The following is a 72,089-nucleotide window of genomic DNA, read 5'->3' on the forward strand; positions in this document are numbered from 1 at the left end:
TTGAAATTATAGATGGGTACTCAGGATTTTCACCTCTCGGGCCAAGGGCTTTTTGCCTTGTAACCTTGTTTGGCTTGACACCTTGTATCCCACATTAAAGAGAACTCTTCCCACGCGCCGAAGAGAGGAGTGTACCATCAGACTCCTCCCACTTTCTCACTTATAAGCTTGTGCCGAAGAGAGGAGTATACCATCACTTATTAAGTGAGAAAGTGGAAGGAGTTCTCTTCGATGTGGGATACATGGTGTCAAGCCAAATAAGGTTACAAGGCAAAAAGCCCTTGTCTTTGGTTGTATTCTTGAAAATGCGCCAAAAATAAAAAATGCCTAAAGTAAATCTTACAACCCTATTGTTATAAAAAAAATAAAAATCACACAACCCTATTTTAAAAGAATAATAATAAATAAATAAAAATCTCAACAACTTCCAAGTAAATTTCATACATATCCGTGTTCTATTATAATTGTAAAGCAATAAATTTAAAGAAAAAAAAAATTGAAACCTTAAAAGCTAGTGAAATTCTTTCCTCTTCTACTCACAAATGTGGTTGACATTAAATATATCCGCACTTGGCGGCTAGGAACAAAGCACAGAAAAAAATTAGGTAGCTTCAGTTTGTCATATAAAGGCAGAGGTACAGGTGACTTTCAGGACCCATTCTATTATCCATACCAAGAAAAAAAAAACGCATCTTTCTCACATTCATTCACTCTCAAACTCAAAGACCCACAGAGCTTCAAGAAGGGGGGGCCTTTGTGCATTGGAGTTTCTGCAACTCTGCTCAGAATGGCTTGCAGACTTGCAGACTCTATGTTCCTTTTCATGGTATGCTATTGCTATCCCTTTTCTCTTTCTCAGACACCCTTTTGGTTTCTGCCTTTTTTTATAAAAAAAAATACTTCTTTTGGGTTTTCATTCTTTCTGGTTTGGAATTCAGGGCCCCCATCAAAAGCCAAGTGGAAGTCACAAAATTTTAGCACATTGTTCTCCAGGTATGTAACTCTTTCTCTCTCACTCTGTGTAGGATAAGTCTTTTCTTGGAGTTGTTGCTTCTTCAAATTTAATGTAAAGTTTGGTTATTTATTTTGGTTCAGATTGATTTTAATTAACTTCTTCATGTTATTTGGCCCAGATGGGGATTTAGGGTCTATTTAATTGTGCACCTCTTATGTTGGAGTACTTATAAACTCACTTGCATTTTTAAGTTTAGCATATAGCACATTAGATTTTAGAAATGGAGGCTGAAACTTTCTTGATAAAATGCTTCAAACACTTACTTTGCTTGCATCATACTAGTTATCTTTAGGAAACGAGTGTGAAAAACTGAAGGATTTTGTGCAAAAATAAGCAAGGAATTAAGGAGAGAGTGATATAGGAGCGAATTAACTGGAGCCTTCCCTTTAAGCCTTTCAGTTCCTGTTGCACAGCCCCCTTTTTTATCTTTTTTTTTTTTAATGGGTTAATAATTCACGCACCCCGTCAGGCTTGAATCGAAGACCTGACCTCACCGTCAATCCCATCCTTTTGGAGGGTGAAGTCAGAAGTGCCACTAGACCCAAAGCCTTTGGTGAAACCAACTTTTTTATCATCTTTAATCAAATGTCATTCTGCACTCAATTTTCTCTCTGTTTGGGAATATTCCATCTAGACCTTTAAAATAAACATCAGGTGGTTGTTGTGTTTATGATGGCAGCCACCAATCTAGTTTTAGGAAGATAATCAACTAGCTCCAACTTTCCCTTAACCTCAAACAGTACTGCGGTGTATCCATTATGAACAAACCTTAAGCTGTTGTGTATATTCTGTAGTTTTACATAGCTCCTACTTACAACTTTTTGCTGTAAAGTTTTGTAAATTGTTACAAGATATGGACTCAAAGTAGCAACTTTCTCTGCTATACTGCCACCATAGGAATTCACCAGTTCCAAACTTAAACTCTGGGGAGAGTGACAACTGCTACACTACTGGTAACTTTGGCTTTACCAAGTGCACTTGTAATGATTTAGCAAAAATAGAAAAAGCTCACTTGTTATGTAATCAAATATTTATCTTATTTGGTAGATACTTTGCCAATGGCCTACGGCCCAAGTGGCAACTGGACCCTTTGTAGTGGTCTAGTTCCAGGGTTCAATGAGTCCCACGCATTTTGAGCTTTAAAAAATAAAATTGGGTAGATACTTTAATGTTCATATAATCATGACCATGTTAACAGTATTTGGCTCACTAAGCTAGCATCAACCATATTGCAGGTTGACTGGCACCTTGTAGTCATCTATAAACTATTAAAACATTTGAAGTAGGTAAACTCAAGCTGTGTAAGCGCATTTGATAAACTTTATTAAGAGTTCAAGACTCTCATCCTGCCTTCCATTAAAGCACTTCAGCTTCGATGAAGCTTGGAGTTGATTCTTTCATTTTTTGTACTTCATACATGATGGGAATTTATCTTTCCCGTTTTCCAATCTAGTTTTGTCATTCAAATTTAGTATTAGTTCCTATACTAACAATCTTTCTCGAAGTTTGGGATAGCTTCATGACCCAAATGAACAACTTTTTGTTGACTGCCTTGGTCTCCTATAAATTTCCAGAGGATGCGTTTAAAATAAATTTGTCATAATACTTGCATAACCACCCTCTTCCCTCCCCCACACACACAGAAAGACAGATAAAACACATTATATGGAAATATATCATTTGCATTTCCAGTTTAGTTTAGTCATTCTAATCTAGTATTCATTCCTATACTAACAAATCTTTCTCAGAGTCTGGTACTCAGCTCCCCCCCCCCCCCCCCTCTCTCCCCCAAAAAAGGACAAAGATAAAACCAAAAAGTGAAAGCTTTCTCTTAGCATCTATATAGTTATTGTGGCTTCCTTAGGACAGTGAAAACTTGTACTTTGATTTTAACAAGATGTTAATAATGTATATACAAAACTTGGCCACCTCATCATCATTTTTTTGAATCACACTAATTCTGAATTGGAAAACATATAACTTCCTGTTTGTGAAAAAAAAAAATTGGATGCTTTCTAGGGAAGAACCTAAAGAATTTGGATCATGATCCCCTGTATACTTTTAACTATATTGAGTAGAACCTCATCTGCATACTGCATGCAAATAAAAACAAGAGCCTTGTTATGCCTAGGCCATGAAATGCATGTTTGATGATTGTAAACCTCCTATACAATGGAAAAATATCTTGTCAGCCAAGGGGATGAAACAATTGTTCCTGTTTTGGCTATCACCCAATCCTATAACCATAAATTTATATAGGGAATAAAACTTTGAATTCCTTATGAGGACTGGGTGTTTCTTAAGGACATTAGATTGTTGGACTGATGTGCTTTCAAATGTTATCTCTAATTATATTAATATGCAAGCAATAAACAAAAATCACTAATTGTAAGTAGTCTATTCTACTGGTATTATCAAGTTTTCTGTATGTATGGTTGTTATTCATTGTCAAAACTACGTGAGACTTATATTCATTTGAACTATCATTGCATGCGGCATTTCCTAAGTTACTATTGTAGACACCTTATATTGCTTATTCTGATAGACAGGCATATGTTATCTGAAGGCGGAAAGAGTCATCCAGAAGGGAATCAGGCATGAGCAATTTTTACTTCCAAAGAGAAAGAGTAGAGTTATACAAGCTGTTGCAATTCCAGTTGTACCATCTCCAGCAGACACTGCTGAGTATAGAAAACAATTAGCTGAAAGCTATGGTTTTAAGCAAATTGGAGAACCACTTCCTGACAATATTAAAATAAAGGATATCATTAATACACTTCCAAAAAAGGTAATGCTCATGCCAGATGCATCTTGCATCCCATCTCTTTTGTATTGTTTGCGCTCAACATGTCTTTTATGAACAAGATTTTGGACATTATTTGGGAGATTTATGGACCAAACACTGGTCTGTTGAGTGAGCAAGACTGTTCTTTGAACTCACTTGAGGCTGGATATGTAAACATAATTATTAAAAAATTGGTGATATTTCTGTATAATTTTCTCTTTTCCAAAAATTTTGAAGGTTTTTGAGATTGATGATGTGAAAGCATGGAAATCAGTGTTAATATCAGTCACTTCCTATGCATTGGGACTCCTCATGATTTCAAAAGCCCCATGGTATCTACTTCCTTTGGCTTGGGCATGGACTGGGACTGCAGCAACAGGGGTTAGTTCCATATACATCTTTACCATATGTATATTGCTTATGAAATTTCACTATGGGTCCTTCCCTCCTCCACACTTTTTGTTTTCCTGATATTATCACTTGTACATGCTATCTAACTCATATTTCTTTCTATCCTTGTTTTGTAAAGTTCTTTGTTATAGGACATGATTGTGCTCACAAAGCATTTTCAAGTAACAAATTAGTGGAAGACATTGTTGGAACCTTGGCCTTTTTGCCACTAATATACCCATATGAGCCATGGAGATTTAAGCACGATCAACACCATGCAAAAACAAACATGTGTGTACAATTTTGCCTCTAATTTTTCTTATTGAATTATCTCAAATATATAGGATATACCTTCAGACATACATACTCACCAATATATTATGGTACATGTGATATGTGGAATATATCTAATACATATACAACATCTCGACTGTTTTGTTTGTCCAGTATTCCATTTTTAGTTATCTGAATATCCTTGTCCAATTTAAGTCAATGTTCATTATTTTACTAACCACCCAATATCTCCCTGCCCTTCTTTTATTTCAGGTTAAATTTTTTTTTTTTAATTTTATATGGCAATTTTGAAAAGTTATAGATTTTTCTTTTATAGAAATTTTTTTTTTAAATCTTAATTTTAGAATTTTCTTTTAGTAACTTGATCCTAATCCATATGTTTGTATATGTATGTACATTTGTATATATGTATGTTAGAGGGGCAGCTCTATCCTTTTTATGGCTGTGTCACAACTTCTTGTCATGTGTGTTTATATATGCATATATAACTTCATTTATTTGTTGTTTGTTGGTTTGGTAGGTTTACAACCTCTGTGAAGTTGCCGTTCTTACTTCTTCCATTTTCTAAAATATCATCTCTATTCCCACCCATCTTTTATCTATAGGTTGAGTGAAGATACAGCTTGGCACCCTGTTTGGAAAGAGGAGTTTGATTCATCTCCTACTTTGCGCAAGGCAATTACAATTGGATATGGGCCACTTAGACCGTGGATGTCTATAGCTCACTGGTATGTTATGAAATACAAGAAATAATATGGGACAAAATTTTCATTTTTTAAATTTTCTTGGCCCTTAGTCCTTAGTGAAACAATTGCCACTAATGACTTGAGCAATAATCCGTATGTTTTGATTTGATACGTATCGGTCTCAACATTAACAAGCATCCTAATAGGTTGATGTGGCACTTCAATTTGAACAAGTTCAGACCAAGTGAATTGAAAAGGGTGAAGATAAGCTTGGCTTGTGTGTTTTCATTTATCGCAATTGGATGGCCATTGATTATCTACAAGACGGGGATCATGGGATGGGTCAAGTTCTGGTTGATGCCATGGTTGGGCTATCACTTTTGGGTAATGCCGGTTCCTGTTTTCTTGCAGTAGTATTTGGACCCAGTGTTAATCATGTTAAATTGATAACATCTTTCCATATCCTCTATCTATCTATATATGTATATATGTATGTATATATCCAGAAAATCCATTATACTGGCAGATGGTCCATAGATTTTGGTTCCTGAATGTTTAGTGGATGGTGATATACGCTGCAGAATGGGGGCTCCCTCTGTTACTGTAGGCACATTATGACAGATTTGAAAGCACCAAATTATGTGAATAAAATTATCATGGGCAATTTATTGCTTATTATTTAAATAGTTCTCTACTCAAATCAACTGTGCCTAAGGCCAACTACCTGAATTTTAATTTTTTAGTTCATTCATAAAATTTATTTTTTATTCACTCTGCTGGGAAGCATTCATGTTGCACCCCTTCTTTTACTTATCAAATAAATTAATAAACAATTCACGAATACTAAAAATAGTATGATGCAAGGCTTCTCACTCAATAAAAGTCTTATTACCTATAATAAAAAAAAAAAAAAAAGTATGATGCAAGGCTTCTCAGTGAATTGTTACCCAACAAAAGGCTTTCTGATTGAACTTAGGAGCATTGAAGTAGCCAATCAAGACCTTGTTCACCATGATTTAATCATGTTTTATTGCAGCATAACATGACATTATTCATGCATTGCTTTTGTCTGCTCGAATTCATTTTTTTTAAATGCTTCAGTTCTACTCTTGAAAAGATCTTGCTAAAATTTTGTGCCATTTTTACTTTTTGGCCCATGTATGATACTTTTACATATTAATTACAATTTTACTGGCCCTAAATAATTCTAGAATCCCCAAATTTACATAGTTTGCGTGATGCCTTGACAATCATTTGTGAATTCATTGACCTAATTATTCAGATTATATATTCTATTTGTGTTGAAGATTTTGTTTTTGTTTTTTGTTTGTTGTGTATTTGTAGATGAGTGTTTTCACCATGGTCCATCATACGGCTCCTCACATACCATTCAAATATTCAAATGAGTGGAATGCTGCTCAGGCCCAGCTTAATGGAACAATTCATTGTGATTATCCTCGATGGTAACATCTCTTTCTTTCTCCTTTGTGTGCGTGTCTATATCGTTTTTAATTGGCACAAAATCTGATGCAATTAGATGGTAAAATGCAGCTTATACTTAACAGCTTTCATATTGCTGTGGACACTTACTTTGTTATCTGTCCAAAGCTTGCTTAAGGATTTTGCCTTGGGTATCTAGGAAATCCCTGGGCCATGGGACATCTTAATTTATCCTTTCTTGATTTTTAAGTAGTTTTCACTTTTCATACTTGGTGTGCTGTTACTCTTAAGAGTGCATCCAGACCTGATTGTGCTCAGGCCAGGGGAGAAAGGAATATTTTTCTGTTTCAAAAATGTTTCCTGTGAAAAATATTTCTTCGATACTCACATTCACTGATTAAAGGGAGAATGACATGCATGCTAGTATGAAGCCATTAATAAGTCACTGAAGATTGTCTTTCAGATCATTGGTTGACTGTGATTTAGTTTGGGATCCACTTTTAGTGATTTCTAACGAAACAAATGTTGAAGTTGAGATACATTTCTGACTTGCTACTAAAAAATTGCCAAAAAGAAATATAGAGCTTTAATACCAATACGTTTGTTCTAGTGGTAGAATAACTAAAGTTAATTATGTACTATATTGTTGTAAGTAATCTGCTAACTTTCTCTCCTGGACAGGGTTGAAATCCTCTGTCATGATATCAGTGTCCACATTCCCCACCATATTTCTCCAAGGATACCAAGCTATAATCTGCGGGCAGCCCACAAGTCTCTTAAAGAAAATTGGGGAAAGGTAGGATTGATAAGTCCTTCATACACACGTGTGCATGCACGCACACACAGACACGATTCATGGTGACCATTATCTCGTGCCAATAAAGTTTCTGTTTTAATTCATTTTCTCTCCTATGTCATCGACAGTATCTGAATGAGGCTACTTGGAATTGGCGTTTGATGAAGACGATATTGACCGAATGCCATGTTTATGATCAGGAGCAAAATTATGTTCCTTTTGACAAACTTGCCCCTGAAGAATCTCAGCCAATCACATTTCTCAGGAAAGCAATGCCTGATTATGCTTAATTTATGGTTTGCCTTATGGGGTCCATTTCTCTTTGGTTCTTTCTTATCTGTTATCTTTTACTTTTTTGGAGCAAATTAGATGCGGTATTTCATGCATCATCTTTTTGGTATTTCTTAAGCTGTACAACACATTTTTAAGAACTCTGATTAATAAAGAAAGTTAATTGAAGGAAGGGAAGCTTCAAAGAAACTCATACTTCACTTTTTTTGCTAGATGGGACTGTATGTAGGGTGATGATGTCATTTTTTTTGGATTATCTAGCGAAAATCCTTCTTTTTTAAGGTGAGAGATTGGGGTTCATTAGGTAAAAGTGATAACAGTGAGATTCTCCTTGGATGATCAAAACCTCCTTTCTACTATCAACACAATATTGAATTCATATTGTCTTCTACTCAGATTGGGTAGATGTGTCAGAACTGACTGAGCTAGTGAAAATTTAAATCCAGGAGGATCAGGATGATATTGGTTGGATCTCATTATTTATTTATTTATTAATGACAGACGTGTCTTTCTTCAGAGTATCTCTCAGATAAATATATATGTTTTTGATATTTTTCTGACATTAAGCTCTTGTTATTGTTTACAATTTATAAACCTAAACAGCTAATGTAGACTGATTATTTAAAGATAAATAACACGTTTTTTTTTTATTAATGGATAGGACATTGGTAAATCATGTTTTGCCCTATTTTGTTGTGTTCTCTAAGTAGTCTTTAGCACAGGGGCATCAAGAGAGAGAGAGAGAGTCAACTGAATTAGTATTATATCCTTTTGGTGTCTTCACTTAAATTGGGATTTGATACACTTAAAAGAGTTTAAAATTTATCTTGGGCGTTGATCGATGAGATTAATACTGGAACAGAACCAGAGGAAATTATCTTTAATTAGTAGTTAGATATAAGAGTTGAGAAAAATAAAAAGGGAAGTATAAGCAAAGGATGGCGGATTTAAGTTCAGGCATGCAAAGGAAAAAAAACAAAGGGATAAAGGAGCTGGATTTGCTTTAGTCGGTATGATCATTCAGCAAATTTGGTGCACCAGAAAAGCTCTTTAAGTGCGTATCTTCTATGTTACAAATTTAGAATTTTTGAACACCCGAAACTAAAGCTACACGCCTACACCTACACCTAACAACTTTATTCCAAAGTGATTTAATTCATAAATCTGTCAACAGGTTTGGCAGTTACAACTGCTCACGTGCAAAGGCATCTCTCTCTTTCTTTGTGTGTGTGGGAGTGTGTGCTTGCTATCGAATCTGGAATCTGTACTGACTACTGAGAGCATTGGGATGCATCAAAACTACCAGAGAATTAACTTTGTGAATGCACAGGTCAAAAGAAGAAAAGAGAAAGAGGGTCTGTCAAAAAGAGAAAAATGAAAGAGCCATTCCTGATCAGTTAGAAAATGAAATGTACAAGTAGGGCATAACTAACATACAATTTGCATCTTCCCAAAAAATACCAAAATTTGTATCTAGCAGTAGTTGAACAATTTCATTTCTTTGGTAATAATGGGAAACCCCCACTTACACTCGTTATGTAGATATGAGGTTATATTAAGTATTGACTTTCATCTCTCTAACAATTAGCAAACTCTAATCAAGCTTAGCAAGCTTAGTACCTCTATGTGTCCTAATCTATAGGGTTCTGCTGCAACTCAATCTTCTATAATCCTAGAAAACAAAAAGGAGAACCATGTGTATCAAAAAGAAAGAAACACAACCACCAAAACTAGCAAACCCTTCACTGAATCATATAATCGGCGGAGGTGGGGTTTCCCATATATCAAACACATTTTCCTCACTATGCAGTGCAAAGAGGCGATCACCACCAATCGAAAAATCACATATTGAACCTCCATAGCTTCGTCGTAGCCGAGATGTTAATGCCCATTCAGGACCACAAAACACTGATATGCAATCATTCATTGATGAAAATAGTTGCCCTTCATGTAATGCCAACTTGGGGTAACAAGGTTCATCAGGCATATTATTACCCTTCATCAACCGGCTTCTTGAGCTCCACCTAATGCTCCCAGCGGTGCTTCTCAAATCCATGAATCCCAAATCCTCAAACTCATTCACCACACAGATAGAGCTATTCTCTTCCATTGCTATTGCATCTCTAACCCGTTTCTCATCCACAGTTATAGGTGCTCCACCATCAGACCAAGACCAAACCATCTTCTTGTCCCTAAAATCCAACAAACTAATGTAACAGTTGTCCTTCCTAGGAAACAAAGTTGCAACCAACAAACAGTTACTCCCATGTAACCACTGTAGTTTGTCAGCATCACCAAGTGACCAACCAGGTGGCTCATAGAAAAAATCAATCTGTTTTCCAGTTACTTGGTCCCAAACTCCAATCCCATACTCATTGCTCCTACCCTTGCAACTAGAAAATATCTTATAATCTGAACTGAAACTCAAAGCCCCAGCTGTAAAGCTCTTAACTTGATTCTCATGATTGACTTGAAACTTGTCCCTCAGCTCCCCCGTTGATGAACTAAACAAACCCATCCCACCATCTCCACGGCCTAATCTCTCACACACACTTATCACAATGTTCTGTGAGTCAATCCAACCAACATCATTCACTCTCTGGTAATCAAGAGTAATTGGTGCATGCTCTTCTAGCATCCAATCATACACATGAACCATGCTACCATGTGCAACACAGCAACCACCATCTGGCCCGGCTCGAATTGCCGTTCCATCTCCTGGTGCTTGACCTGTTATTGACTTTGAAAGCCGTAATCTATTGCCATCAAATTGACCCCATTTCGCAGAGCGTACATGGTGAAGAAGGCCATAGAACAGAGCCTCTCTGTAGAGAAGCTTTTCTGGGATATTGGCAGGAATGTAAAGCTCTCCAGTTCTGAGAAGATCAAGAATGACCGCAAAGCAATCCGGGTTCCGATCAATGAAGTATTCATCGGAATGATCAGATTGTAGAGTCCAATTCTCATCAAATATCGCTCCAAAAAATGAATTTCGGCCAGCGTTGGCAAGGGTTGTTGAAGATGTTTCAAAGATTCTACCTCCAACATTGAATCTCACTCTGTCTTTCTGGATTCCCATGATTGAATTTCGATCAAAATTGAGAAGACCAGCTAGGATTTTTGAAGTGGAAGGTCAGAGAGACAGCTAGGGGACTTGAATTGGATAAGACAATTTTGAGTCAGAAAACCAAAAAAAAAAAATAGTTCAGAGACAGCAGGGGATTTTGAGGAACAGAAATGACTATATTTCCTAGAATTATGGGATTTGCTTGGGTTATTTGAATTTTGTGAAAGAACTATAATTAGGAAAAGAGTAATCTTCAAGGATCAAACCAGAAGAGAGAACAAAAAACGAAAAATAAGCAAGAAGCTCAAAAAATGAGGAGGAAATTATGTATGTTTGGGAGAGACTTGTCAAACGGTTGGATTTTTTTTCTCATTTCTGGCTGAAGAAACAGAGGATATTCGTTAGTTGGTGAAGAATGAAGAATAGGATCAAAATTCTGAGAAAATGGGATCTGGGTATTGAAGAGAGATGGTTTTCAGAGATGGGTTTTTAAATTCGTGGGATTTGGTGAGAAACCAATTGAGGAATTGGAGCGGTTGGATTTCGAAAAATTGACTCTTTCTCTTTCTTATATTCTTTCTTTTTTATATATATTTTTAATTTTCTCTCTCTCTCTCTCTCTCTTACATTGCTTTCTCCATGTTATTGTCTCTCTTTTTCCACGTCTGTCATTTCGGCATTGCTTTGGTTCGGACATAGTTGAACTTTTCTTCAATTAAATACCATGTGGTGGGATCCACTTCTGCATTGTATCATCCTTAGATTCACACCGTTGAATAATTCTCCGTTTCACATCAAAGGGAATTTAGAGAGCATCGAATGGTGGAGACATGTGTTGAGGAACATCGTAGGAAGACAATAATATCTCCTACCATTAATTTCTTTGCTCAATAGTTAAGGAGTTTCCGATGAAGTCAGCCCTCTTTCCTTAGAGAAAGCGTGTCTTGTGGATTTTTTTTTTTTTTTTTTTTTTTTTTTCATTTGGGTTCATGTACTTTCAAGTTTCAAAATTTGTTTAACAAAAAAAAAAGTTTCAAAATTTTTTTTTTCCTTGGGCAGAAAAGAGGCACATTAATTATCATACATTGCATGAGATAGAAATAAAACAAAATCAGCATCACTAGAGTTTCCAATTTTTATAAAACAAAAGCATCACTAAAGTTTCCAATTTTTGACAAGCATTTGCTTAGCAATTGGTCTCTCGAATCTCGATGTGTGTGATCAATTCATACATTGGAGAAGGTTTTCAAAAGGTTCTCGCAATCAATAAGTATAGACTCTAGTAATGATTAATAGAAGAATTTTTTATAGGGTAAATTACGGTAAAGGTATCAAGTTTCATAATCAAATTGATAATTTCTAAATTCTTCGCAAACCAAAGGTCATCTCTAAGTGCCCACATTTATACCAAAACACTATCTAGATAATCAAAATTCCTTGTAAAACCCTTAATCTATTCACCCTCACCATCTCCCAAGAGCCCACCTCCTCCCAATTGACCCGGATTCCCCATAGTTGAAACCATCAATATTGAATTTGAACTTGCCCAACGGTGGTTTTTGTCTATCAATTGTAATAAAAACTTCTTATTAAAAAGGGAAAATGACCCAAAAATTAATTTTATTTATTTGGAGAAGTTATTCAAATCATATCACTAATAAGGGTTGACATCAGTCCCCATCTCATTAATAATATAATAATAGTAATTCAATTTATATATGAATAGACATTATTAAAATCCTGTTACATGATACTTGTTTGTTAAAGTAAATATATTAATTTGCTAAACCAAAGCTTTAGGTAGGGTGGCAATTCGTGTTCGCGTGTCGGGTTCGTGTCGTATCAAGTCACGAGTATTCGACTACATAGGTCAACACTAACCCAACATGTTTATTAAACGGGTCAAGATTCCTCAACCCCTAACACGACCCATTTATTAAACGGGTCAGTCGTGTCGACTTGTTTATCAGATTTTATCAAAATGAAAAATAAAAATTAATGAAAAAACAAACAAATAAATATTTTTAATATAAAATTCAGAACTAACGAGTAACTGCATCACAAATAATCATTCAAAATTAAAGCATATCCCAATATCACAAATAACCAATCACAATATGTCAAAGAAAATAAATCATAACAACTAATAAGTTTATATACCTAGAGTTTGAAGGGTATATTGGTAAAATATCATTTAATTAAACGGGTCAAACGGGTTCTATGTGTTCAACACTAACCCAACCCATTTATTAAACGGGTTAGCCGTGTCAACCCAAATATGACACGAACCCGTTAAGCATCAACCCATAACTTGCTAATTTCGTGTCGGGTCGTGTCGGGTTTGCGGGTCATGTCAAATTTTGCCACCTCTAGCTTTAGGAAAAAACATAACAAAGAATGAGATTGAGTGGAACTGACGGCCTGCCGCTAATAAGGGCTCCTCTTTATTAATAATAGTATCATACGAAAGATTAACCCAAGGTTCCACTCATTTAGCCATCTTGTACCTATCAAATCATCATCATCATTAGTAGACTACGACTTCACCTCTTACATTTAAAAAAATATATTAATATACATAGAGAAATGTTGCGTCCATAATAGTTTTACAACAAATTATAAGTGATAAGTTGTTACTAGTTTTAATTTAAATACACAGTTGAAATTACTTTCTTACTCACCAGAAACAATAAGTAACAATTTGTCATCTAAGATTTGTTGAAAAAATGTCATTTAAGATTTATTAATAATACAAAAGATTAACCCAAGGTTCCATTCATTTAGCCATCTTGTATTCATCAATCATCATCATCATCATTAGTAGACTATTGATTTCACCTCTTACATTTAGAAAAAAAAAAGCATCAATATGCGTAAAAAAGTGTTATGTTCACAACATTTTTACAAAACTTTTACAACAAATACTAGATTTTAATCTGAACGCACTGCTAAAATTACTTTTTTACTCACCAGAAACAATAAGTAACAACTTGTCATCTAAAACTTGTTGTAAAACGTTATGAACGTAGCATTTCCCATATACATCCATATATTATTAATTTTTTTTATTATTTATCCTTGAGTTTAAATATTACACAATATAACAAATGAGGTTTAATTGGGGGGACAAAATCACAAACCCCCCCTGGATGAACCTACATTCGGGACAAGAAAGTACCACTTCCAATCGATAGCAAATAGTTCATTGCCCCCTTAAATATCTATTAATAAAGTTTTGGTTCGTAAATTAGGATTTTTTTTTTCTTTCATTTGTCTTTGCATTCTTTAACTTTTTGTACGACAACACCGCAATTCGCGATTGCGGGCTATAAACGGCACAACATATAATATATAACATTTCCTAACTTTAAACTTTTATAGTCGTAGATTTTAATACATAGATACCTTATACATAGATAATGGACAGCTCGTGTGTTCGTGTTTACAACAAGTCAAGGACTTTGTTAAAGGCATCCTACAATTTGTTTCTTTCCTTTTTCTTTTCTTAATATTTCGTAACGTTTTGGATAGACATCAAAAAAAAGAACATACACTTTTTAGTATTTTTTGTTTTTTAAGATAATGCCAATTCGATGATAGTTATCCTCCGATTTCCTGATGATAGTTATCCTCCAATTCCCTATAATTTTTGTTTGTACATAGGACATATGGTATAAATGTTAGGTATCAAACATTCAACTAAAACTGAGAGAAAAAGAAAGAAAAAGAGAGAGAATTCAATTGAAGAGAATTATTTTCCATTATTCTTTTTTGATGAACTATTTGTGGGGAGTAAAAATATCTTAATAGGGATATGGGCCATTGGGCCTCGCTAAGGAAGGCCGACCTACTCTTGGGTTTAGGGCTTGTTGATACTCTAGGTCGGCCCATATGCCGAGGATCCGAGGACCGAGCCGAGGATTCTTTTCCCCTGATCGACATCAAAGAACCCGAGACTTCATGGTAAAGGTTAGGAACGACACGGCCAAGACCAATGGTTAAAGGGAGAGAACCCTTGAATGTCCTAGAAGCGCCGACAAGGAAGAATATCGTAGGTACGCTACCCTCCACATTAAAGCACCCCGCACCTACCAACCCCGGCCGCATTAATGAGGAATGACACTTAAACAAAGTGGAAGGGAAACTTCTAGGTACCGTTCAAAGGCACTAAGAAAAGAAATATCTAAAGGCTAAGGGAGGAATCGGGGGCAACACGTGGATAAAGTATTAAAAAGAGAGTATTTAAGGAGGTACCTAGATAAAAGAAAAAGAACTTTTGTAACCTAAAAAGAAAAAAGACAAAGGGTGAGATATAATATAAGAACAAATTTCGGCTTACGTCCGAGGAGGCCCAAGTTACATAATATTCCTTGTTGTTTTCAATTACTTGCAATCTTTAGTTTGTCATTTAATCCTCATATACTTCTAACTCGGGTTTCAAGCCCACACTCTACAAATTCTTATTGTTTAAGGCTCATCGGGCCCGAGCCCATAATTCTTGGGTCCAGGTGCAATTGTGCACTTACAATTGGCGCCGTCTGGGAAATCTAGTCTAGAAGTAGTAGGGATATTATGGCGTGCTTAGGCTCTCACCATGCGGAGTCGCAAGGATCACAACCGGAAGATCATTTCGAACGTCTTGAACATCGTAGGGATCGTGAGGGAAGCGTCCATAGAATATCCGGGCTAGCCATACTCATGGGAGGGGTGGCACTACCCACGATGAGGGCTCTAAATCCATGCAAGAAGGAAATCAATCGTTCAAGAGGAAGTTACGCCGTGCTAAACGTAAGGTTTCCCCGTCCTCATCTAGTTCTTCCTCGAGAAGGATGGGGGACATGGCTACGGTTCAAGGTCATATTCCCCCACCAAGTGCAACATCCTCCGGTGAGGAGAACGACCAGCCAATCCGGCACGTAAGAAGTTTCGTCCTAGGGGTTTAGGCAACGATACCATGAGTAGTGGCGTTGCACCAACTCTCTAAATCTCCGTTTTCACGTAGGATTGAGAGGGGAGGCTCCCCAGAGGTTCACCCGGCCCCACGTTTACCATCTATAATGGCTCTGGATCCATGAGCACGTGAGTCACTTCAACCAAAGGATGGCAAAGGCACTCACACAACGAGACTTTGATGTGTAAAGTCTTCCCTCCACTGGGACCTCGTGGCTATGAGATGGTTCAACGGTCTCAAGTCGGGGTCTCGTAGGCTCGTTTGGGGAACTAACTAGGGCATTTGCTTCTCGGTTCATTACTTGTAGCAGAGTCCCCGCCACCGGACTCATTGCTATCCATGGTCATGAAGGAAGCGGGAGACACCGAAAGCATACTCCGACAGTATATTGGGAGATGTTTAATGAAATAGACGGCGACTTTGATGAGGTGGCGCTAAATACCTTTAAGGTAGGCCTCCTACTAATCACGACCTAAGAAAGTCTTTGACGAAAAAGCCCGTCCGCATAGCCGTACGTCGTCTTATGGATCGTATTGATGAATATAAAAGGGTAGAGGAAGACCAAAGAACAGGAAAAGGAAAGGAGAAGGTTATCCCTACAGAGAGAAGGGATTTCAGGTCGGACAGATATCACAACAACAAGCCGAGGAGGGATTATTTCGGACAATCCGGCTCGGGCAAAGACCAAGTCAGAATCCGTGTTCCGAGAACCGCACATCGCTTATTAGAAAAAGTTCGTAAAGAGCCCTTCTTTAGATGGCCGTAAAGATGGCAAAGGGACCCTACGAGAAGAAATCAAAACCTTTTTTGTCAATACCATCGGGATGCGGGCCACACTACCGAGAACTCGCCGGACCCTCGTGGAACCATCTGTAGAGCTCGTCGAGAGGGAAAGCCGAAGCAAAGCATTTGTGTCAACCCAACCGGGCAGGTCTACTAAGTTGGTTCAAATAACCAAAGGAACTTCATCTCGGCCAACATTGGGAACAATTAATGTTATCTTCGCCGCACTCCGGTAGGACCGGCTCAGGTCCCACTAGGGTCATGGCGGTTTCCCATCCGCAAAGCCGAGGATGATGGGTGGTAGGCCGAAGAGATTAAAGAGCACTTTACCTGTCTTGGGTTTCTCCGAGGAGGATAAAATAGGAACTATCCAACCCCATGACGATGCTCTCGTGGTTACCCTCGAATAGGGAATTATGACGTGAAGAGGGTGATGATAGATCGTGCGCGGTGCGTATCATGTACCCCGATCTATTCAAGGGGCTAAGGTTGGAGTTGGAAGATTTAACTCCTTATGACTCACCTCTTATTAGCTTTGAAGGGAGAGCCGTTGTGCCAAAAGGACAGATCCGTTTACCCGTTCAATCCGGCACAGAACGGTTGAAGTAGATTTCATTGTGGTTGACGCGTACTCTCCATATACAACCATCCCGGCCAAGCCATGGCTACACGCCCGAGCCGTCTCCTCTACCTTGCACGTTAAGGTTAAACCCTCGGGGGAACATGTTGAGGAAATCCTCGCGCAATGCAAGTGGCCGGACAATGCATCTCCGCTGCAAGATTTCGTCGCCAAAGTCGAGTTATCAACCTTGCCCATCCAGGAGTCATAGCAATTAACAAGCCTCCGAGGCACCCGGAGCGATGACAAGACGAGGTCGTTTGCGAGGAGTTAGAGAAGTTTGTAATAGCAGATGATCCGCAGAGGTTCTTCCAAGTTGGCATACTTTTGCCATACCAAGAGAAGATGGAGTTGTTGGAATTTCAAGGACAATATAGATGTCTTTGCGTGGGACCCTTATGCGAGGCTCCGTGCGTAGATCCGAGCTTTATTTGTCATCGTTTAAACGTCAATCCGGCCATCGTTCCGAGGAGGCAGCCACCTCGGCGATCTTCCCGAGAACATTCGAGGCCGTGAAGGAAGAGGTTCTTAAACTCAAAAGGGCGGGGGCTATCAAAGAAGTTTTCTACCCCTGAATGGTTAGCTCATACCGTTGTCGTTAAGAAGAAAAACGGCAGGTGGAGAGTATGTGTGGACTTTACCGATCCGAACAAGGCCTCGTCCTAAAGATTCTTTCCCAATGCCACGGATTGATCAACCGGTAGATGCTATCGTCGGACATCCCTCGGATGAGTTTCCCGGACGCCTTCGTGGTTACCACCAAATTCCCTTGGCGTTAGAGGATCAGAAAGATCGCTTTCATTACTCCAACGGGGAACTATCATTATAAGGTCATGCCATTTGGGTTAAAAAATGCCGGGGCTACTTATCAAAGAATGATGACCCGAATGTTTGAACGACGAACCGGGGAAAACCATAGAAGTATACGTGGATGATATGGTGGTAAAGAGTAAGACGGTACCTTCGCACATGACGGATTTGGCCGACACCTTCCAAATGCCGAGGAAGTATAAGTTGCGCCTTTAACGCCTCCAAGTGTTCTTTTGGCGTGGGATCCGGAAAGTTCTTAGGATATATGATCACTCATAGGGGCATAGAGGTGAACCCAAAGGTTAGGGCTATTCAAAATTTTCCAGCCGCCTCGGAACTCCAAAGGAGATTCAGAAATTCGACCGAATGATTGTCGCGTTGAATAGATTTATTTCTCGGTCACCGACCAATGCCGTCCTTTCTTTCCGTTGTTGAACAAGTGGAAAGGGTTTCGTGGACCGAGGATTGTGAGTCGCCTTTCCAAATTTTAAGCAATATCTATCTCGGCCACCCATTTTATCTCGCCCCGAGGTGGACGAGGTTTTATTCGCTTATCCGGCCGTGGCTATTCATGCGGTGAGTCTAGTCCTTATAAGGAATGAAGATGGAGTGCGAGGCCGATCTACTATGTTAGTAAGTCCTTGAATGAAGCCGAGGTGCGCTATTTGCCCTTGGAAAAAGCACTTCCGGGCTGTAGTCCACGCCACGCGCAAACTTCCTCATTATTTCCAATCTCATACCGTGGTTGTTTTGACCCATTTGCCGCTCAAGGCTCGTGTTGCGTAGTGCCGATTATTCTGGCGGAGCTGGCAAAATGGGGAACCATTTTGGGAGCCTTTGATGTTAAGTAAAAGCCTCGCACTCGGTGAAAGGTCGGTCCTCGCTGATTTGGTGGCGTAGTTTTGAACCATTGTTAGAAGAAACTTCAAAGGGAGCGCACATGGGTGAAAAATCGGTGGTGTGATCACAGCCGTATCGCCCTCGGCTTGGAAAGTTTATGTGGATGGGGCTGCTAATCATAAAGGGTCTGGCGTTGGACTTGTTCTAATGTCCCCTGAAGGAATTGTCTTTGAAAAATCTTTGAGATTGGCTTTCCCGGCTACTAATAATGAGGCCGAGTATGAAGCAGTCTTGGTAGGCATGCGAATGGTACATAAGATGGGTGGCAAGGAAATCCATGTGTTCTCGGACTCTCAATTAGTGGTCGGCCAAGTCATGGGGACCATGGAGGCTGAGGACCCCAGAATGCAAGAATATTTGGCCTGTGTTAAACGTCGCCGAGCCGAATTCGACTCATTTGCCTTAGCTCATGTCTCTAGGAGTGGAAACACTCATGCAGATTCTTTAGCTACATTGGCCACATCCTCGGCTCAAGGTCTACCAAGGGTGATTCTCGTTGAGGATCTAGTAGAACCTTCTCTTATAGCTACTGACGCACCTCGCATCCATCTAATAAGGCCTGGTCCTAGTTGGATGGAGTCGATCATATCTTTTCTCAAAAATGACATCCTTCCCGAAGACAAAGTTGAAGCAGAAAAGGTACGTCGAAAGGCGCCGCGTTTCTGGTTGTCCGATGACCAGAAGCTATACAAACGATCCTTTTCGGGACCATATTTGTTGTGTGTACACCCCGAATCAACGTAATCATTGGAGGAATTGCATGAGGGAATTTGTGGAAGCCACACCTGGAGGAAGGTCCTTAGCCCATAGAGCCCCGACTCGTGTTATTGGTGGCCCAATATGCGTAGGAGGCTCAGTGACTATGCCAGAAAATGTGATCAAGTGTCGAGGTTCGCCCCAATATCCACCAACCTGAGAGGGGTTCTTAACCCTCTCCGCCCCTTGGCCTTTCGCGCAAATGGGGCTTGGACATTGTAGGGCCCTTTCCGAGAGCCGCCGGAAACAAAAGATGGTTGCTCGTGGGAACAGACTACTTTACTAAGGGGTCGAGGCCGAGCCTTTGGCCAATATCCGAGATGTTGATTCTAAGAAATTTATCCGGAAAAATATTGTTACTAGATTCGGTATACCACATACACTCGTCTCTGACAATGGCGTTCAATTTGACAAACAAGGCCTTTAGGCACATCGTGGTGAGATGGGTATTATAAATAGATACTCTACTCCAGCTTATCCTCGAGGAAATGGGCAGGCCGAGGCCGTTAACAAGGTCATAGTCAACGGGCTTAAGAGGTTAGACGATGCGAAAGGCAGGTGGGTAGAAGAGCTCCCTCATGTCCTGTGGACGTATCGACCACACCGCGTAGGTCCACCGGAGAAACTCCATTCTCTATGACTTATGGAGCCGAGGCGGTGATACCACCGGAATCCGGTTTTCCTACTCTAAAGACAAGTTCTTTTAGTCCAGAGAAAAACGAGGGACTTCTAGAGAAAGATCTTGATTTACTTGAGGAACGGCGCGAGGCGCTATGGTCCAATTGGCGTATTATCGCGTAAGCTAAAACGAGGGTATGATGCCCACGTGAAGCTAAGGCCACTTGCACCCGGTGATCTTGTATTAAGGAAAGTTGTAGGCACTTCTAAGAACCCAGCATGGGGTAAGCTAGGACCTAACCGGGAAGGCCCCTATCGCATTGTTTCAATAGCAGTGCATAGGGTCATATAGGCTAGTTGACCTAGATGAACGAGTTGTACCACGTCCATGGAATGTAAATAATCTTAGAAGGTATTATTATTAATCAAATAAGCTTTTGTCAATTAATATTTCAAAGTTATGGCTAGCTCTCACGTTTGAAGTTACAATTTTTGAGAATCAAACGTAAACTTGGTTAAGTGTAGTCCTCGGACCACAAACCTTGTGGAAATTGATGTCTTATCATTTGTTAAATGTAACCTTAGTTATGCCGGGTCTTCGGACCTCCTACTTTGGGAAAATTAACATTTGAAGTTACAATTTTTGAGAATCAAACGAAACTTGGTTAAGTGTAGTCCTCGGACCACAAACCTTGTGGAAATTGATGTCTTATCATTTGTTAAAATGTGAACCTTAGTTATGCCGGGTCTTCGGACCTCCTACTTTGGGAAAATTAACATTTGAAGTTACAATTTTTGAGAATCAAACAAACTTGGTTAAGTGTAGTCCTTGGACCACAAACCTTGTGGAAATTGATGTCTTATCATTTGTTAAACGAGAACCTTAGTTACGGTCTTCTGACCTCCTACTTTGGGAAAATTAACATTTGAAGTTACAATTTTTGAGAATCAAAATGTAAACTTGGTTAAGTGTAGTCCTCGGACCACAAACCTTGTGGAAATTGATGTCTTATCATTTGTTAAACAGAACCTTAGTTATGCCGGGTCTTCGACCTCCTACTTTGGGAAAATTAACATTTAAAGTTACAATTTTTGAGAATCAAACGAAACCTGGTTGTGTAGTCCCGGACCACAAACCTTGTGGAAATTGATGTCTTATCATTTGTTAAACAGAACCTTAGTTATGTCGGGTCTTCGGACCTCCTACTTTGGGAAAATTAACATTTTGAAGTTATTGTTTTAGAGAATCAAACAGAAACTTGGTTAAGTGTAGTCCCTCGGACCACAAACCTTGTGGAAATTGATGTCTTATCATTTGTTAAACGTAACCTTAGTTATGTCGGGTCTTCGGACCTCCTACTTTGGGAAAATTAACATTTGAAGTTATTGTTTTAAAGAATCAAACGAAACATGGTTAAGTGTAGTCCTCGGACCACAAACCTTGTGGAAATTGATGTCTTATCATTTACGCTTACAATTTTGAAGAATTAAACGAAAGATTGCTTAAGATTTATCTTCGGACTATGACTTTGATTAAACTTAACTTCGATTGTGTCCGGATGTTAATACCTTACCGTTTATTAACTCGGATCTTAAGTTTTATATCTCTAAGTATTGAGGAAATTTGTGTAAGGAATGGTCCTCGGATCTTACAACCTACTAAAAAACGGTGTTATGCATTATAAGGGCTTAATTGTTACATGAAGTCCTCTTTCCTTTTTTAATCGAGGTATTATTCAAATGAATTAACCATGTCACCTTGTATTAAATCTTTAATAATATACGCATGATTATGTGAAAGTTATGACTATGCAATCCTTGGAGTTAGATTTTGATGCTCGAGAAACTTCGATATGACTTAATGGGAAAACTTTTTGTAATAAGTACATAAAGAATAAAGAAAAAGCAAGACACAATCCAAGCGAAAAGCAAACGAAATTGTTCTTCATTAATCAAGGTGAATATACATTACAATATATAATTCAAAAACAAAAAAAAAAGAATGGAAAAAGAGAAGCCCTAAGCTAAGTCCTAAGTCATGGAGGAGGATCTTCCGAGAAGGTACTAGTGCCCTCGGTCTTTCTCAACCAACTCAAAAGGAGTCATAACTCGCTTCCTTTATCCGCTGTCTTTGTTGGAAGGACGTTGGGTTCCACTATCCGGTTCAAGTCCTTCTCTCGCATCCACTCCTCCTTCCTTTTCTTTATTGGAACCGAAGGTTCTCGTAGGATCGTGAATTTGCCGTGGGACCACCGAGGTAGGGCGGTGAAGAGTTGGCTCGGGGGTAGGAGTAGCAACAGGAGCCTCTTCAATCTCCTCGTATTTCTAGGGGAAGCCAAACGTTCTCGGACTTCCTCAAATCCGAAGATTGAGGAACTCCCCGCTACGTTTAAAGCTTCCATACTTTTTGATGCGCATTCGCGGCATAAAGCCGCGAACTCCTCCGTCACTGCTCCTCGGTAAAGTGGCTACCCCTTCATCAAAACTTGCACTGCTTGCGCCTTGAAGAGAGAGTTGGAAGGAACCGGCTTCTTCCTTCATCGCCGCCAATCGCTTCTTCGTATCCGAGCACTCTTTTTGAGCTTGGGAGAGCTCTTCATCTCTTGCATGAAGGAGCTTGCGCTGTCCGTCTATCTGGGTCTTCCTGGTCTTTACGTTTGACTCGGCCCCATTCTTCTCTCTCCTCGCCCGCTACCTCCGAGGCCGCCTTCTCGTTCTCGCCGAGAGGCCGTGCCCAAAGACTTCTCTCGCCCCATCCTTACTTCGAGCTCGCCCGGCTATTTTCCGAGAGTCTTCAATAAACTTTTCAGCTACAAAGACCTCCTGAATAGCCTGTAACAAAGTATGATGGAGTTAGGAGTACTAAAAACAAACTTACTTACGAATATTGTTAAAAGGAGAAACACTTACCAGCGCTAAGTCTCTTTTTAGGGAGAGGAATAGTTGTGGCTGGCCCATTTTCTCCAAGGTCTCCATGTCCTTGGGCAGCAGAAGAGGGCGTTCTAGGACCTCGACCAGGTGGTGGGCGTGGCCTTGTTGAACTGCCCTTATACTGGACTGGCAGGAGATAGGAGCGCCGTCCAGCCTTAGATCGGGGACCATGTGGTCGGTGCTCGGCGCACTACAACCTCATTTCTCGATTTCCCGAGTTCAACCGAACGGGCTCTACCCTTGCCCTTGTCCAGCTTCGCCGGGCCGGTGGGAGTTGTTGGCGTGGTTTCTTGGGGTCTTTAGTAATCGTCCCCTCATTATCCCCCTTCTCTTCTTCTTGGGGTCCTCGGCCGGCAATTTTGGCTCGCCCAGAGGAGGAGGAGGAGGTAAAGCCGGGGGAACTTGGGACGTTCCCGCTTTCTTCTTCTCTCGCAACCTTAGTGCATACTACCGAGAAGACCCTCCATTCGTCCCATGTCTTCTTCTTTAAATTCGTCCTCGGGAAGGGCAACTACAAGCCCCGGCAATTCCTGCCTCGGTGGTTTCTTCTTCCTCGTCGGAAAGTACCACGAACTCGGTTTCCGCGAGGTCTCTCGTGTCTTCGAGATGGAATTGGTCTATCTCGTCGTCAAGAGTGTGTGAAGAAGACACCTCCTCTTCGGAACGACAGTTGTTTGTGAGTGTATGGCGAGGAGGTCAGAGCGTCCGGAGGTCACGGTCGTCCAAAAAATGGGGCCGAGCTACGTTTATCCTCTTTCGTCTCGGTCGCCGCAATAATGGCGTCCTCATCTCCCGAAAGTCTTTGGAAAGGGGGGTGTATCCTAGAATAAGATGAGCAGCCCGGAGTTGTAGGTTCAAGCGCTAACGAATACCTCGGAGCGAAGTACTCGGTTTAGATCGGCAACGTTTGCTGACTCGACGAGGACGCACGTGCCGCTTATCCGCAAAAAAGACGTCAAAACAAACAAACCTCGTCGATTCACACAAATATTTAACGAATTTAAGTAAATACAAATACGCATTTCTCGTGTGTGTGTTAGGAGAAGTTGTGTTGTGGGGAGATTAATCCTATGGTGTCGCACCTCGGATCCCCCACCGAACCGGGCAAGGGAGGCCGTCGTGCCAGCTCCCGTACACGATCAGGTAGTCGTCCTTCATGCCTTTGTTTGATTTGGGCAGACAGAGATTAGCCTAACGGTGCTAGACCGAGATTTCATATAATAGCCTACCTTAGAGAGCTTGTGGGACTCATATAGGAACACGACATCGTGCCATGTGAGGTTTAAACTCATCCTCGCTCGTTTAGAGCATCTACACTACCTAAAACTCTAAAAACATTTGGAAGGCATTGGTCGGGCACAACCGGTGGTTGCGAAGATACTCCCTTATTACGGGTTTCATTGGTAGGGTCATCCCACCCTCTATGAAGGCTATCATAGGAATGATAACCTCTCCTCTTTCCTAGAACTGCCCACGGCCGTCAGCGGCGCATTCTAACCCTACGTCGCCGGGAATATGGTATTTGGCTCTAAAGCCTTCCATCCCGCCGGCGGTATCAACTAGACACTTGAATCTTCCCATTACAGAGAGACGATAGACTAAACTTTAAATGGGAGAATGATTGTATTGGTAGCCGAGGACTGTATCCGAGGAGAAAAGGTCAAGACTAGAGAGAGCAAGAACTTACAAAGTTGAAGGTACGGGTTTCACGGTTTTCCGGTGAAGAATGATTGTTGTTGTTTTGATGGGATTGATCCCTGATGACTTAAATGAAGGCGCAGGTTCCCGAAGCGTCACGACGTGCGAAAAGGCGGCCTCGAAAATTATGTCTGTCCCGCCTAAAATTTCGTGGAGTGAGGAGAACCGTTGGATGCCCATCTCACCGTTGTGCGTGGGAGACAAAGAGTAACTTACAGTAATAAATGCGCGCGTTTTCGAAAATGAAACCGCCAAGTGTCATCTTCTGGGGCGCGAAACGATTTCCACACTTGCCGTCACTTATAAAGTGTGTAGAACAGGTTCTCGTCGGATCAAAACCCTATTTTTCTCCTCGGACGTTGAAAATTAGAGTTTTGAGGGGCTATTGTGGGGAGTAAAAATATCTTAATAGGGATATGGGCCATTGGGCCTCGCTAAGGAAGGCCGACCTACTCTTGGGTTTAGGGCTTGTTGATACTCTAGGTCGGCCCATATGCCGAGGATCCGAGGACCGAGCCGAGGATTCTTTTCCCCTCGGACTGACATCAAAGAACCTGAGACTTCATGGTAAAGGTTAGGGAATGACACGGTCAAGACCAATGGTTAAAGGGAGAGAACCCTTGAATGTCCTAGAAGCGCCGATGTTGGAAGAATATCAGAGGTAAAAGCTGCTACCTCCACATTAAAGACCCTGCACCTACCACCCTGGCCGCATTAATGAGGAAGTGACACTTAAACAGTGGAAGGGAAACTTCTAGGTACTGTTCAAAGGCACTAAGAAAAGAAATATCTAGGCTAAGGGAGGAATTGGGGGCAACACGTGGATAAAGTATTAAAAAGAGGAGTATTTAAGGAGGTACCTAGGACAGAAAGAAAAATAACTTTTTGTAACCTAAAAAGAAAAAAAGACAAAGGGTGAGATATAATATAAGAACAGCTCTCGGCTTACGTCCGAGGAGGCCCAGTTACAATATTCCTTGTTGTTTTCAATTACTTGCAATCTTTAGTTTGTCATTTAATCCTCATATACTTCTAACCTGGGTTTCAAGCTCACACTCTACAAATTCTTATTGTTTAAGGCTCATTGGGCCTGAGCCCATAACTGTTCTTGGGTCCAGGTGCAATTGTGCACTTACACTATTTTCCATTATTCTTTATCATCGTATCAAGATTTTTATATATATCTTTTGTTTATATAGATCTTAGACTTTTTATTCGGCTATAAAAGATTTTATTATTTAATTTAATTAAAATTCGGTCTTCATGTAGTTTTTTTTTTTTGCAATAAACTTATCAGTTTTATCTCATTATTATTGTAATTTAATATATAATTTATCTCCAAAATAACTTATAATTTAGCTGATAAATATGCATAAAATAAAAGAGAACAACGAAAAAGGCCATGTTCAATTTTCACCTTCTATAATTTCCTTATTATTTGAAATAAATAAAAAATAAAAAATAAAAACCACCGTGGTGGTGTATCAATTCATGATAGAGTAGATTTTGATTGGTAGGTTATGAATCTAATGATATAGCAAAAGAAATGTTACTGTGAACGACAAGAACCCAAATGCGTAAGAGGATGGTTAAGGATTATGATGAAGCACGATTACTTAAAGCTATCTTCTAAGCTTTTGTCAAAAAAATAATCAATTTTTTTTTTCTTCCTTAAGCTTCATTCATGATTCATGATAGCATCTTTAGAAGTTTTCTTCAACTCAAAGAAACTTCAGATATCATTGTTTTACTTTAGCCTTATCCTTCTTTTAAGTTAGTTGCTCATTGCTTACCAGTACCTATCAATGTTGCTTCTGCCCAATCACGCAAGTACCATTAAAGGCTTAAAGGAAAGCCAATTTGATTCACAAGTATCTTTCTTATTTTATAGTTTCCTCTTTCTCTTTAACTAAGGTTCTGTTTGTCTTGCGCGTCCACGTCCCACATCCCACGTTTTTGTCCTTTTTTTTTTTTAAGTGCAACACCTCTTGCACTGTTTGAACAGTGCAAACAAGCATAGGAACAGTGATTTCATTAATGATCAGTAACCGAAATTTTTTTTTTTTATTGTTTACAGTTTTTAACTTTTAACAAAATAAGCAATATCCAAATGTACACTAATTCTTACTTTAAATTTCTCATAATTTGTATTCATTGAATTATGTAATAAAAAATTATTTCAGTTAACTTAACTGGTAAAAATTTTTATCGTCAAATAAAAAACAGCATGAAATGTATGAAAACAGACTTAGTGTAAATTCAAAAACTTTTAATATTTAGGGGGGAATACTTAATCACTAACTATTAAGGTATTATGGAATTATTGGGTTTAGCATCTTCTAAGCAATTGCCTTAAAATGAATAGACAAAACAATAATGTAAGCTTAGGTCCAAAAGCTCATTGTTGGTCAAGTTTTGAAAAGGTCATGGGCACACAGCTTAGCTAGACATGTATTAAAAAATGGCCTTTGGCTGGCCCTGTAAAGTTAATGCATGCCCTGACATTACATCAACATGGCGCATCAAGTTCAAGTTAGCCTTAAACAAGTGTCTTCAATTGTCAAAAAACCTTTTCAAAAAAAAAAATGGTCAAAAAACAAATGTCTTCAAGTTCCTAAACAAAGTCATGCTATAGAGACTAGAGTAGGCCAGCTTTGGTGTTGGGTTTGGTTGAACCTATGACCAATCAAATTAAGTTTCTCAATTGAATCCTTTGTTATTATACCATATAAATACACATGGTCGGGCAACTCAAGCCCTAGTACTTTCATGACACTTGACCCACAAAGTCCTGGTCTTCGTTTTTTTTGTTTTTTATTTTTTGTGAGAGAAAGAGAACAAAGAAAACAGCCAAAAAAACAAATCAAGACGACTAGGGAAAACGGTCAAGTTAAGGCCAAACTTATCTATCCTCATTCCTCACTGCTTCTTCGACATTATTTAGGAATTTTTTAGAGGAAGAATAGAAATTGACTTAGCAAAACTTCAAGTCCATCTTTGCTTATCCGTGGGTTGGGGGTTGGGGTAGTTCTTTCTTTGCAAACCCAATCATGCACGAAAGAAAAGTATTTGGTGGACTAATCAAACCTAGTGTCATTATTATGACATCTTTTATGGTGTTATATATTTGTACGCGTCTACCTCTTTCAATACCAGTCTATTTATAAATAAATAAGATAATTACGTTGCTTTCAATACCACTATAGTTTAATATAATAAAATGAGAAAAACAAAACAAAACAAACAAACGCTAGAGTTCAAAAGGTCAGAATTATAACATACTAGTGGCTAACCCGTGCTATGCATAGAAACTTACCTATTTGTGAAGTAAACTGAAATAATTTTATAAAATCTCAAAGTGATTAAAAAATTACATGATTTGCTATTGTATAATTTCAATTTGTGTTATAAATTGATAAAGAAACCATTACTTGAACGTGTAATGACTTACAAAAAATTTGTCAGACAGTTTCAGATACTGCAAAAAAATAACTCAAAAATTCAGATATTAAAACTTCTGAAAGACCAAAAAATATTAAAGAAAAATTATCAACATTTGAGTTTGAGTTTGAGTTTAAGTTGGACTTGTTAGAGAGATAGAGTTTCACTCCTTGTTAAGTTTGGATTAAATAAAATAATTTTGTTTAAAAAAAAATGAGTTTAAATTTAAGTTGGACTTGTAAGATAGAGTTTCACTCCTTATTAAGTTTGGACTAAACAAAAATAATTTTGTTTAAAAAAATGATGAGTTTGAGTTTAAGTTAGACTTGTTAAAGAGATAGCGTTTCACTCCTTATTAAATTTGAACTAAATAAAAATAATTTTATTTAAATAAAATGACAATTTTATTTGAATATTGTGTTGACGTGGAAAATTGTGGGAGTTTTAGAGGGGTTGGTTTTATATATATAGATAATGGTTCATGCCATATGGGTGTATTTAATCCTTTATGCATTTCTTTTCTTTTATACAAATCTTAAACTTTTTTTCTCATGGATCTAATAATGCCTTTTTATATATATATATATATATATATATATATATATATATATATATATATTGCCAAAAAGAAAAATAGGGATTAAAGGACAAGCAAACGGATATTATAGTTTTAAAAAAATGGGAAAACATCAAATTTTATTTCAGAATAAAAAGTAACAAATACATCATGGAGAAGAGCTTGTTGTATAAAATAAGGATCCTCTTCAATTCAAGCAGAGAAATCAACAATACTTAAAGCATGTTTAGCTAACAAATGAGTAGGGCAATTACCTTATTTATGTACATGGGAAATCTCAACCCGGTGAATTTATGCATAGAGAATATCATCATTTAAGTAATGGGTGCAACTGAAGAAAGAGTGGGAGAATTATCACTCAAAGTCTAGGAGATAATAAGAAAGTCACCTTCCAAGATGAAATCATGAATACCCAGATCTTTAGCAAATTGAAAGCGGTCTTCAAAAGCTATTGCTTCTATATCAAGCGCCCCAAGTGAATTCCCTTCCCGGATAAACAAAGATTGAAATGCTCATTACTGTGCATTCTTTTAGCTAGAACAAGTTACAAACTTCTTTTTCCTATATTTACGAGTACAAGTTTTGTATTCATTAGCAGGAGGATCCCCTTTGTTCAATTTGATGGGCTTAATAATAATACATTGTGGGTCCACAAGGCTGCAGTCAATCTGACCTGTGTTACACGAGGGGAACCCCATTGAACCATTTGAAGGTTTCAAGAATACATTATGGCTGTTTCTCAACAACAACAAAAAAAAAAAAATACATTATGGCCTTATGGGCCCAGCGCCGCTCAGAAGGGCAACCCCTAATCACATGCCCAAATCAGTGACCCAATTATTGTAGGGCACATCTCATGATGGAGTCATTGCACACTTCAGCCACACAAAAAAAGTCACTGCACACTTCGGAGATGTGTCCTCGGCAAGTTATACTAATTCCTCCCAATTTGAATTAGCATTAGTTTTTTTTTAATTATTAGGTGACAAATGATAAACAGTGATACTCCAAATCTGTTAATGGAGTCTTTACTCTTTTTACTGTCTGATTGCAAGAGCCTTTACAGAGGAATTTCTAACAAACAGATAGAGCATGTATACCGGGAAGCTAATCAATATACTGACGCTCTAGTTGGATTGGGATCAAGTGTAGTTTCTTCTTTTGCTGTTTTTGTTGTACTGCTGTCTGTGGTGGTGGTCAGTTTGCTAGCCTTTAATGCGGCTGGAAATTTTTGTAATAGACTAATTAACAGCAAATCTAAGTATCCTTCTTTATTCACCAAAAAACAAAAAAAATAATAAAAAGTAATGATAATGATAAGTTTATATAAAAATGGTATTAGATTAATTATTTTCAAGTCTAAACGTTACTGTTTGATTGCTGAGATGTAATGTTACCATTAGAGTATTGTAATTTTGTTCTTCCACTTTCAAACGTAAGTGTGATTTGTGTATTTATCTATATATATATATATATATATATCTATATATATATATATATATATATATATATATATATAAAGTATCATAATTCAGTCCCTAAATGTCATTCCATGATCCATCCTTGATAATGGGCTCGATCCTGCTTAAATGCATGAGTTAATTTATTTTAAGTAAAAATAATAACAATGCATCAAATTGTAGCAATATCAACAAAAGAGAAAAATAAAAATGAGAAATGATTTAAAGAATAATTGATATGCTAACTATGTTGATCTGAAACTTGAAATTTATCAAAAATGAAATGCATCACGCAATTCACATAGAGAAGAATCCAAAATGGGGTTACAAACAATAAAACTATAGAAGCATTGTAGGACAACAAAACAAAAATCGTGCACATGAAAATGACAATGCTTGCGGAATTATTAGTGCTTTTTATTTACCTGATTTTTCAAAGAGAAGGCCAACATGTTTTGGAATCCAAATTGGTTTGGTAGAAAATTTTAGAAAATTTTTCAACCCATTATATGACAGTTAAAAACATCATTTGTTTACTTTTAATAACATGATATTTTTAATAAATCATGTGACTTGTTTATTTAAATAATACAATTTTATGATTTTATGTATCACCACATAACTAGTTAAAAGAAATTCTTCTAAACTAGTTTGAAGGTCATATATTTTTCTTCAAAATAATTAGATGGCCAAAAGTTACATTAGTTTCCAACAATAACTATGTTAGAACATTCTCATTAGTTCATACATTTTTTTTTAATATAAGAATCTACTCTTTTTATTATTATTATTTATAAATTTTACACAATTACTTTTAAAAAACACTCGCATGCATTAGATTATCTAGTTTCTACTATGACTATGTTAACGGCACTCCCAAAACCTAACTAGTGTTAGCGTTATTGGGCCTTGGATAATGTAGTAGCCACGTGGAGGGAAGACAAAGGAATGGCCCAAGGCTTTAAATTATGACATAGTGTAGTACTGGCTATTAGACCCATTAATGAAAAAAGCCTGGCCCAACTTGGTCGGGACTCACCATTTTTAAACTCTTGATTATAAATCTACAAACCAGCCCTACAAATACGAAATGTGATTATGTTAGGACCACTAAGTTCATCCAATTTCCTGTTCTTCATCACGAATCACAATGTGGGAAAAATTCAATAATATATAGTTTTTTTTTTCTCTTAAGAAATATATGATCATTACAAACAATGAGATTTTTTTGTTTTGTTTTAGAAAAGAAGAAACAATGCGATTTGTCGTAAGGAAAATGCTAAAATCTACTACAAAATGTTTAAAAACTAGTGTATTACTTACTTGTGGCTTATATTAAGTGTTAACTTATCCTTCTAACAAAACAATAAAAATTGGTTCTTTTTTTAAATTTTATTTTATTTGGTCAATAGATTTTGTCATGTGTAATTCAGGGTAGTCACAAGACCACTTTAACTTGAAAAAAAAAATTATACCTTAAAAAAATGAATTTCAAATTAATATGGGTTGTTGACCACCCTTGAAAAACAACTTGAACATTCTAAGCAAAAAATTTGAGCCCATTAAAAATAAAATTTGAGCTCTCCAAAATTTTGGTCCATTGAAAATTGAACAAAAAATTTGCAAGAAATGCTATATTCACAACATTTTCACAAACACTTTTATAACAAAATTTATTTTTAGTAAATAGTAACTTATAAGAACACACACGAAAATAGTAATATTAGTGTTTTATAACAAATTTTAAGTGGAAGGTTTGTACGGATTCTTATTAATGGACAAAAGAATAATTTCAGTGGTATGTAAATTAGAACCAATAACAAATTTCTACTTAGGATTTGTTTTGAAAATGTTGTGAATGTAGCATTTTTGAAAAAAATTGCCTAAACAAACAAATTAACCTAAAAGCCCAAATCAAATATTTAATTTTGATAATTTTATTGTTTTCAAAAGGCAAATTTTAAAATCATATTGAAAAAAAAAATGCATATTTTCAAATAGCTAGTCGATTAGTATTTGTTTTAGTCTTTAGCTGAATTGGTTGTTTTATGTGATATATCTTGTACACATGCATATGCACTATCTAAAATAAAGCCTCAATATTTTATTGAACATGATTAATGTAACAGTCTAATGCTTATGTTGAATGGACTTATAGTTTACCATTTATTCTTTCGCTATCACTTGTATTGCAAGATTCATTTTCTAAGCAAATTTATATTGACTTGAATAATCTTCTTTTAGATCCTAAGCAATTATGAGAAAACGTCTCATATTTTCATCTAATGATCAGGATGAAAAAAAAAACATATTTACAAAGGTTTTTGTCAACCTCTTGGCCATGATTTTCCAAAAAAATAAATTAGTAGAGCATTGCATTGATTTAATCCTGATTAGTTTAAAGAATACAAAAATTGGTTGGAATAAATCATAAAAATGATAATGCATTTTGTTTATATTGTTACTTATTTAGGCAAGATGTAAGTACTTGAATGAGAGATTAATATTATAATGATTATTTGGTTGTATACATTAAAATGATGTAGCTAATAGTATTAATAATGAAGCTATCATACAATGCTTTCAAAATATGAAATACTTGTAAAACAAAATTTTAAAACTTTATGTATTTATAAGTGTTTTTTTTCTTTTTTTGTGATGTCGAAATATTCAAGTTTTATTTCTATTAAATTTTGTTTAATTTAAATTTTTTAATGACTTACTTGAAAAAATTTATGGAGCCAACATTGACTATTTGGATAAGAAAGTTTCTTGAATGATTTGAATGATATTGTACTTCCATTATAAATAGAAGGCGTAGGAATAAAATATCCTTTATTGGGGATAATGTGGGCAATTATTTGACAAATGAGAATGAGGTGGCCTAGCACGTTAGGAAGTGGTATTCAGATTTGTACACCATGGACATGATAGTCTCTCAATGGAGAACCTAGGATATTCCCAATCGACCGATCCAACTTTTTGAGGAGGAAGCAGACCTGCTGTCCAACCCTGTCTCAGATCAGGAAATCAAGGATGCTCTTTGGGCCATGAAACCTTTTAAGGCCCCTGGTTTGGATGGGCTTCACTCGGGATTCTTTTAGAGATTTTGGCTGCTTGTTGGAGACTTAGTCTGTTCCACTGTTAAGGGGATATTTGACTCTAATTGTTTGCCTCCTTACCTCAACCAAACCCTCATTACTCTCATTCCTAAGTATAATGAGGCTGACAACCTTGGGAGTTATTGGCTAATCAGTTTATGCAACACGGTGTATAAGGTAGTCTCTAAAGTCATTGTTGCCAGAATTAGGCCTTTCCTGGAGAACCTCATCTTTCCCCTCCAAGCATCCTTTGTCCCAGGCAGGAAGGGTATAGATAATGCGATCATTGTCCAAGAATTGCTCCACACCCTCAATTTGAAGAAAGGAAGGAAAGGCTTTATGGCAATCAACATTGACTTGGAAAAGGCCTATGATAGTCTTAAGTGGAGCTTCATAAAAGATACTTTGGCCTTGTTCAACATTCCCCATTATCTGAGTAATGTTATTATAAGTTGTATCTCTTCCTCTAGTATTGTTGTGCTTCTCAATGGTGGAGCCCTTGAGCCATTTTATCCTTCGTGGGGAATAAGACACGGGGACTCGCTGTCCTTCTATATCTTTATTATGTGTATGGAAGTCTTGGAGTTATTCATCAATGATAAGTGTGACTCGAACCTTTGGGACCCCGTTAAGGCAGCGAGAGGTGGACCCCACTTCTCTCACCTCCTTTTTGTTGATGATCTAGTTTTGTTTGCCCAGGTTGACCGAAAGAATTTCCAAAGTATTTGTGAAGTCCTGGAAACTTTCTATGAGGTATCTGGGCAAAAGGTGAATAAGTTTAAGTCCAAGGTTTATTTCTCCCCTAACGTGATGGATCAAACTAAAGAGGATTTGTGCAACACCCTTGGCTTTCTTCTCACTCCTAATTTAGGAAAGTATTTGGGGTTCCCTCTAAAGCAATCAGGGACTTCAACCCGAGATTTCAATTTCATTGTTGAGAAAGTTCAATCCAAGTTTGTTGGTTGGAAAAGGCATCTTCTGTCCTTTGCCAAGAGAGTGGTCCTCATTCATTCAGTCCTGAACTTAATTCCTTTATATGTAATGCTGAACAATCTGCTTCCCTAGCGTGTGCTTGATTCCTTGGATCGGATCAGCAGGAATTTTGTATGGGAACCAAACTGGAAAAGGGCAAGCTCCATCTAGTGGGGTGGGAAAAATAATTAAGCCTAAATAGGAAGGAGGTTTAGGACTCCAAGCCGCCAAACCAAAAAATCTTGCTTTTCTAGCTAAGCTGAGTTGGAGATTTTTATCGAAAAAAGACAAACTGGGTCAAAGTGCTCAGTCATAAGTAAAGAAGGCCTAGAAACAGGTGCTCAAGCACCTGGACAGCCCTGAAACATGGTGAAAAAAATCCTTTGCAAAGGCATACAATGGATGTTTTGGACTAATAGTGGACTAAACTTCTGGTTCGACAAGTGGATGGCAGCAGAAAGTCTGAGAAGTATGATTGAGGGGCCTTTGGCTAGGGTTGAGGATACTTTGATGGTTAGGGAGTTGAGAGAAGGGAGCAATTGTAATTTAAACCTTTGTTCCTTTGACTTCCCCAACAACATTCTTATGTTGCTGAAGGCTGACCCATTCCTTAGAAATTTTATAGGTAAAGACAAATTAGTGTGTGCATCCTCTACTTCAAGTAATTTTGAAACTAAGATATGGAAGCTTGATATGCTTACTAAGATTCAATCCTTCATTTGGAAGTGCTTTATGAATAGCATCCCAGTCAAGGAAGTGATGCATCGGAGAGGATTTTTTGGGGGGGGGGGGGTACCCTCGGCCAGGTGTGCAATAATGGATTTGAATCCATCCTGCACCTCTTATGAGACTACCATTTTGTGAAGGAGTTTTGGAACAAGGTGTAGGCTTGCTTTCTTATCCAGGATTTTTTCTCCCTTGACCTTTGGACTTGGCTTCAAACAAATTCGTATTGCTCCTCTGTCACTCAAGCAGACATCCCCTAGAAGGTCATCTTCCCTTTCGTTGTATGACACTTGTGGACTAACATAAATAACTTGGTCTTTAAGAGCAGACTGCTAAACTGCCACCTGGATATTCTCGTGGTTCGTGTTGCAAATGAGTTTAGGTATTGTGTTGCGAGGATGGGGAGACAAAATTGCCTGCAGAAGGTGAATGTCAGGTGGAGCAAACCCTCTTATGGGTGGTCAAGCTCAATATAGATGGTTCTTTTCTCGGCAACCCTGGGAGGGTAGGTGGTGGAGACATTATTCGAGACTAGAAGGGTTGCTGGATTGCTGCATTTAGTCGGAACATTGGTATAGCCACTAGTGTAGAGGCTGAATTGTGGGTGCTCAAGGATGGCTTAACTTTATACAGGGACCTAAACTTACCAGCGGTGGAGATTGAGATTGATGCTGCTATTGTTCTTGGGTGGATGTTAAATTCTTATGGCTCTAACTCACATCATGCTTCTCTCATTTTAGATTGGAGGACAATCATCAACCAGATTCCTCAGGTGAGGATGAACCACTGCTTCCGTGAAGCTAACACGTGTGCAGATGCCTTGCGAGGAAAGGATCGGGCATGAATTGTGATTTTATTAATTTCAATAGTCCGCCTGTGGACATGAATATGTTGTTGTATTATGACAGTATTGTAGTGTATTATGAGAAGCTCTGCCCTTAACTGGATGTTCCCCTCTTTTAGTGTTTAAGGCATTTAGTTGTTTACCAAAAAAAAAAGAAAAGAAGTCCTTGTATGCACAATGTAACAAATCTCAAGGCATAATTATCCATCCCTCAAGTATTGGAAGTCCATAGGTTTTTGTTTGTGAAATGTTCCAAAATTTTAACTTTTGGCCATATGGGCCTTCCATTGGACTACCTTCCGTGTATAAAGCAAAATTGTGTAAAACGCGTGGTTGTCATAGTTAGTGGATAGGCCCACAAATAGCACTATTGTGTTGACCTAAGAAGTAATGTGGATAGGGCCTCTAGTGCCTATTCTTGGATTTTTTTTTTTGAAATATAAGAATCTAGAATATATATAAGTAGATCATTCTATGTTACGTACAATTTTTTTTTTTAATAAGTCAGCCTCATAACCTATTTCATAAATTATAAATCAACAGTTAAAATTGAATAGGTATGATACATAAAAAAAAAAATATTAATAGTAAAATTTTCATATATCAATATTAGATAATTAAAATGAATGCTTTTAATGAAATTTGTCTTGAAGTTTCATCAAAAAAAAAGTGAAGCCATTATAAATAATTCAATCTAACTTTCTACCAAGTATTTTAAAACCTTTCAGTCTAACTTTATTAATTTTCTATTTATTTTATTTATATCATGTGAAACATTATAGACACATTCAAAATCATAAAAAAAAGATTATATCCATTAAAATTTAAAAAATCTAGATTTACATCATGTTTATCCCATTTTTGTGTATTACTTGATGCTCCGTCAATTATAATATGTTATATGTTTGATTTTTTTTTTTTAATTTTAAAATTTAGTTATTTTATAAAGAAAGTTAAATGAATACATAGCAGATTATAATTAGTAGAGTGTAAAGTGAAATACAAAAAAACAGGTAAGAGGAGTTGTATCGGTATATACGTATGTATAACTAATATAATTAGTAATCCTTACTATATATATATATATTCACTTACTTAACTAGAATGAAAATTTTGTAGATTCTAAAAAAGAAAAGCTATTAAATTATTGTAATATTTCCTTTCATTAAATTGTGTGCAAAAAACCAAAAAAAAGAAAAAAGAGAATGAATCAAGTGTGACGCGGCCACAGCAATGTTGACTGGACCAAAATCTTAGACAAACGTAGGGTTTAATACCGACTATCACTCCCACTTCTCTCCTCCTCTTTCGCAGAGTAGCCGAAAAAAGCCTCTGCTTCTCGAACCCCCCTACCTCAAATTCCAACAAACCAAACGCCACCGTTTCATACTCCCCCACACCTCTACAATAAAAACCCAAACCTAATTACCATTTACCACTTACAATCACAACAAATTTTTTTCAATAACAACAAATTATCTGAGCTCCACAAAAAACATGTCTGAGACTTTACTAGCTAGCTTGGGATCCGATTTCCAACAGTCGGATCCTTCGCCCGCTTCGACGTCATCCGGATCCTCCTCCTCCTCTCTTTTCCAGCGGAAAATCGAATTCCACCCCGCAAGGAAGCCATTCAAGGGCTTCAGTAATAATGGGGGTGGCGCCGCCGATTTCCGGCTCGAGACCCTGAACCCGGGTGGTGGTGGTTCTGATCAAAGGCGATCCGGGTCGGGTCAATTGGGTTCTCAGGGGAAGAGAGGAGATGGGTCGGAGTTTTTGGAAAATGGGTTGGATCCTGAGCTCAGCTTCGGGATCACTGTGCGGAAAATTGTAAGGGGATTTTGTTTTTTATTACTGGGTTTTGATTGGCGTGTGGTTTTTTCATCTGGGTTTGGATTGTTTTTTGGAATTAAGTTGTAAAGTTTGGTTTTTTAATTTTCATGCCTAATGTAAACTATGTTATTGTATAGCTGGTAATGTTCTTGAGGCTCTAATTTTTTATTTTTTTATTTTTATGATTTAATTGAGGTGTGGAATTTGGAAGTGTTACCTTTTAGTTTGATTTAAATGTGTAATTTTTTTTTTATAAATTTATTTAATTTTCATACTAAATTGATTAATTTACAATTGTAGAAATGTTCATTGAGTTTGATTTCCCCTTGTATGGTTTGATTTCTGTTCAATTGTGTTTATAATTTATAAATTTTGAAAGTCTTCCTCTCAATCTGGTAATGAGAATTATCATTTGTTTTCCTTCTTATTATATTTGGCTTCCAATTTTGTTCTGGTTTAATTTGATTAATGTTTTATTTTATTTTTTAAGCAGTTCAATTTTTACTGATTTTTTATTTGGGTTTTGAAGTTATCCAATGGCTCAATATTAATATGATGGTGCGAATAATTTCAGGGTGCTGGTCTGCAAAATCTTGGAAATACCTGTTTCCTCAATTCAGTATTGCAGTGTCTAACATACACAGAGCCTTTAGCAGCATACCTGCAAAGTAGCAAGCATCAAAATTCTTGTGAGTGACCCCCAGCCCCACCTTTATGTCCCTAAGGGCACACTTCAGTAGAAAAGTATAGGCTAAAAATAAACTTTTTGTCCTTGAAATTTGGTCCAAGTTCAGGTTTTGTCTGACAAAATTTAAAAAGAATCAATTTTGTCCTTGAAATTTTTTACAAGTTATCAATTTTGTCACTCTGTCTATCTACCATTAAAGAAATTGCATAGCTGGCAAACAGGGTGCTGGCATGGCACAGTCTGTCAGGGTGCCAACTAGTGGTGGGAGGCTTGGGCTGAGCTATAGACTTAGACATCCTCCCCACTAGGAGTATTCCTTGGATTACCTGATAAACGGATTTGGCAGGTGGGGTCGTGTATCCGGGGTTTACTAGTTACTACCCAAGGGCCCTGCCTTGGTGAGGTTCCATGCCATCAGGGGGAAAAACATGTAAAATTAACGGCAGATGGATGGAGTTTGAAATTGATACTTTTTAAAAATTTTAGGGATGAACTTGCAACTTTTTAAACTTGAGCCATTTTCTTGAATGAAAATGTAATTTAGCCAAAAATGAAAATTTGTTTGTATTTGTGCTGTAGATACTAGATATATCTGGATGCATACTCATGCATTGTCTAAAACTTGCATCGTTCATGAGACCTGCATAAAGATGTTTCCTACCATATTAAAAGCATTTTTTTTAGAGATATGGTTGCCAAAGCATGGCTGGCTGTTTGATTCTGTGTAATGGGGACTCTTTAGTGCAGAAGAAACATAAGGATTTCTGATGGTGTTGAGTGACCTCATTTTGTAAACAAAGAGTTTCTATTGAGGTCCTTGTATGATTGGATGCTTGCCTTGCCAAGTTCCTTGTTGGTCAACTACCAATGGAAATGTATAGTGTTCAAATCCCCCCTCCCTCAACTATTATCATTTAAAAAAAAATGATTGGATGGCTGCCTTGGGAAGCATCCCACCCAAAAGTACGCATGGGTCAGGTTGGAGGTAGAGAGATGTACTAAAAAGGCAAATTTGGTCTACTAATCTTTCCACCCAAAAGTGGGTGAATTTGGGTAGAAAGCATTGGCTTTAAATGGATTTTATTATGATGCCAAAATGCCCTTATAAAGAAAGGTTCTAGAGGAAATTTGCCACGAATTTCTCTTATTTCCCTCCTGGATATCCAATCAAGTGGAAAGAAAATCTCTGCTCTCTTCTCTTCCATCTCTCTATGCTCCCAATCATAATGTCAGTTTTCATGTGACTTAAGGAGCCCTTGAAAGAATAAGTGCACTGATTCACACCAGCAATTGGGCTGTAGCATTCTTGTCATGGTTTAGTTTTTTGAGGATACATGTAATATCTTCGGTACAAGTAGATATGCCTAAATTCTACCTATCACATGTATCCACCATCCATAGACTTACAGCTTTAACTCTTGGTCTGGATCCTGAGACATCTTGAAAAGGATAAAGTTCAGCCACAGTGGCTTTGGTGTGGTGGGTACATAGACGATTCATATTTTAAAAATATATGGATTACTATCATTTCAATTCGGTATGTGAGATGCTGGCTTCTTTGACTGATCCCACTTTCATTACAGAATGAAGGCCCTAACTCGTTTGTTTAAACACTGACTTAGTTCAGTAGGAAAAGTAAGTGAACTTTTAATTTCTTGAATAGTTGGTAACCACATTGCCTCTTGATGTTCACAGGTTCTACATTATGTGTTTTTGGGTTTAAAATTTTGAGTGCAGGTTTCATGTCATTTCTAATTTCATTCCTTGTTTGATGAAGGCCATATTGCTGGGTTTTGTGTTTTGTGCGCCATCCAAAAACATGTCAGCTGTGCTCTTCAGTCAACTGGAAGAATATTAGCACCTAACGATTTTGTCAGGAACTTGCAGTGTATCCTTCTGTTCTTCTAAGTGCATTTTTTTTTCTTGATAATTGAATGGAATGTTCAGTGTTTTGTCATGATGACTGTTGATGAAATCTTATTGATTATTTTAACCAAAAATACTGTGTTAGCCAATGAGGAGGTTGGTGAAGAAAACTAAAAAGAGGTGTTTTGGTTCTTGGTAATTGTATCTAAATTTATACAATTACCTTAGAAAAAAATATGCATCCAAATTTATACAATTTCAACATTTGCTTTGATCTTAACCACACAATTAGGCATATCACGGAATTTTCGAAAAGCTAGACAGGAAGATGCTCATGAGTACATGGTAAACTTGCTGGAATCAATGCATAAATGCTGTTTACCTTCTGGAGTGCCTAGTGAATCCCCTGGTGCTTATGAGAAGAGTTTGGTACACAAGATCTTCGGAGGTCGCCTCAGGAGTCAGGTAACCCTTTGTTTCTACATGGTATAATATTTGACATATTTGTTAATGGCCAACCTGTTTTTTTGGGAATTGGTTTTAGAGAGTTTTTAGACATGTTGCAAACGAGCTTGGAAATTTTTTTACTTAGATTTATTTGATAAGTTTTCTTGTTACTTCTGCAGGTTAAATGCTTGCAATGTTCATATTGCTCCAATAAATTTGATCCATTCTTGGATTTGAGTCTTGAAATAGTCCAGGCAGATTCCGTGCATAAAGCACTTGCGAACTTCACTGCTGCAGAGCAGTTAGATGGAGGAGAGAGGCAATACCAGTGCCAACAATGCAAGCAGAAAGTTAGGGCTCTCAAACAGCTTACTGTGCACAAGGCTCCATATGTCCTAGCCATTCATTTAAAGCGTTTTCATTCACATGATCCTGGGCAGAAGATTAAAAAGAAAGTTCATTTTGGTCCTACAATAGATTTGAAACCCTTTGTCAGTGGCTCCTATGTAAGTTTTTTTCATTTCACGTTTTTTTCCCTAGAGTTCATAATAATAGCCATTTGAAAATTTATTAAAAAAACAAAGGGCATCTAATATGTTAACGTATTTTTTAGTTTTGACTAAAATCTGATGGATTAACTTTTATTTTTCTTCCAACAAAGAGTGGAATTGAGATTGAAATATTGATTTTATAGATTGAAAAACTATGGAAAACTGGGGAAATGAGAATTGAATGAATAATGTCGAGGAAAATAGGTTAAGCTTGTTAGGCCAATCTGGCATATACAATCCTTGAGAATTGTGCCAAAGTATTAATTTTGTTGAGCAGATATTTAGTACATGCCTTTTATTTTGGGTTCATATACCTCTTTGAGTGCTTTGACAAATGTCAATAATGTTTAATGTGTACTTCCAACTTTTAGGAGAAGTTATCTCCCATCTTTTCACAGGCCTGGTTTTTTTGGTTGTTTTAGTAACTAGCATGATAATGCCTAGAACTTGTACTTAAATCAACTTGAAGCTGCACTTGAAATTATTGACATCCATCATGCCAGTGGACTTTGAACCAAGTAGCGTCTCCTCATAAATGAGGTGGTGGGTGCAGTCACTGGTTCAATTCCATTTGAGTGTGCATGTTGTATTTACCTGTAAAGAATAGATAGTAATGATTGACGACCATTGCTTGTGAAAGCAAGTAGCAATGGCATTCTGAACTATCTGCTTCTTATGGTACTGGATATGATGCTAGTGTTAATGTGATTCCTGGTTGCAGAGATGGAAAATGTGTTCCCTTTTGAATTGACCCGATTGTTAGGATTCTACTTGGATCATTATCTGGACAAAGCTGTTTGCTGAGGTTGATTTTTGCATGAATTTTTTTTGTTTTGCTTGTGTGGTATGTCTGGTGTTGCCGAATGTGCTGAAACTTTCGTGTCATGGTTGTGTAATAATATAACATTTAAGTTTTTTCATACTTTGCAGGAAGGAGATTTGAAATATACTCTTTATGGGGTTTTGGTTCACGATGGTTGGAACACCCATTATGGCCATTATACTTGCTTTGTTCGCACTTCAAATGGCTTCTGGTACTATCTCAATGACAATCAGGTATGGAAAATAACTATCTACTAGTCCATTTCAGGGATAAAACCACTCTTGTTGATGATTTAGATTTGAATGAAAGGATTCAAGGACTCCCCTACCACTGTAGCACATTTAAGAAAAGAAATGAAAGCAAGATGTAGATGTAATCTATGTTGTTGTGTGTATATAACTATAAATTTAAACATGTCCTACAATTTTGCATGCATTTCCCTCAAGATTCTATTTTGAATTTAGAAAACCTAGATTTGGCTGAACAAGATTTCCCGGAATGAGGGTATTTTCCTGAGTTTTTGTAGAGAGCACTAACTACACCCCTTAATGGTTTTTGTAGTCTTGTTACTCCACCCTTGCTTCTCCGTGCCAGATTAGGAGTGGTTCAAAATTTAAGGGTTGTACTTGTGCTGTGTTTTGTGAGGAATTTGGGAGATAATGTTAAGGATTTTTTCTTGATAAGTAATAAAAATACATATAAATCAGAAAAAGGATTCACCCAATATACAGGAAGTGTACTGGGGTAAACAATTAGTTACAAAAATTGCACAAATCAGATAATGTTAAGGATATTTGCTTGCTGAAGTGTTTATTTTGGGAAGTTGAGTGTTGCACCAAGTATTTATGCAAATTTGTAGGGGGTGTTAAAATAGTAAATATATGTGTTATTATCTGCATCAATAACTTCCTATTTTACCATGGTGGTTTTATCTTTAAATGACACTTCTTGAATGGGTATGCTTGCTTCAAAACTATGTGATGCAACTAGCTATTTTTTTTTTTTATTAATAAATTTTTTTATGTCCTCATACTAACATACCCCTATAATTTTCCTGGAAACAATTTTCTTATGAGTTTTCCCTAACTTGTTGTAACAGGTTTCCCCAGCCAGTGAGAGGAGAGTTTTAGAACAGCAAGCTTACATGTTGTTTTATGTTCGTGATAGAAGAAATATTGTTCCCAGGAAACCCCCCACTGATGTTGTTCAGAAGGAGAATTTGAAAGCAAATGCTAATGGAAACAGGACATCTTCCACTTTCAACCACGTTTTAAAGGAGGCAGTTCAAAATGGTCCAGTTGAGAAACGGTTAAGTAGTGCAAGCCCTGCTGCTGTTACGCGAAAAGATGCATCGAATGTTGTTCCATCAACAGTACCCATTATGAAGGAAGTATCACTTCAGAAAGATAATTGCCTGATAAAGACAGAACGCGTGGTGCTGAAAAAGGATTCTGTATCAGAAAATTTCTCAAAGGTGCCATTATCAAACAACCCACCAGAAGGGCTTCCTGTTAGTAAGCCAAAATCAATAGAAGCCCTGTCGCAGCCAGCTCCATCTTGTAATGGTGATGTTCCCAATTTTGAAAATACACCTAAGGGAAAAATTAATGATTACAATGAGAAAGGAAAATCAAAGAAAGACTCCAGTGTCTCAGTGGCAACATCACCTAACTTCAATGATGTCCAAAGCTTGTCTACTGCTAAAAATGTCACAGATGAGACCTCGCAGAAAGTAAGACAATGTTTTCTACATAAGCTTCCTAGGGTCAGTTTTTTGTTGGTGGGATTTTCACCATGTTTCATACTGACATATAAATCCTTTTATTTGGCAGATTAATCTTGTTTCACATATTGTTCCATCAGAAGATCTGAATGACAAAACATTGAAGGAAATGGACCCAGTAAGTTCACCAAAACAACCAAGCTTTGAAATCAGTCAGGAATTCATTATTATTCCTGATTTCTAAGCTTTAAGTCTCTAATTTTTTGGACAAGTCTTGACTTCTTTCTTTGTCTTTTTCCAGGTTGGACACACACCCAATGGGAGCGCTGTTGGTACTTCACTGGTTGAGGCTGCTGGTGGTAGGGTTCAAAAAGTTGAACTTAATGAATCAGTTAAATTATCTAGCTTATCAATTGAGACAAATGGGTTGCACGCTGAAGCTCATAATTGCAAGCTCCACAAAAAGCTAAAAAAGAAGCATTTGAAGTGTAAGGTGGCAAGCATGCAGCTTCACTCACACTTCCTTTTCCGGGCATCCTTGAGTTTGCAGAAGAAGAAGAAACACAAAAGAAACAAAAGGCGCACTTTAAACACGAAGAATCTTAGCAGAGAACACTTGTTGGACAGAGATTGCATTTCAGCAGATCTGGGGCCATCTACATCTGAGAGTGTTGGGACTAGTTCCTTGCATTTAAGTCATCCTCTGAGAAAAGGCACTAGAACTACTTCAGAAAAAAGAGCTAATGATGTTGCTGCAAAGGGTTATATAAATTCCAATGGTGATTGCTCAATGGATGTTAAAATAGATGGTGAATTTAGACAGAGAATTGATGAGAGTGGAACCGTGCTTGCAACTGATAAGCAATTAGACAAGAACTCTGGCTCTAGCTCTACTTTGGTTGCAAACCAGTGGGAAGCAGTACGATCAGATGAGTTAAAAGATAGCAAAAGAGAAGTAATGCAGAATGGTTTGATGAGTATGCTTACTCGAGGTCTAGAAGAGACAGTTGGTAAGTGATTTTTCTACAATTTTATTTCCAGCTATCACCTGATCATATATGTTATGTATGAGGTTGGGTGGTACTTTTATGTCCATCATTGCTTATATTTCGTCATTAGAAATAATCTTTTATGGGTTAGTTTTCAAATTTGGCTAACCTAGCCTAATTTTGTCACATTCGATGTCCAAGCTGAGAATATAGTACATGGCGGTGATCTAAGATCTGCTTCACATTGTTTTTAGATCAATGTGTACGATGCCATAAAAAGTGGCTGTACGTGCTTCTAGCTTTATAACACTTGATCAAAATTTCTCTGTGCATTTAAAAAATAAAAAAACAGAAACTGAGATAGTATGGTCAAGTAAAGGCCTGTCTGCCTACATGATCTCCACCTTGGACATGTTTCCCCAAGTCCATCCTGGTTTCACCATCATTCCTCCCATTAATGAACTTTAAATGTAGTGAATCAATAAAAATTAAATTTCAGTGTTAGTCAGACAAGGTCATTGCTGCATTATCATGATACAAGGATATTATTTTTTATAACCTGAAACCCCCGGTTTTTAATTGGCTAGTTGAAATTACTTTTTGCCAACTGACATTCTAGTTTACTAATTCTGAAAAAACTAAGTAATGACTTAGTTCTTAGTGTTATGGATTTCTGATCTCTTCTCTTACCTTGTTGATTGCAGTTTCTCATTGGGATGGGATAGAGTTGCCTCCATGTCCGATTGCAACATCAAATGACATGGAGAGTACCAGCATTGGTTACGTACTAGATGAATGGTGAGTTTGATTGTTTCATATCCTCTTACCTTTTTCTTTAGTTTAGGCTTATTAAGCCTCAAAGACAATGAAATCAATGATGTCAAGACACAATGTAGCTTAGGTACAGAAAGGATTTAATGGTGATTCCTTGATGTTAAAGAGTTAATGACAACCTTACCTGAAGCAGCAGTCAGCATCCTGCCATGTTCTTAGGCGTAGTTTAAAAACCTGAACACAAGTGAGGTACTGAACACAGTCAAGTTTGGGCCTACTCATGAACTTGACTGCTTTGAGGATGTAGAGTCATGAATTTGTGCTTGGATCTTTATCTTTAGGGTGATGTGTTTTTAGTTGACATGGGTGGAAGGAGATGTTTTGAAGGGTGGGTTTAGGGGCACACTGGCAGTGGAGGTGGGCTCTGACGATGTAGAGGTCAACATGTTGTTTGTTGAGAATTATTTTTTCTGGAGGATTTGGGTTAGATGGAGATTGTGTTGTTGATTTTTGGCCCAATTTGACCAGTGGGCGGGTGGAAAGGTTTTGAATTGGAGGTGAGGAAAGCAGTTGAACCTCAAAACTATGCGGTTATGGGCCAAAACTCCAATAGAGACAACCCAAAAGTTGTTGAGGAGCTAGACAGGAAGACCTGTGATTCCAGGGGAACGCTGGTGATTATTTCCTATGTGGTAGCATTGAAAGGTGAGGGTGGCACAATGTGAACCCCGCATGTGCAAGCTCAATTAAGGACAAAAAACGAAAGACACCCATAATGAAGGAATCTGAGATTCTCGTGGAGAGTGATTGTTGACTAAATCAACTACTAAGCACCGTTCATGGTTTCAACTTAATTTCAAAAATAAAGATCATAACAGTAGATGAAAAAGGAAGTAAGCCGGTAATGTGGGGAGAATTAACTCCTAAAATGCTGGTTACCAATTGGGTTCCTCATGTCAACTTAAGGAGGTGCACTTCTAAACTTTGCTTTGGGCATATAATTCAATTTGGCCAATATTTGGGCCAGATGGAGTTGGGGACCACAAACGTGGAAAGATAACCTGTGTGGCTTACCAAAGACAGACTTTGGGCTTTAGGCTGTTTGAACATAGGAAGTGCTCAAAGCTAAAGAGCAAACAGGCCTTTAAATACAAGGCACCGGACCAACACCCATTATTGAGCTTGGGGCATTGACCCACAAAGGTGTTGAGTTGGTGCTAATTGAACTTGGGGATTTAGCCCATAGAGGTGCTATTGCTAATATCAATGCATGGGATTGTTGAAAGGGCTATAGAATCTGAGAAAGAAGCATGGGTTCTAAAGGCGAGGAACCCTGAGTGGGCACTCCTATTTAGACTCTGTTGTTTCAAGTCTCTATAAAGAGGTCATGGTTTTGTTTGGGGATATAGAGGCACAATGTCAAAATGCCCCCTCCCCACTCCCCCCCAAGCAATACCATAGACTAATTGTTAAAGGCAAGGCAACACAGAACTAAAGAATCTCTCTTCTTTGGTGAATTTATGATTCAAAAGGAGCTAGAAACTCGGGAGGTCATAAAACAAGGGTTTGGTGTTGTCTTTATGAATGGTGGAATTATCTCTTAGAATGTCAAAGGTTTGAATAACCAGAAGAGATTGAGGATTAGAAATGCTCTTAAAATATGGAAAGCTAATGTACTTATCAATGTACTTATATATATATATGGAAAGCTAATGGGGGCCTCAGGTGGCTAGTTATTACTTATTACACCAGGACAAACGTGTAGTCAAGAAATCTGATTCAGTTAAAGGCAAATTTTCAATTTCTTGCAAATTTATAAATGTTTTGGATCTTGGGTTTTTTCTGGGGTATATGGCGCAAACTTTGTTCATGACATAAAAATACTTTGGGAAGAACTAGTAGCCATTTATAGTTTGTGGGAGTTGCAATGGTGTATAAGGGGCAACTTCAGTGTGGTTTGCTTTTTAAGCAAAATATTGGTGGAGAACCTCCTCAGCCTTCTGGAAAATTATAGCGTTAAATAACTTAGGAAGAAGAAATATAATTGTTGTGTAATGCAATTGTAGGTGTAAAAAGGATGGAGAATCAATTGATCATTTGCTTCTACAGTGCGATGCTGCTAGAGTTCTATCTCTAGTATGCTTATTTGGGTTGCAGTGGGTCATGCCTACGAGGGTAATAGATATGTTGGCTTGCTTTAAGGGGTTGTTTTCTAGATATTGGAGTGGTGATTTTTGGAATGCAATCACATTGTGTTTAATGTGGACTATCCAGAAAGAATGCTGTTTTTAGATGTTTAAAGGAGTCAGGCGAACCATGATGGAGCTTTAGACAGTTTTTTTTACATGCCCTTATGTTGGTTGGATGGCTACGTGCAGTGGTTATTCTCTCTAGTTTACTCAAGTTCCGAAATTAGTGTACTTCTAGTTGGGATCTATTTGCCTTTGAGTACATTACCTTTGTACTTTCTTGTAGTCTTTTTTGTTTTCATACTATATATATATATGCTTTATTGAAACTTTAGTTACCTCTTTGTGTTTAATGGGGTTTGTTTGGGTGGTTTACACACATTTGATTATTGAATTGAAGTTAGAACAGGCTCAACCCTGACCGATTTTAAATCTGTGATTCATTTTTCAAATTCTACAGGGATGAGGAATATGATAGAGGAAAGAGAAAGAAGGTAAGGCAGTCTCAGCATAGTTTTGGTGGAATAAATCCCTTCCAAGCAATTGCAACCAAGAAAACCCAGTTCAAGAAGGCTAAAGTAGACCGTTCTAGCGCTGGAAATCAACCATTCAGGATATGAAGAAACTAGATCAACGTTGATGGAATGTAAGCTTGACTTATAGGCTTGCCATCATATTTATTGTAGCAATTGTTGTATTTTTGAGCTGAAATTTCAAGGAGGGAGAGTGCTAGAATCGATCTTATTTTTTCTTTTAGGGTTTTGTTTGTTGGGGAAGGAGAGTTGGGGATTCTACAATTAACCTATTCCTGTAAGAACAATTGTATCTGTTGGAGGAACTCTATTAGCTGAACAAGTTCTTATGTTTAAGAAGTGAATTAAGTTTTTTTTTTTTTCTTGTGCGTATCTTTCTTTTCCAATCCACCCAATATTTGAGTTATTGATTTGAGCTATATTCCTTGTCATCCCTTTTTAACTGTTCGAACAGTTGGATTTTCCCTCCTCTATCTCTCTCTTCCATCTGCATCATTTTTAAATAGTCCTAAATAGCCAAGAGTTTTGTAACTCAACTAACATCTCCTGTTTTTTAATATAAAAGAAAACTCTCAAACTAAAATTATGTCAATTGCCATTATTACAGGTAAGTTCAACCATCATTTATGAACCTTGGACTTGTTCGTTACTCCTATATATGAAAACAAAATCAGTCCGGGCAGAAGTCTATTAAAGAAACAATGTATTTACACAAAGTCCAAAACTGGCATTAAATTGCCTTTTGTGCCTCTCCAAAATGTCCAGCCAAACTAAGCATGGTCTTCTCTATGCCTCTCCAACATGTCCAGCCAAACAATGCTTGGTCTACTCTATAGCTGGTGGCATCAAGAAAATAGGTTCACAAGTAACTAAAGAGTGATTACAACTTTTATTATATAGGTCTTACAAAACTGACTTGTCAACTTCTAAAACACTAAGAAATTTATTTGTATGTTGCTAATGTGACACCGAACACAATTGCTGTCTCATTATTTTGTAGGTCTCTAGTAAATTGATAGGAGGTAATAACCAAAACAGAAAACACACTGTTCTCTGGATGTAGTTTTTGTTTACTCACGACAATTAAAGCTTTGCTTGTTCAAAGAGCATGTTGGTTTTGCTTTATCATGAAAATAATAACTTCGATTTTTCACTCTGGTCAATTAAGCATTTTGTTTAGCATTGTTGGCGATAGGGACAAGGGTGGCCCAATCCAGATCCTAAAATATACTATCAAATTGCATGGAGCTTTGACAATGACATTTGGAGTGTATATAACAACTCAAACATTTTCGTTCCACCGACGAAAACGGATTTTTTTTTTTTTTTGGTTTCTAATTAAAAAAGAATAAAAGAAAATTGTTTCAACATTTGGTTTTTTTTTTGGGTGAAAAGAGAGGAAGTTTTATTCATTTAAACATCAAGTAAATAGATTTGTCCATGGGACATCCATAATAGAGGATGCCTTAGTGACAAAAGAGTTCAGGAGTGCACTGTCTAGGAGCAGGGACGTAGCTATGTTTGGACCAAGGGGGGCAATGGCCCCCCTTGGCCCAATGAGAAAAAGCACAATATAAAATATATGAAGCTTGGTTTTAAATTTTTATACTCAATTTTTGTTCAATACTTCCATGTTTTTACAAAAAATACAATTTCTTTATTCAAATTTTCATTAAATTTTGATTCTTTTTGTGAGTTTCTGTCTGGATTCTAAATGATTTATGAAATTTATCTTAAAGTATTAGCATAGGATAATTACAGCTTAAGTGTTCGATGAAGTCCCCTAAAAAAGTTTGGGATAAACACACACACACACATATATTTTTTCTTTTATAAGTAGCTTGGATAAAAAAAAATTGGTTTTCATTGGGTTAATTTAGAGTTACAATATGAAAGTTTAGGTTATAACAAATTTTTTAAGCATTTGGGTTTGAGTATATCTCGCCCCCCTCACTCAAAATCCTAGCTCCGTCCCTGTCTAGGAGTATCTATTTGCGAAAGGTCTCATATATAAGGGTTTGTTAAAAAAAAAAGGACACGGGAATGACGGGATATTTTGTAAGTCTGCTTCTGTGTTTTTTTTCCCTCTTAATCATACCATTTGTTTGTTTCACGGAAAACGTGACGTGGAAGTACGGTCCATTCTAAGTTCATGAGGGTTCTGCAATCACAATTGAGGGCCCAAAGCCGGAGCCGTACCACCTTTATTTGTTAGCCAATGAACGACAAGTTCATAATCAATTTGTAAGTTTATACATTTGAAATCGAGTTCCCAAGCAAATATGTAAACCCTCTCTAATTGCCCAGAATTCAGTTGAGTCGTTTGTTGTGCTTCTGATGTGTATGGAGAATCATATTATCCATTTTTCAAACTTATGGAGAATCACACCCCCTCCTCTTGCTGTGCCGGGATTTCCTTGTACACTTCAATCTGTATTAAGTGTGACAAACTGATCATTATTGAGGCTGCCAACTGCCAAGTAATATAAGTTTTTATTTTAGGACAATCATTTTTCTTTGTGGGAACCAAGAATTAATATTCAGATGCTAGGTGGTGAGTTTTGTGCAAGTATTGATTAAGTGAGGCTGAAGGAGGGTGAAATATTATGTCATATATTTAACAAAAACTGAACTCAAACAAACTTTTTTTGTACTGTTTTCATATACAAAAATATCGAATTTAATATTTGATGTCCTTAGTTTACTAGCTGACCACCACCGGATTCATTACCAGCTGACTCATAATGAAGATAGAAGATAAGCCTGAATGGTCACGTGGTCTAATCCTATTTCATCATTTTCTTCAAAGCAAGATGCAGGGTCAATACTCAAATTACCTTAATTCACACTTCCAAAAAAAAAAAAAAAAATTGGAAAAAGAAAAGAAAGAAAGAGAGCTATTAGATAAAATGTATACTTTCTCCAAAAAAAATTTTATTTTTAATTTTTAAATATCCATGATTTCTGTAATCGAGTATGTCTGTCATCCTAGCAATTTTTCACACTTATAATTGGTTTCATGCTCTTGAATATGGTTGAGTGATTTTCACACTTTGCAATTAGTGCAACATATTTTTAGTTTAATTGGATATCATTATTAGAAATTTAGTTGATGATTACGTTTTGTTGTTATCATGAAAGTCCCTAGCTAATGCTATTGAGGCAAAAGAAAATTTCCTAGAGGCTAAATTTAGTCTTTCCCTTCCCTTCCCAAATAACACAGACTCTGTGACTAGGATAACACAAAATCTAGGAATTGGTTGAGAATCAATCACAAATATAACACCATAATTTTGTCAGGAACAAATTCATGACTTGGGACATCTTCTCCAAGACTCCAAAAAATGGGGTACAAATTTGTTCACAATATCTCTGAAGTCATGATCATGTCAACTCATGCAAATATATGGACAGGTAGGTCACTCACATACAACTATGCAAGCATATACTATGTTTTAGATCAAGATGATAGACTTTATTAACTGATATCAGACTGAACAATGAGAAAGAGAATTGGAGGACATTCTTCAATCCATGAGAGAGGATCCTCCATCTCTTTTGAGAGCCCGGCTATAGCATGGGCTGCCTGATTACTTAACTTAAAAAGCAAAAGAAAAGGAATAAACCAGATTTTTCTTTAACTCCAAGGCATAATGACTAGAAGCTTGCTGGACTAGCTGAGTCATATTTGCATTTGAACCAGATACTCAAGATTCATTATGAAGATTTTATATCATCCAAGCAGACACAGCAAAAATTTCCAGATTCAATGACTTTAAGCAAGACATGGCCATGTGGATAAAGTCACTAAAAATTATGCTATCAACTGCAATCAATTGCAAAAAACTAGGAAAACACCTCCAATTCTCTGCAGAATCTCCATATCATGCAAGCGTATTCTTAATTTAAAAGAAATGAAAGTCTTTAATTAGTGCATGCATGAACAGATTGCAGGACTGTTTCACATATGATAAAAGATCTTTATACCATAGAGTGACATTTAAGTTAACCTTTTCTATTCTCTCACATGTCTCTTGACTCATTTTTAAATTTTTTTTGTGTTATTGAATTAATTTTTTATACAAGGATCACCTGTATATCGAATTTTCCAAATGTCTTATTTAATTCTGCAGCTTCTTTTGAACCCTCTATCACTTACAAATTATTAATAGAAGTTTTGTGAATAACATGCGAAGTTCAACATTTTTTACCCCTTTGAATAAAAAATTAAAAAAAAAAATAGTTTAGGTTTCTTTTGACAATAATGTAAAAGTATAAAATTATATACAATCAATCACACACACTTGTAACAAAATAAGTAGTACAAACTTGTAACAACATTAATATAAAACAAAGCAATCATTATGTAGCAAATATTTAATATAAAACAAAGAAAATGCTAATGGATGCCTTTAGGGTAATCGTTAACCATCCATTTAAAGAAAGTTTTTATGGGAAAAAAAAAAAGCAATCAATGTTTTGATAGTTTTTTTCATTTCCCATAAAAGTAGTGTCAAAACTTTCTTAAAATTGATTGTTAATCATTACTTTAAAGGCATTCGTTAACATGACCTATAAAACAAATAAGGAGAGAACAAGTAACGAGAGTGACTTCCATCAGGATAGAGGCACAGGGCTCGAACACATTTTGAACATGGAATCTGACCTCGTTCACCTCAATAATTTCAAATTAATGTTTAAAATGTTGTCTGCCATTTATTTAACGTTTCTGAATTTTTGAGCACAGTCTTGAAGGTAGTGTGAATCTTTGTATAAGTGCTTGCTTGGCATTATATTATACCACAAATAGAACCAACAATTGCCCCGAGTCTGTCGAGGTATCAACCAGGAATCTTTGAGTCCTTTTATGCAAGACCTTGGCCCAAAAAAAAGAGTCATTTTGTGGAAGACATATTTAAGACAGTTCTTGTTCATGACCTTTTTATACACTCCATATCAAATTCACTTAGCCTCACACACCTTGTTAACTTTTAGTAGTTCAAGCAGTTTATACTTCTCCTATTATGGTCGAAATTATGGATTTGATTAGGTCATGAATAATGCATTCAAACCATATCTTTTCATCATATTGTGTTGCAGTTTGAAGCAATTCATTAATATATTTTTTTCCTTTTTTTTCATTATTTTATGTACCCCAACAATAATTTGCACCAAAAATTAGCCGTCAGTGAAATTTTAAACAATGTCTCTCTCTCTTTTTTATGGGGACCCTATAGCTAGTGTACTTTTTTTTTTGGGCTAGGTGCATTATGCGTACTAAGAGAATCAGCACCGAAGTGGGATATGCCAAATGTAAGGCTCTTTTCCCAGAGCCAAAAACACCCCGCATTGAAACTTGTAAACAATCAGAATTGTAAAAAAATTTACAATTGAGCTACAGTATTGTAGCTCAATTGTATTTCTAAAAATTAGTTTTTAATTGTCTCTCTCCTCTCTCCCTCATTATTTCTTTTCTTTTCTCTATCTTCCTTCTCTCTCTTATTCTACTCTCCCCTCTTCAGACTCAACCCCATAGCCACCACACCATTGCTTGACCCACTGTCACCGGCCATGGCAAGCCACCACCCACTCATTATTTCTCTTCTCTCTCTCGTTGCAGATCAGTGTGGTGGCGTGGAGATCGGTGTTTGGGGTTTGGCATAGAGATCGATGTTTGGGTGTGGTGTGGAGATCAGCGTCGGGTTGTGGGTTTGCCGTGGGTTTTGTTTGGGTTTGTCGTGGATTGCATGGGTTCGGATCGGCATGGGTTTTTCTTGGTGGTTGTCGGCGTGGGTTTTGGTGGTTGGAATGGTGGTGGCATGGTGGTTGGTACTGTGATTGGGTAGTGGTTGCTAGCCGATGCCGTGGTGGTTTTGCGTGGTGATGGCTGGGTTTTTTCGCTGGGTGGGCCACGATTTCCTGGATTTCTTTGGAGATTGGTGGAGTTGTTGTGGCAATTGGGTTGACAATGGAAGTGGGTTGGGCATGGTGTGGTGATCGGTGTTGGGCGTGGGATGTGGAGATCGGCGTTTTTGCTGGGTTTTTGTTGGTCATGGAGATTTTGTTGGTCATATAGATTGGCGTTTTTGTGGACCGTGGGATCGTGGGCATGGAGATTTTGCTGGGTTTTTGTTGGTCATTTGTGGGTTTTGTTTTGGCGGTGGTGGGTGATGGGCAATGAAGCAGGTGGAGGTGGAGGTGGTGGTGGTTTCAGTGGAAGAGAGACAGAGGAAGAGAGTTAAAAATTAGAGAGAGGAGAGAGATGGGAGAGAATGGGATATATTAATTTATTGGGTAGATATATTATTTTAAAGAGTAGAATAGGAGAATAAAAGTTTGGATGTTGGGTATGTTGAAAAATGGTATGGTATAAATGATAAAGTAGATTTTTGAATGGTAAAATAGGATAAAATTGAGAAAAATGAATGCTGATGCTATAATGGATGAAGGAAGAAAAACTTTCTATAAAATAGGAATTTTGTAATTTTTTTCTAATTGATACTCTTCCACATGATCTCCTTGAAGTCAAAACAATCTTTTTCACTCAATTGGTTAAAAGATTGCCCTTGTCGGCAGCAACTAACAATTGGTTCAACCGTCAAAGGTGTCACATTGTGAAATTTTATCCTGAGTTTTGTGTCTTATGATGATACTAAGCGTGAGTCCTATGTAGTTTCAACCAATATCCAACATTCAGGCAAAGGGAACATTCAATTAGTTTACGTGACAAAATAGTAAACATACACAACCAACACAAAGTTTACCGATAAATATTTCCAACCTTGATTGCTTATATCCCAAAGTACAGAGGAACACTAAACGATTTTTTCTCACCAAAAGCTACATTAGCCTAATCAACAACCAAGGCTTACAAAGCCATAGAGTTTGATGTTTCCTTTCAGAGTACACACAGATTTTGCCCCTCACACATGCTGTTGACACCTCCAACAAGCTAGATTATAGGTTATATAACAAGCAAGAAATAGTTGCTTAAGTTATATTGAGCATCAAAATTGTTGACACCCCCAACAAATGATTGTTGTCACATAACATTATGGAAACTACCTAAGACACAACTACATGATGTTTTCGAGCCTTTCAATGCTGCCAACGCACAGCAAAAACTGCATTTAGACCAAGTTGTTGTCACCTATTAGACACGTGCACAATATATGCTCAGTGCCCAGCACATAACCCTAGTCCATGCACCACAATGTGGAAAGCTTGCCCTCTGCCAATGCCACTTCCAAGTTTGGCCATCATATGTAGTCCATATATATAGCACATCACCACCCGTATGCAATCTAGCCACACTTGGCCTTGAAAGCCACAACCCAAAACATATTTTTCTCATTTTAATCCAACATTCTGCCTACTAATTATGTGGCCTAGCCCGAGCTTCCAGTTTCCACACATGCAACCTGCACACTGCCCTACAATCTGTACATGAACACGTTCACACAAAGCTGTCATGGCTCAATATTATGTTACATATACTGCCCACAACACACACATGGTCTTGGAGCTTGACGACTACTCTAAGTTTATTACTTTTGCAAAGCTATTGTCACACACACTGCCATCTAGCCAGCATGAGTATGCATGCACCACCGGTGACGGAAGTAATATAAATATATATACGATTTTGTTGATGGATATCTTAAATACAATCATTTGAAAAATACTTTTAGAAACTTTTACGATTTTTTTTATACAGTTTATAGAGTTGCGCTTAAAACATTTGTTAATGAATTATTTTAAGAAAGTTTTGATTAATTTTTTAGAGAAAATATAAAAAATTGTAGAAAAAAAAAATTAATTGTTTTTTTTTTTAATTTCCATAAAATATTTTTAAGAGTATTTTCTAAACAAATACTGTAAGTGCACAGTTGCACCTGGACCCAAGAATAGTTATGGGCTCAGACCCAATGAGCCTTAAACAATAAGAATTTGTAGAGTGTGGGCTTGAAACCCAGGTTAGAAGTGTATGAGGATGAAATGACAAACTAAAGATTCCAAGTACTTAGAGACAAAAAGGAGTAATGTAAATAGACCTCCTCGGACTTAAGCCGAAAGCTGTTCTTATATTATATCTCTCTCTTTTTCCTTCTTCTTTTTAGGTTACAAAAAGTTCCGTCCTGTTTCTGTTCCCGGTCCCTCCTTAAATACTCCTCTTTTTAATACTTTATCCACGTGTTGCCCCCCAATTCCTCCCTTAGCCTAGATATTTCTTTTCTTAGTGCCTTTGAACAAGAACTAGAAGTTTCCCTTCCACTCGTTTAAGTGTCACTTCCTCATTAATGCGGCCAGGTGGTAGGTGCAGTGGTCTTTAATGTGGAGGTAGTAGCCTTTACCTTTGATATTCTTCCAACATCGGCGCTTCTAGGACATTCAAGGGTTCTCTCCCTTTAACCGTTGGTCTCGACCGTATCATTCCCTAATCTTTACCATGAAGTCTCGGTTCTTTTGATGTCAGTCCGAGGGGAAAACCATCCTCCCGGATCCTAGGATCCTCTGCGTATGTGCCGACCCATAGCACCAACAATCTCTAACCCCAGGGTCGTCGGCCTTCTTTAACAAGGCCCAAAAGGCCCACATTCCCACCAGGATCCTTTTGCCCCACACAATAGCCCCTCAAAACTCTAATTTTCGACATCCGAGGAGAAAAATAGGGTTTTGATACGACGAGAACCTCGCTCTACACACTTTATAAGTGACGACACGTGTGGAAATCGTTTCGCGTCCCGAGAAGATGACACTTGGCGGTTTCATTTTCGAAAACGCGCGCATTTATTACCGTAAGTTACTCTTTGTCTCCCACGCTCAACGTGAGACGGGCATCCAACCTCTCCTCACTCCACGAAATTTTAGTATGGACAGACATAATTTTAGAGGCCGCCTTTTCGCACGTCGTGACGCTTCGGGAACCCGCGCCTTCATTTAAGTCATCGTGATCAATCCCATCAAAACAACAACAATCATTCTTCACCAAATGAAACGTGGAAACCCGTACCTTCAACCTTGTAAGTTCTTGCTCTCTCTAGTCTTGACCTTTCTCTGACAGCGTCCTTCCTACCAATACAATCACTCTCCCTTTTAAAGTTTAGTCTATCGTCTCTCTGAATGGGAAGATTCAAGTGTCTAGTTGATACCGCCGTCGGGATGGAAGGCTTTAGAGCCAAATACCATATTCCCAGACCGACGTAGGGTTAGAATACTGCCGGCAATGCTCGTGGCCGGTTCTAGGAAAGAGGGAGAGGTTATCATTCCTACGATAGCCTTCATAGAGGGGGCGGGACACCCTACCAATGAAACCCGTAATGCAGGAGTATCTTCGCAACCACCGCTTGTGCCCCGACCAATGCCTTCCAAATGTTTTTAGAGTTTTAGGTAGTGTAGATGCTCTAAACGAGCAGATGAGTTTAAACCTCACATGGCACGATGTCGTGTTCCTATATGAGTCCCACAAACTCTCTAAGGTAGGCTATTATATGAAATCTCGTCTAGCACCGTTAGGCTAATCTCCGTCCGCCCAAATCAAACAAAGGCATGAAGGACGACTACTACCCGATCGTGTCCGGGAACCTGCACGACGGCCTCCATGCCCCGCCCAGTGGGGGGATCCAGTGCGACACCATAGGATTAATCTCCCCACAACACAACTTCTCCTAACACACACACAGTAAATGCGTATTTGTATTTACTTAAATTCGTTAAATATTTGTGTGAATCTGACCAGGTTTGTTTGTTTGATGTCTTTTTTGCAGATAAGCAACACGTGCGTCCTCGTCTAAGTCACTGGTAACGTTGCCGATCTAAACCGAGTACTTCGCTCCGAGGTATTCGTTAGTGCGTACCTACAACTCCGGCTGCTCATCTCATTCTAGGATACACCCCTTTCCAAAGACTTTCAGGAGATAGAGGACGCCATTATTGCCGCGACCGAAGACGGAAGAGGATAAACGTAGCTCGGCCCCATTTTTTGGACGACCGTGACCTCCCGACGCTCCTGACACTATTTTGTACAACCGGCCGATAGCAGCATGTACCCCCTCGCCATACACTCACAAACAACCGTCGTTCCAGAAGAGGAGGTGTCTTCTTCACACACTCTTGACGACGAGATAGACCAATTCCATCTTGAAGACACCGAGAGACCTCGCGAGAAACCGCCCGTGGTACTTTCCGACGAGGAGGAAGAAGCCACTCGAGGCCTCCTGGAATCGCAGGGGTTTGTAGTTGCCCTTCCCGAGGACGAATCCGTAGAAGGCATGGGACGAATGGAGGGTCTTCTCACTAATAGGGCCGCCAAAGTTGCTAGAGAAGAAGAAACAGGGACGTCCCAAGTTCCCCCACTTACCTCCTCCTCCTCCTCTAGCCGAGCCAAAACTACCACTCGAGGATCCCAAGAAGAAGAGGAAGGGAGATAATGAGGGGACGATTACTAAAGACCCCAAGAAACCACGCCAACAACTCCCACCGCCCAGCCAGGCTTGGACAAAGGCAAGGGTAGAGCCCGTTCGGCTCGAACTTGGGGAAATCTGTGACGAGGCCGTAGTACACCGAGCACCGGCCACTTGGTCCCCCGATCTAAGGCCGGACGCGCTCCTATCTCTGTCAGTCCATAAGGCAGTTCAACAAGGCCACGCCCACCACCTGGCCGAGGTCCTAGAACGCCCTCTTCTCGTCGCCCAAGGACATGGAGACCTTAGAAAAGATGGGCCAACCACAACTATTCCTCTCTCTAAAAGAGACTTGGCACGGTAAGTGTTTCTCCTTTTAACAATATTTATAAGTAAGTAAATTAGTTTTTGTTATTCCTAACCCCATCATGCTTTTTTACGTGCTATTCGTGAGGTCTTTGTAGCTGAAAAGTTTATTGAAGACGCTCGGAAAGTAGCCGTGGCCGAGCTCGAAATTAGGGTGGAGACCGAGAAGTCCTTGGGTACAGCCCTTGCCGAGAACGAAAAGCCGACCTCCTGAGGTAGAGAGCCGAGGAGAGAGAAGAATGGGGTCGAGTCAAACTTGAAGACAATGAAGACCCGCATAGAAGGACAGCCGCAAGCTCCTTCATGCAAGAGATGAAGAGCTCTCCCAAGCTCAAAAGGAGTGCTCGGATCTCGAAGAAGCAGTTGGCGCCGATGAAAGAAGAAGCGCAGTTCCTTCCAACTCTCTCTTCAAGCCGCGAAGCGTGCAAGTTTTGATGAAGGGGTAGCCACTACCGAGGAGCAGCTGACAGAGGAGTGAGCGGCTTTATTCCGCGAATACCGTCAAAAGTATACGGGGGAAGCTTTAAACGTAGCAGAGTTCCCGCCTTCGGATTTCGAGGAAGTCCGAGAACGTTTGGCTTCCCCTAGAAATACAGAGATTGAAGAGGCTCCCGCCGCTACTCCTACCCCCCCGAGACAACTCTTCCCGTCCTACCTCCGATGGTCCCACAAAAATTCCCTCGATCCTACGTAACCTTTGGTTCCAATAAAGAAAAGGAAGGAGGGGTGGATGCGCAGAGGGACTTGAACCGTATGCAGGAACCCAACGTCCTTCCACCAAAGACAATGGATAAAGGAAAGCAAAAGGGTTATGACTCCTTTTGAAGCCTGGAGTTGAGAAAGACCGAGGGCACTAGTACCTCTCGAAGATCCTCCTCCAACAACTTAGGACTTAGCTTAGGGCTTCTTTTTTTTCCATTTTTTTTTGTTTTTGAATTATATATTGTAATGTATATTCACCTTGATTAATGAAGAACAATTTCGTTTGCTTTTCACTTGGATTGTGTCTCCGCTTTTTCTTTATTCTTTATGTACTTATTACAAAAGTTTTCCCATTAAGTCATATCAAGTTTCTCGCAGCATAAAAATCTAACTCCAAGGATTGCATAGTCATAACTTTCACATAACCATGCGTATATTATTAAAGATTTAATACAAGGTGACATGGTTAATTCCTTTGAATAATACCTCGATTAAAAAAGGAAAGAGGACTTCATATAACAATTAAGCCCTTATAATGCATAACACTCGTTTTTAGTAGGTTGTAAGATCCGAGTTAATAAAGCAAGGTATTAACATCCAGGCATAATCGAAGTTAAGTTTAATCAAAGTCATAGTCCGAAGATAAATCTTAAGCAATCTTTCGTTTAATTCTTCAAAATTGTAACTCGTTAATGGTAAGACATCAATTTCCTCAAGGTTTGTGGTCCGAGGACTACACTTAACCAAGTTTCGTTTGATTCTCAAAAATTGTAACTTCAAATGTTAATTTTCCCAAAGTAGGAGGTCCGAAGACCCGGCATAACTAAGGTTCCGTTTTTAACAAATGACAAGACATCAATTTCCACAAGGTTTGTGGTCCGAGGACTACACTTAACCAAGTTTCGTTTGATTCTCAAAAATTGTAACTTCAAATGTTAATTTTCCCAAAGTAGGAGGTCCGAAGACCCTGCATAAATAAGGATCTGTTTAACAAATGACAAGACATCAATTTCCACAAGGTTTGTGGTCCGAGGACTACACTTAACCAAGTTTCGTTTGATTCTCAAAAATTGTAACTTCAAATGTTAATTTTCCCAAAGTAGTATGTCCGAAGACCCTGCATAACTAAGGTTCCGTTTAACAAATGACAAGACATCAATTTCCACAAGGTTTGTGGTCCGAGGACTACACTTAACCAAGTTTCTGTTTCGATTCTCAAAAATTGTAACTTCAAATGTTAATTTTCCCAAAGTAGGAGGTCCGAAGACCCGCATAACTAAGGTTCGTTTAACAAATGACAAGACATCAATTTCCACAAGGTTTGTGGTCCGAGGACTACACTTAACCAAGTTTCGTTTGATTCTTAATAATTGTAACTCCAAATATAAGAGCTAGCCATAACTTTAAAATATTAATTGACAAAAGCTTATTTGATTAATAATAATACCTTCTAAGGTTATTTACATTCCATGGACGTGGTACAACTCGTTCATCTAGGTCAGCTAGCCTATACGACCCTATGCCCTGCTATTGAAACAATGCGATAGGGGCCTTCCCACAGGTCCTAGTTTACCCCATGCTGGGTTCTTAGAAGTGCCTACAACTTTCCTTAATACAAGATCACCAGGTGCAAGTGGCCTTAGCTTCACGTGGGCATCATATCCTCGTTTTAGCTTTTGCTGATAATAAGCCAATTGGACCATAGCTGCCTCACGCCGTTCCTCAAGTAAATCAAGATATTTCTCCAAAAGTCCCTGTTTATTCTATGGGCTAAAAGAACTTGTCTTTAGAGTAGGATAAGCATATTCTAGTGGTATAACCTCCTCGTCTCCATAAGTCATAGAAAATGGTGTCTCTCCGGGACCCGCGTGGTGTGGTCCGATATGTCCACGTAACATGAGGGAGCTCTTCTACCCATCTCGCCTTTCGCATCATCCAACCTCTTCGAGCCCATTGACTATGACTTTGTTAACGGCCCCCGCCCGCCCATTCCCTCGAGGATAAGTCGGTAGAATATCTATTTATGATACCCATGTCACCACAATATTGCCTAAAGGCGTTGCTTCGTCAAATTGAACGCCGTTGTCCCAGACAAGAGTGTGCGGTATACCAAATCTAGTAACAATGTTTTTCCATATAAATTTCTTGGAATCAACATCTCGGATATTGGCTAATGGCTCGGCCTTCAACCCATTTAGTGAAATAGTCCGTTCCCACGAGCAACCATCTCTTGTTGCCAATGTCTCCCGAAATGGCCCGACAATGTCCAGGCCCCATTGTGCGAAAGGCCAAGGGCTAGACAGAGGGTTAAGAACCCCTCCAGTGCTTGGTGGATATTAGGAGCGAACCTCCCACATTGATCACACTTTCCTGGCATAGTCCCGAGCCTCCCTCGCATATGGGCCACCAATAACCCCCGAGTAAGGGCTCTATGAGCTAAGGACCTTCCCCCAGTGTGACTCCCACAAATTCCTTCATGCAATTCCTCCAAGAATGATTCCGTTGATTCAGGGTGTACACACAACAAATACGGTCCCGAAAAGGATCGTTTGTATAGCTTCTCGGTCCTCTGACAACCGAAACGCGGCGCCTTTCGACGTACCTTCTCGCTTCAACTTTGTCTTCGGGAAGGATGTCATTTTTGAGAAAAGATATGATCGAATCCATCCAACTAGGACCAGGCCTTATTAGATGGACGCGAGGTGCGTTAGCAGCCTATAAGAGAAGGTTCTACCAAATCCTCAACGAGAATAACCCTTGGTAGACCTTGAGCCGAGGATGTTGCCAACGTAGCCAAAGAATCCGCATGAGTATTTCCACTCCTAGAGACATGAACTAAGGCAAAGGAGTCGAATTCAGCCGGCCGCCGACGCTCGACCCTGGGCCAAATATTCCCCGCATTCGGAATCTCTAGCCTCCATGGTCCCCATGACTCGGCCGACCACTAATCGAGAGTCCGAGAACACATGGATTTCCTTGCCACCCATCTTATGTACCATTCGCATGCCTACCAAGATCGCTTCATACTCGGCCTCATTATTAGTAGCCGAGAAAGCCAATCTCAAAGATTTTTCAAAGACAATTCCTTCGGGGACATTAGAACAAGTCCAACGCCGGCACTTTTATGATTAGCGACCCCATCCACATAAACTTTCCAAGCCGAGGCGATACGGCCGTGATCACACCAACTGATTTTTCACCCATGCGAGCTACCTTTGAAGTTTCTTCTAACAATGGCTCAAGGAACTCGCCACCAATCAGCGAGGACCCGACCTTTCACCGAGGTGCGAGGCTTGTACTTAACATCAAAGGCTCCCAAAATGGTTCCCCATTTTGCCACTCGCCATAATCGCACTACGCAACACAGCTTCTTAGCAATCGGGTCAAAACAACCACAGGATGAGATTGGAAATAATGAGGAAGTTTGCGCGTGGCGTGGACTACAACCAGGAAGTGCTTTTTCCAAGGGCAAATAGCGCACCTCGGCTTCATTCAAGGACTTACTAACATAGTAGATCGGCCTCGCACTCCATCTTCATTCCTTATAAGGACTAGACTCACCGCATGAATAGCCACGGCAAGATAAGCGAATAAAACCTCGTCCATCTCGTGGCGAGATAAAATGGGTGGCCGAGATAGATATTGCTTAAGCGTTGGAAAGCCGACTCACAATCCTCGGTCCACCGAAACCCTTTCCACTTGTTCAACAACCGAAAGAAAGGACCGGCACCGGCCACTCGACCGAGAAATAAATCTGTTCAACGCAAAGAATCATTCCGGTCAATTCTCGAATCTCCTTTGGGTTCCGAGGCGGCCGCAAATTTTGAATAGCCCTAACCTCGCACCGGGGTTCACCTCTATGCCCCTATGAGTAATTATATATCCTAAGAACTTTCCGATCCCACTCCAAAAGAACACACTTGGAGGCGTTAAGGCGCAACTTATACTTCCTCAAGATTTGGAAGGTGTCGGCCAAATCCGTGATGTGCGAAGGTACCGTCTTACTCTTTACCACCATGTCATCCACGTATACTTCTATGGTTTTCCCCACGTTCAAACATTCGGGTCATCATTCTTTGATAAGTAGTCTAGGCATTTTTTAACCCAAATGGCATGACTTTATAATGATAGTTCCCCGTTGGAGTAATGAAAGGCTTTTCCCCGATCCTCTAATGCCAAGGGGATTTGGTGGTAACCCCGAAAGGCGTCCCGTGAAACTCATCCGAGGATGTCCGACAAGAGCATCTACCAAGTTTTGATCAATCCGTGGCATCGGAATGAATCTTTAGGACAGCCTTGTTCGTATCAAGAAAGTCTACACATACTCTCCACTTGCCGTTCTTCTTCTTAACGACAACAAGATTGAGCCAACCATTCAGGGTAGAAAACTTCTTTGATAGCCCCCGCCCTTTTGAGTTTAAGAACCTCTTCCTTCACAGCCCTCGAATGTTCTCGGAAGATCGCCGAGGTGGCCGCCTCCCGAACAACGGCCGGATTGACGTTTAGATGATGACAAATAAAGTTCGATCCACACCGGAGCCTCATAGGGGTCCCATGCAAAGACATCTAGATTATCCTTCGTAAATTTCAACAACTCCATCTTTTCTTGGTGTGGCAATCGTATGCCAACTTGAAAGAACCTCTCCGGATCGTCGGTTATTACAAACTTCTCTAACTCCTCGCAAACAGCCTCATCTTCCGTCATCGCTCCATGCCTCCTGAGCCGCATTGCTATGACTCCCGGATGGGCAAGGTTGATAACTCGACTTCCACCGACGAAGTACCGCAGCCGAGATGCATTGCCCGGCCACTACCCGACCGCCGAGGATTTCCTCAACATGTTCCCCCGAGGGGAATTTAACCTTAACGTGCAAGGTAGAGGAAACGGCTCCCGGTGGCGTGCAGCCATGGCCCGGCGAGGATGGCTATATGGAGAGTACGCGTCAACCACAATGAAATCTACTTCAACCGTTTCTCGTGCCGGATTGAACGGGTAAACGGATCCGTCCTTTTGGCACAACGGCTCTCCCTTCAAAGCTAATAAGAGGTGAGTCATAAGGAGTTAAATCTTCCAACTCCAACCTTAACCCCTTAAATAGATCAGTGGTACATGATATCCGCACGCCGCTTCGATCTATCATTACCCTCTTCACGTCATAATTACCTATTCTGAAGGGTAACCACAAGAGCATCGTCACGGGGCCGGATAGTCCCTACTTTATCCTCCTCGGAGAAACCCAAGACAGTGTAAAGTGCTCTTTAATCTCTTCGGCTCGCTACCCACATCCTCGGCCGCGAACGGGAAACCGCCATAACCCTAGGACCTTAGCTCCTGTCCTACTGTGTGCAAGCCGAAGATAACATTAATCGTCCCCAATCGGCCGAGATGAACTATTCCGCCGGTTGTTTGAACCAACTTGACCGACTTGCCCAGTGGCCGACACAAGTGCCGCTTAACTTTCCCTCACCGACGAGCCGCTCAGATGGTTCCACAGTGTTCGAGCTCTCGCAGTGTGGCCCACATCCCGATGGTACGACGAAAAGGTTTTGATTTCTTCTCGCGGTGGTCACCGCCATTTTGCCGGGCCACCCGAAGAAGGGCTCTTTACGAACTTTTTTCTAATAATCGATGCACCGGTTCTCGAACACATTTACAGCATGGGGTGCTGCCGAGCCGGATTGTCAGAAGTAATCCCTCATCGGCTTGTTGTTGTGATATCTGTCAGACCTGAAATCACTTCTCTCCCGCGGATAACCTTCTCCTTTCCCTTTCCCTGTTGCTGGTCTTCCTCTACCCTTTTATATTCATCAATACGATCCATAAGACGACGTACGCTGCGGACGGGCTTTTTCGTCAAAGACTTTCTTAGGTCGTGATCAGTAGGGAGGCCTACCTTAAAGGTATTTAGCGCCACCTCATCAAAGTCGCCGTCTATTTCATTAAACATCTCCCAATATCTGTCGGAGTATGCTTTCAGTGTCTCCCCTTCCTTCATGACCATGGATAGCAATGAGTCCATGGCCGAGGGACTCGCTAAGCACAAGTAATGAACCGAGAAGCAAACGCCCTAGTTAGTTCCCAAACGAGCCTACAGGTCCCGACTTGAGACCGTTGAACCATCTCATAGCCACAGTCCCAAGCCGGGAGGGGAAGACTTTACACATCAAAGTCTCGTTATGAGAGTGCACCGCCATCCTTTGGTTGAAGTGACTCACGTGCTCCACCGGACGTCCGGCCATTATAGATGGTAAACGTGGGCTGGGTGAACCTCCCGGGGAGCCTCCCCCTCTCAATCCTTCGTGAAAACGCAGATTTAGAGAGTTGGTGCAACGCCCTACTCATGGTATCGTTGCCTAAACCCCTAGGACGAAGCTTCTTACGTCGCGGATTGGTCGGTCGTTCCTCACCAGAGGATGTTGCACGACCGGTGGGGGAATATGACCTTGAACCGTAGCCATGTCCCCCATCCTTCTCTCCGAGGAAGAACTAGATGAGGACGGGAAACCTTACGTTTAGCACGGCGTAACTTCCTCTTCAAACGATTGATTTCCTTCGCATGGATTTAGAGCCCTCATCGTGGGTAGTGCTACCCCTCCACGAGTATGGCTAGCCCTGAGATATTCTCAGAGCGGACGCTTCCCTCACGATCCCTACGTTGTTCAAGACGTTCGAAATGATCTTCAAGTTGTGACCCCTGACTCGCATGATGAGAGCCTAAGCCCGCCATAATATCCCTACTACTTCTAGACTAGATCCCCACAGACGGCGCCAATTGTAAGTGCACAGCTGCACTCCCGGACCCAAGAATAGTTAGGCGGGCTCGACCCAATGAGCCTTAAACAATAAGAATTTGTAGAGTGTGGGCTTGAAACCCTGTGTTAGAAGTGTATGAGGATGAAATGACAAACTAAAGATTCCAAGTACTTAGAGACAAAAAGGAGTAATGTAAATAGACCTCCTCGACTTAAGCCGAAAGCTCGTTCTTATATTATATCTCTCTCTTTTTCCTTCTTCTTTTTAGGTTACAAAAAGTTCCGTCCCCGTTTCGTTCCCGTCCCTCCTTAAATACTCCTCTTTTTAATACTTTATCCACGTGTTGCCCCCCAATTCCTCCCTTAGCCTAGATATTTCTTTTCTTAGTGCCTTTGAACAGGAACTAGAAGTTTCCCTTCCACTCGTTTAAGTGTCACTTCCTCATTAATGCGGCCAGGGTGGTAGGTGCGGTGGTCTTTAATGTGGAGGTAGCACTTTACCTTTGATATTCTTCCAACATCGGCGCTTCTAGGACATTCAAGGGTTCTCTCCCTTTAACCGTTGGTCTTGACCGTATCATTCCCTAATCTTTACCATGAAGTCTCAGGTTCTTTGATGTCAGTCCGAGGGGAAAACCATCCTCGGCTGGATCCTAGGATCCTCGGCGTACAGGCCGACCCATAGCACCAACAATCTCTAACCCCAGGGTCAGGTCGGCCTTCTTTAACAAGGCCCAAAAGGCCCACATTCCCACCAGGATCCTTTTGCCCCACACAAATACCCTTAAGGTATTTATTAAAAAAATTCATTACTAATACATTAAATTCATCTTAATCATTGTTCGTTAATAAAATGATTAAAATTCATTTTTAAAAGTGAGGGAGGGTGTATATATATTATAAGGGCTATGCTAACGAGTGCTCTTTGGGCATTGGTTAACAATCCATTTTAGAAAATTTTGACACCACTTCTATAGGAAATGAAAAAAGCTGTTAAAATATTAATTGTTTTTCTTTCTTTTTCCATAAAAACTTTTTTTAAATAGATTATTAAACAATGCTCTAACGGCATTTGTTAACATTTTTCATATTTTAAAAATGATAAGAGGGCGGAGGGAACACAACCTACCTAAGACATATATACCTAATACCTCCCTCATGTCCATAAATTTGTTTGGCAGGCATGTGTGTAAGAAGGTGCCACCACATTGGCCACTCATCTCAAGGATCTAACACAAAAGGCCAAAGCTATCCATACAATTAGATTCTAATTCTGACTTTTGTAGTTATGTACCCAATTAACATGAGGTGGTTGGTTGTTGTAGTTATTGTATTGCTAAGCATTACTATTACATTACGGAAAATTCTTAAGTAGTCCTGGAGTATAGTAAAATAGTGCTCCCTCCTCTCACATTCATAGTAGACCCCACCATAAATGTGAGAGGAGGGAGCACCATTCTCCGTGCTCCGAGAGTACCTAAGAATTACTCATTACTTTAAACATTGTTTGAAGAATACGTTTGTTTGCAGGATTGATGATTAAGATGATAATATAAAAAAGTTAAGGGATGTTTAATTATGATATGTCGGTTGATTTCTTATTACTCCTCACTCCTCAACTCTCAATCAATGCAAATCATTTATAGACTGAGTGCATCTTCTTCCCCACTTCTTTTGCTGTCTGCTCTCAGTCTCAGTCATTGTCTTTATAGTTTTTTTTTTTTGGTAACCTTCGTCTTTATAGTTTATAGTATACTATTTTTTTCTCTCTTATACTATATATTTCTCCAAGCTAAAAGTCATTGTTTATGTCACGCAGTCATGCTTCTACATTTGATTTCCCATGTGCAAAGACCATAATGCTATGCTATTACGAGACGAAGGGTCATTCTCAATGTTTCAAAGCCCTCATGTGCCTTGTGTAATTTGCTCTTATTTTATCAAATCCAAGGTTGGCCAAATTATGAATGCAAGATTTTTATTTTATTTTATTATTTCAAAGGAATGAATGCATGATTAATCATTCATCTAATAAGAAACAAATAGTGAATACATTATTACGCAGCCACTAACCCTCAAAAGAAAAATAGGAGAGAGAGAGTTTTGTCATTTGTGGGGCTAACTCAAGGATCAAGGCCTATAGTGTAGCCCAATTTCACATTATGAATATTATGATGTGAAATTGAACTACTCTATAGGAATCCAAATCTTCTGTCCCATTTTTCCTGCTCCACTCTATACTCCACCAATAAAAACTTGCTACGTGTTCACCTAAGTAATTAAATGCTACTGTTATTAATTAATAATAGTATTTAATTACTTAGGTGAACACGTAGCAAGTTTTTATTGGTGGAGTATAGAGTGGAGCAAGAAAAGTGAGACAGAAGATTTGGACTCACTTTATAGAGCATAGATTGCTTAGGTTGATGGTTTAACATGCATGATAAGGCAAACATGACACTCTTTTCTTTTATTTTATTTTTACTTTTATGGAATCTGAGGATGCCCCATCAAGTGAATGGTCTAGATGGTTGATTCTAGGTTATAATTATGGTTTCTTGAATCTTACACAAAATGTGGCCCCATCATATACTTCGAATAAGCATTAATTAAGCATTGATTAAGGGGAAAAAGGAAACAACACAAGGGTCACTCGAGAGATAATGGGATTGGAGGAAACTTTTTCAAGGTTTAGAAGTCAACAAAATTCAATTTCCCACCAACACTTCAATCTAGTCTATTGAAATGCCTTTTATAAGTATAAGTAAACGAAATCTTCCCATTATATATCAGCTATTTTTCTTGCATATATCTTTTGTTCCAGAACTCCAAAAATTAATAAATTAAAGAAATGAACTTTCGTTTAATGGAATAGCGTAAGAGCACCTTCCAAACCTTTAATTCCTCACGTATAGAATTATCCACAAAGTTCATTTGTGAACTGCAATGGCATTGCGATGTAGACTTTGTAGTTAATGCACAAAGTCAAAGTTAGAATATTTATGCATTATGTGAGATCTTCGTGGCGTTTGGACCGTCCAATTGCTTGCCGTCGAGTGTCGAGGAGTACATGTTCCATTCCATTTCAAAGTAGACATACATTAAAGTCCTAAAAGTCCCATCAAACTATTTTACAAAAAATCAACGAGGGAATACAACTTTTTGAAAAAAAAAAAAGTTGATTTTCAGAAAGAAAAAATGGAAAAGAATCTTTATACTTACTTTTTTTTCCCCTGCAATTTAGTTATACGAAAGTCAAGAAAAACAAAAGTTTTGACAAAAAAAATTTGATATTTGTTGCCGGGAGATACTGTTAATGGTAAAAAAAAAAAAAATTGATAATATTGGTAATTTTTTTTTTGAAAACTGATGATATTGGTAATTGGTAAACTAAAATGAGATCAAGTAAAAACTTACCAATTTAATATGTGTGAAAGAAATTGTTAAATTTTGTGAGAAAATGCTAAACTTGTAATTTTTGCCACAATTTACCCACGTAATAAGTTGTAAGTAGTGGGTCTATGCGAGTCCACAATTTTTTCACTTACATCTCGTCAATTGCCACATAGATTACTTGAGTAAAGTTGTGGAAAAAATTATAGTCCTAGCATTACTCAATTAGTTGCAAAGAGATAAAGCAAACTATAAGAAAAACAAATTATTTATTTATTTTTGACAATTTTATCTATTCTCATAAGAGTAATGTTATAACATTCTTCTAAAGTGTCCGTTTAGAAACAACTTATTTAAGGTCTGTTTAAAATTCGCTTATTTTGTTAAAACTGAAAACTTTATACTGAAATTATTATAGATAAAGGTAAAGTTAGTTAAAATAGTACAGTGAGAGTCATGAATAGTAGTAAAAATGTGAAAACTTTTTGCTGAAGGTAGTATAGATAAAGATAAAAATTAATTGAAATAGTATAGTAAAACCCATAAATAGTATTACCAAGTGCAGTAAAACTCATAAATAGTAAAAAAAAAACTAAGTAATAAAATAAATTAAAAAAAAAAATCAATGTTAAACCCACACAAATCTAGAACGGGGACGTTAACAAATTTCTCAGAAAAAAAAAAAAAAAAAAGTAAAAAGTAAAAGTAAAAAGGAAAAATAAAAGGGGTTGATCAACAACAATTTGAAAAATCATTAAAATCCCACCTAACAAGTTCTGAATAAATTCACCAAACCGATAACAGATAATATCTGTATTGAATCCGTGTCATTTATGGATTCCAACCTCTGACACTAATTCAGCAAAAAAAAAAACCACTGACACTGAGTACCCATGCTGGTCTTTTCTTTCCTTTTCCCAATATACCCGTCTCCTTAATGTGCTTCTCTTTCTCAGTAAAGTGTGTCTTTTTTTCCATCCTCATGTTCAACGCAAAGACAAAAGTTCTTCTTTCACTTTGGCTTTTTGTACTTGTTGGCTTGTGAAAGACCTGCTAAAGCAAGACAAGGTGAGACTCACATTCTCTCTTGAAACATCATTAGTTCTCGCATTTCCATATGTTAATTTGAATACTAGTACTCCTACTGGACACATTTGTTTGTTTGTTATACTCAGTTTTTTGGGGCTTTATGGGCATTGTAATTTATAACTTACAATGGTCCCCCTTCATTTGCAGGAAAAAAGTTTTCATTTTTAGGTGAGTTTAAGCCCAAGAGTTATATTTTCTTGAAACCCAAAACCGCAGCAGACTGAGAGGTGCTGGTTTTGGTGTTGGATTCAGTGAAGTAGCACTGTATGTTTCTGAGATGGACCCAGAACCATTTATGATAGAGTGGTGGTGGTTTTGAAGTTCTGAGCAAGGATTTTGAGCTGGTTGGAGGGTTTTGGTTTCAATCTCCTTTCCCTCTTCTTGTTTCTCACTCTTTGAGCTCATTTCCCAAATGGGTTTTGGTTTGTTTGGCTCCATTTTGATTCTCACTCTGTTCTTCAAGCTTTTGGCTTCTCAACAACCTAATTCAGATGGGCTCTTTGTCTCTGAGTTCTTGAAGAATATGGGATTAGCCTCTTCCCACAACTTTTCTTCTCCTGTTTGTTCATGGCAAGGGGTTTTCTGTGATGGTGAAAAAGAACCTGTTACTGGGTTAGATTTCACTGGTTTAGGCCTCACGGGTTATATTCCTGATACAACCATTGGCAAGCTCACAAAGCTTCGATCTTTGGATCTTAGTAACAACAAAATCACTGGCTTGCCTTCAGATTTGTGGAGTTTAGGCTCACTCAAGAGCCTTAATCTTTCCTCCAACCAGATTTCTGGGTCCCTCCCTAACAACATTGGCAATTTTGGTTTCCTAGAAAGCTTGGATCTTTCAAGGAATAATTTCTCTGGGGCAATTCCAGCAACCATAAGCTCCCTAGTCAGCCTGCAAGTCCTTAAACTTAATGGAAACAGATTTGAGCAAAGCATCCCAGCAGGAATTCTGAATTGCCGTTCTCTGGTCACCATTGATCTTTCACTGAATCAGCTAAATGGGGCTCTTCCAGCTG

At 38.5% G+C, this 72,089-nt stretch overlaps 4 protein-coding genes across 4 annotated transcripts in view; 3 read left to right on the forward strand and 1 right to left on the reverse strand.

Annotated features, from left to right (window-relative positions):
• Positions 1 to 637: 637 nt before the first annotated feature.
• LOC142615280 (omega-6 fatty acid desaturase, chloroplastic) lies at positions 638 to 7,869 on the forward strand. The gene is made up of 10 exons (XM_075788017.1): positions 638 to 826; positions 939 to 993; positions 3,565 to 3,803; positions 4,038 to 4,181; positions 4,330 to 4,481; positions 5,090 to 5,212; positions 5,377 to 5,554; positions 6,515 to 6,633; positions 7,292 to 7,406; positions 7,535 to 7,869. The coding sequence occupies exons 1-10, from the start codon at positions 788 to 790 to the stop codon at positions 7,694 to 7,696; spliced, it is 1,326 nt and encodes a 441-aa protein (XP_075644132.1). The 5' UTR covers positions 638 to 787; the 3' UTR covers positions 7,697 to 7,869.
• Positions 7,870 to 9,169: 1,300 nt separating this feature from the next.
• On the reverse strand, positions 9,170 to 11,300 carry LOC142615271 (BTB/POZ domain-containing protein At2g24240). The gene has a single exon (XM_075788009.1). The coding sequence runs from the start codon at positions 10,774 to 10,776 to the stop codon at positions 9,448 to 9,450; it is 1,329 nt and encodes a 442-aa protein (XP_075644124.1). The 5' UTR covers positions 10,777 to 11,300; the 3' UTR covers positions 9,170 to 9,447.
• Positions 11,301 to 37,254: 25,954 nt separating this feature from the next.
• LOC142615285 (ubiquitin carboxyl-terminal hydrolase 23) lies at positions 37,255 to 48,739 on the forward strand. The gene is made up of 11 exons (XM_075788024.1): positions 37,255 to 37,781; positions 38,359 to 38,473; positions 40,250 to 40,360; positions 40,631 to 40,803; positions 40,965 to 41,291; positions 42,267 to 42,392; positions 43,259 to 43,891; positions 43,992 to 44,060; positions 44,184 to 44,892; positions 45,576 to 45,669; positions 48,295 to 48,739. The coding sequence occupies exons 1-11, from the start codon at positions 37,449 to 37,451 to the stop codon at positions 48,452 to 48,454; spliced, it is 2,850 nt and encodes a 949-aa protein (XP_075644139.1). The 5' UTR covers positions 37,255 to 37,448; the 3' UTR covers positions 48,455 to 48,739.
• A 22,114-nt stretch (positions 48,740 to 70,853) lies between these two features.
• The window catches only part of LOC142622869 (putative LRR receptor-like serine/threonine-protein kinase At2g24230), a 3,386-nt gene continuing 2,150 nt past the window's right edge, over positions 70,854 to 72,089 (forward strand). The window contains exons 1-2 of the mRNA XM_075796423.1: positions 70,854 to 71,052; positions 71,221 to 72,089. The exon at positions 71,221 to 72,089 is cut by the window's right edge and continues 2,150 nt beyond it. Coding sequence (XP_075652538.1) covers positions 71,486 to 72,089 — 604 coding nt within the window. The 5' untranslated portion in view covers positions 70,854 to 71,052; positions 71,221 to 71,485. The remainder of the gene's footprint in view (positions 71,053 to 71,220) is intronic.

This window comes from Castanea sativa, chromosome 1, assembly GCF_040712315.1.
Source record: "Castanea sativa cultivar Marrone di Chiusa Pesio chromosome 1, ASM4071231v1".
NCBI lineage: Eukaryota > Viridiplantae > Streptophyta > Magnoliopsida > Fagales > Fagaceae > Castanea > Castanea sativa.

Bases quoted from the DNA above. Each gene is read 5' to 3' on its own strand.
- LOC142615285 (XM_075788024.1), top strand. From the start codon at position 37,449: ATGTCTGAGACTTTACTAGCTAGCTTGGGATCCGATTTCCAACAGTCG. The intron at 38,474-40,249 runs GTGAGTGACCCC...TGTTTGATGAAG, and splicing joins TAGCAAGCATCAAAATTCTT to GCCATATTGCTGGGTTTTGT. The intron at 44,061-44,183 runs GTAAGTTCACCA...GTCTTTTTCCAG, and splicing joins CATTGAAGGAAATGGACCCA to GTTGGACACACACCCAATGG.
- LOC142615280 (XM_075788017.1), top strand. From the start codon at position 788: ATGGCTTGCAGACTTGCAGACTCTATGTTCCTTTTCATG. The intron at 994-3,564 runs GTATGTAACTCT...TCTGATAGACAG, and splicing joins TTTAGCACATTGTTCTCCAG to GCATATGTTATCTGAAGGCG. The intron at 4,482-5,089 runs GTGTGTACAATT...TTTTATCTATAG, and splicing joins CACCATGCAAAAACAAACAT to GTTGAGTGAAGATACAGCTT.
- LOC142615271 (XM_075788009.1), bottom strand. From the start codon at position 10,776: ATGGGAATCCAGAAAGACAGAGTGAGATTCAATGTTGGAGGTAGAATC.